We start from the raw sequence: 72089 nt of genomic DNA, 5'->3' as shown, positions 1-72089 counted from the left end.
AGTTTGGTAACGTGAAAAATATAGATAATGCTAGGCCATGGGTGCTGGTCCCTTGTTAGTGTTGTCCCGATTCGAATAAAAGATGGGGACTGTGCTTTCACTCACCTACATTAGTACATAATGTTATAGTCCTTGTAGCAGTGGACCGAAAACAGTTATAAGAGGTCTGTTGTTCTAGCAAGACTTCCCCTTTACTAAATCACTGACGGAAATATGCTCTGTCTGCAACAAGATATCTGGAATTCTCTTTTTCTTTCTTCTCCCTGCCAGGTGTCAAAACTAGGGTTGCCACCCATCCTGGATTGACAGGGACTGCTCCGGAATTAGGAGGTATATCCCGTGTACCGGGAAATCCTCCCAAAATCCCAGATTGCTCTTCACTCTTTGCAACTTCATCTTACCTTTGTGCCAGCCACAGCTCCCTTATAAGGTGAGGGCATGTGTCCGCGCACACTTCTTTCTACTTCTTTCTATGCTAGCGCACATGGCTTTAAAAAGTGGGCACAGCACTGGAGGGAACGGCAGTTTTTTTTTGTTATAGTGATTTTTGTTTTGTGTGTGTTGCGCAAACCTGTGCGGAAAGTTTAATTGTTGGGAAATCTGAAGCTGCCCCTTAATAGTTTTTACAACCGTCACGCCTGCATGTTAGTCTGTAGCTCACAAGTGACTGACATGCAGACTACAGAGGACGGCGGCAAAGCGAGTTCTCATCTGACAAGGTAAAGAAGAGCACCCTCTCGCTGGGTGGACATGTCACTTGTCAGTAAATCTGTCACACAGGGTTCATACTTCAATAACCTTTCTGTTGATAAGTTATTTTCAGTGTGTGTAATAACTGCACTCTATTTTTATTGCCTGGTTATTTTACACTGTGTATGAATATATGTTCATATATTTTTTTCTGTAAATGCTTAAGAGATCTAAAAAAGTGCTGGTAAGGCCTGAAACGTGTCAGCTGTGGTGAGCATTAGCTGTGACTTTCAATGAACTTTTAACTTGAATATCCAATAAAGCAACATTTTTTATTTAACAAGCCTCTCTCCTCATCCAAGCCGAAGTCGTCACTTTATTTTAGATACTTTTTTTTCTCTAGTCTCCTACTTCCCCCCTCCAAAAAAATTTCTGTAGTGTAGGGTCCCATCCCTCTCTCTTCCCTGCCTAACATTTTTTCCATTGTGTAGGGAACCCAGCACCTCCCTCCCCCAACCTCCACTGGGCCAAACACCGACCTCCCTCCTTTCCTCCCACCGCTCGCACTCGGCACCAACGGAAGATCATTACAGCCTATGACAAGATACAAATGTAAGATACAGTGTCACTCTCAGAAACCATTAGCGTTCTGACTTTAAATGGTAAGGGAGCATGATTAGTGTTCCCTTACCCAATGAAGGCAGATGCCTTCTGCCCCCTGGTTGCGGCTCCTGCTGTCTAATCAGACAGCAGAGACCACAACAAGCACCTCTGTGTTGGATGTAGGTAATATGCAAACACAGTACACTGGGTAAAGTACTGTGTGATGTAGTACATAAGTCCATTTGGTGCAAAGAGTTATATTAACTTCATTCTCTTGGTATCCTTTGTTAAAACCACAGCTATGATTAAGGCGAAAACCGAAACATGTCAGCTGAGTGACCCATAACCATTCTGCTTTTAGATTGTACTGTTTTCTTTTAAGCCACTGGAATAAAAGTTAAGTTTTAATAGCCGTAACTCGTGATCATTTTAATTTGGTATCCTTTGTTAAAAAGCATACATACTACTGGGATCTAGCTGGTGGTTGATCTCTAGACACATATACCTCGCCCCATTCGCTTACCAGATGTATCCAGCTAGCTCCCAGTAGTGCATTGCTGCTCTGAATCTGATTTTAACTATTTGTTTAACCACTTTGCAGAGGTTAAACACATAGTTATATACAAGCAAGCAACAGTGCAATTATAAAACATTCTAGCATGTTTTATGTTCTTTTAATAGTCATTTATAATCTGTTCTTACTACATAGAAAAGTACAGATAAAATGTCTATATATCTAGAGATAAAGTAACTGTCCAGTTTCTGCCACTCTCATTGGTATACATTAGATATCCCTTCAAGATATACTTCCAGGGTACACATGAAACAGCATTATTGATTATATAGAATATTTTATGTTTTTTATATTCATATATTTATTTTGTGTGATAATCTATTCCTTCTTTTCTCATAAAAAAAAATTATTCATAGAAGCACTCTGCACCATAAATAAACTTAAAGGTATAAGAAATTCAAAATTAAACTTGCATGACTCAGATAGAGCATGTCATTTTAATACACTTTTAAATTCACTTCTATTTTCAAATGTGCTTTGTTCTCTTGGTATCCCTTGTTGAGAAAAAATACACACATATCCTACACTAAAGAAAGCTAGCTGCTCATTGGTGCCTGTGCATATTTGTCTCTTGTGATTAGCTAACTAGATGTGTTAATCTAGCTGCCAGTAGTGCAATGCTGTTCAAATTTGCTAAAAGAAGTAAATTGGAAAGGTGTTTAATATTGTATGTTCTATACAAAACATGAATACATTTTTGGGATTTCCTGTCCCTTTAAATACAATTCTTAATTATGTTGCACATTTACACATATAGACTTAAAGGGACATAAAAGTCTTAATTAAACTTTCATGATTCGGATAGAGCATGCCATTTTAAGACACTTTTAAATTCACTTATATTATAACATTTACTTTGTTCTCTTGGTATCCTTTGTTGCATGACTGGTTACTGGAAGCTAGCTGGTTATTGATGGCTACACACATTTGTATCTTGTCATAGGCTCACCAGATTTGTTCAGCTAGGTCCCAGTAGTACAGTATATATATCTATGTATATATACAGGCTCAAAATGTCAACTCGCCCAGGAAATTGAACCTGGGCGATTAGCGAAAGATAGTGAATGTTGAATCAACATCTACTTGCTATTGAAGGCTGGACATGTAGACGCAGCAGCAAAATGCCACCATGAAGATGGAGTGCCAGTCTGAAAGTGGAACGCCATTGTGTCGGCATGGAGGCACTGAGAAGAAGCGCCGGCAACAGATTTGTTTCATGTCCCTGTTGCATTAGATTGAACCTGTCCTGGTTTACATAATTTTGCATCTTGTGAGATTGAGATAATTGCTGTCGGCACGCTGTGCCAAATAACCAGCAAATGTATATATTTTTAAGAATTGTATTAAAAGAGACTTCATTTGCTATGGTTTTAAAAAAAAAATTAAAAGTAACTGCACAATAAGGTGTTTCGCAAAGGCTAAACAAAAGCAAAGAAGGGGTGATGAACGTGGTGTGGACGGCTAGTGGGTGTGGTGTGGGCAAGAGATGGGTGAGATCAGAAGTGATGAGTATTTTGGCCTAGCTAGTAGCTTAGGGCTTGAGATTTTTAGCCCTGTGTGGTGTGTGTGTGTGTGTGTGTGTGTGTGTGTATATATATATATATATATATATATAGAGAGAGAGAGAGATAGATAGATAGATAGATAGATAGATAGATCTCCAGCAGGCCAGCACTCAACAAACAAAATAGCAGCAACCCAGTGTGCTTCCAAAAAATCAGATAAGCGGATGCACTCACCAGGATTTAAAAATCAGTCACTCTTTTATGGTAATGTTTCAGGGTTTTACCAAGGTTGTTATTTTTTTGAGGTGTCTGACGAAGGGGGTAATACCCCAAAACGTTACAATAAAAGAATGACTAATTTCTAAATCCTGGAGAGTGCATCTGCTTATCATTGCACAGCTTTCCCCCCAGGGTAGTCATTGCCTGGGGCCATGCTGTGATTGGAGGAAGCAGGATTAGTCATTGCTGATGTGTGAATAGAGGATCTCTAGGTGGGGGAAGCTGCTCTAGTTGTGAAAAGACAAAAAGGTATTTTTTTTTACCAAAACGGCTGCTTTGTAAACTTTGATGAATGAAAGTACCCCTGTTTTTAATAGTATTTAAAAAAAAACGGCTTTCATTCATCAACGTTTACCTTCACTTTAATGTGTTTCCAGTTACTTATTATACTAGAGTTTAAAATGTATAGGAAATTGTTCCTTTAAGTATATTTTTGTATATGAAATAGTTGTTTCTGTAATACATCATTATGTTATGTCTATTTAAATAAAGTTCCCCTTATCTTCTTTATTGCTGTTTACTCAAAGGTCAATGAAAAATTAACATTTTATTACCTCTCTGTCACAGCCCCCCCCCCCCCCCCCACTGGAAGCATTGTTTTTTTCTAAACCTTCTTGTTGACGTTTGTTTTTTTGTAACCAGAACTTTGTACGATTGTTGCAGGTAAATCAGTTGATAACTTTTTCTAATGGATTGTGATCAAACCCATAATTATATGCAAACAATAGTTCAACAATAAAAGGCACATTAGATCATTTTCTTTTTGCACTTTTATGTCCCTTTAATGACCCAATTGTGACCATTCTATATATATTTTTCATCCTATTGCACTGACATCCAGTATAAGGGGTTTATGTCCTTTTTCTTGCAGGTCTCTAATACACAGACAGACGGGTCTCTTTTGGGTAAAATGTTAAAACAAACATTTGTTACACCTCTGGGAAGAAAGATCACTGTTTTATGCTTACAGGGACATAATACTTATATGCTAAAAAATCACTTGAAAGTGATGCAGCTGAACTGTAAAAAACTGACAGGAAATTATCACCTGAACATCTCTATGTAAAAAATGAAGATATTTTACTACACAATTTCCTCAGCTCACTAGAGTAAGTGTTCAGTAAAAAGTTATCTTCAGTTACTGCCCAGCTGCAGGTAAAAAAAAAGGAAGAACTGAACAGCAGCCAGTCAGCATCAGCAGTACTGAGGTCATGAACTCTTTTACTGTGATCTCATGAAATTTCATAGTAAACTTCCTTAAACTGAATAGGGAAATAACATGAGTGTACATGAGGCACGCTCCCTTGCAGGTCCCGGGACAGGCATACTGATTTGCTGCTTAAAGTGGGGTGTGAATACTTAAGAAATTTTGAGTTAAAATATCTTCCTTTTTTACATAGAGATGCTCAGGTGATATTTTCCTGTCAGCTTTTTACAGTTCTGCTGCATCACTTTCAAGTGATTTAGCATATAAGTATTATGTCCCTATAAGCATAAAACAGTGATCTTTCTTCCCAAAGGTGTAATAAATGTTTGTTTTAACATTTTACTCAAAAGAGACCTGTCTGTCTGTGTATTAGAGACCTGCAAGTTATGCTGCATCACTTTCAGGTGATTTAGCTTGAGTATTATGTCTCTTTAAGCACCCAGATCAGTTTGCCCTCAGATTTATAGGAGTTCTATAGAAATGTTTGCTAAAGAGCCAACTACTAGTCTGATTTTGTTTAGTTTTTTTGTTCTTTATTGACCAAATATAATAAAGACATTGCATACAATAGAATTTTACATTGTGCAATAGTACATAGCAAAGTTAGTATGTATATAAATCTCGGTCAAAAATATTTTCTTTTTGTGTGTGAACTGTATAAATAAAGAAAAACAAAAACAAAAAGAAAAAAGAAACTAGAAATAGGTATCAACAATATTAGCATATCTATAGCGTATAAACAATACTTCGCAAAAAGACTCTATCCAACAAAATAACAATATAAGATCTGTTGTAATTATAAGTGTAGTACTTGCCATAGGCGGAATCCTATGAAAGATATCAACTAATGTCAGATTAATCATCTTAATGTTTTTGGAATTTCGAGGCGATGTATAAATCCCAGTAAAACAAAATATTATAATATATTGCACTACGTCTAATCTTAAAATAATGATATTCTTCTGATCTCAACATTCCATTATAGGTATCTATCCAACTGGCAACTGTAGTGATTTCTGTGGATTTCTATTTTCTAGCTATGACATATGACATAACATTGTGCTCACTCCTGTGGAGTTATTAAAGACTCATCACTGATTGGCTAAAATGCATGTCTGTCAAAAGTACTGAGATAAGGGGGCAGTCTGCAGCGGCTTAAAAACAAGGTAATCACAGTTGTAAAAATGTATTAATATAACAGTGTTGGTTATGCAAAACTGGGTAATGGTAAATAAAGGTATTATCTATATTTTTTTAAACAATACAAATTCTGGAGTAGACTGTCACTTTAATGATTCATGTAAATGTTTTTATTACTGTACTCTGCAATTTTATACCTAATGCCATGTTGGTGCTTTATAAATATTAATAATACTGTGTATTTAGATACAAAAGAGAGTGAAATCCTGGTAACTATTTTAATTTATCTAAAACTCTGTTTAAATGGACAGACACTCACTAGAACAAGGGGAAATAAATGCAAATCATCACTTTTGTGGCTGCTCAACAAATCTGGTTCCAACTTCTCAATTGATTCAGTTCCCGGTGTTCAGAATTCCTCCTCTTCTGGGGTAGAGGTGAACAAATGTTCAGTCTTTCTTCTGTAAGAAAACAAAAAACAGGCTTTTCTCACCAAATACAGTGTTCTCACTGGCCGAGTGCCCTCAAATCCTCTTGGTGTGTTTCCTTGCCTCGTGGGAAAACTTTCTTAAAAGTGTATTAAGAGAGGCTTTATACACACTGAAGATGTGGACTCTTTTTTTCACTTTTGTCTTTACAGTTTGTCCTTGGAGTGCAGAAATTACTTGCTGAGAGAATCACCCCCCTCTTTTTTATTGACTCAGTCTGATCAGAATTTAGCCTTCAGCAAAAACAAAAAAAAAGTATACTAACCTATATAAACAAATATATAAAATATGGCTGACTTTATACCAGAAGGAATATTGGGGTTTTCTTGTGTGAACTGCGTTACTATCAGGTTTTCATGAACTAATCTCTCATTATACTAACTGATTTAGTACTTTAAACACATATTTTATAGGTAATGTTTGAATGTTACAGGTTACAATTTTAACTTTTCATAGATTGAATTTATGACTCTTGTTCTTTATGGATTGTTTTAAAGGGACAGTCTAGTCAAAATTACATTTTCATGGTTCAGATAGGGAATATTATTTTAAACAACTTTCCTATTTACTTTTATCATCAAATTTGCTTTGTTCTATTGGTATTCTTAGTTGAAAGTTAAACCTAGGTGGGCTCATATGCTAATTTGAAGCCCTTGAAGGCTGCCTCTTATCTGAATGCATCTGACAGTTTTTTACAGCTAGAGTGCATTAGTTTGTGTGTGCCATATAGATAACATTGTGCTCACACCCATGGAGTTATTTATGAGTCAGCGTTGATTGGCTAAAATTCAAGTCTGTCAAAAGAACTGAAATAAGGGGGCAGTCTACAGAGGCTTAGATACAAGGTAACCACAGAGGTAAAAAGTATATTTATATAACTGTGTTGGTTATGCAAAACTGAGAATGCGTCATAAAGGGATTATCTATCTTTTTAAACAATAAAAATTCTTGAGTAGACTGTCCCTTTAAGTTAAAATGTATATATATATATATATATATATATATATATATATATATATATATATATATATATATATATACATACAGTAACATTTACAACCAGGTAGAAACAAGAAGAGTCTACCCAAATATTAACAAAATTTGTTTTCTTTCAAGAATGAAAAAAAGGATTGATGAAGAAGGAAACACAATTATATACAATTTATTATTTTACCTACAAACGTGATCAGCTATCAGCATGTTCCAAATCTAGCGCTGCAGAATCTGTTGGCACTCTACAAATAACCGATGATAATAATAATAATAATAATAATAAATAATAATAATAATAATAATAATAATAATAAATAATAATAATAAATAATAATAATAATAATAATAATAAATAATAATAATAATAATAATAATAATAATAAATAATAATAATAAATAATAATAATAATAATAATAATAATAAATAATAATAATAATAATAATAATAATAATAATAAATAATAATAATAATAATAATAATAAATAATAATAATAATAATAATAATAAATAATAATAATAAATAATAATAATAATAATAATAAATAATAGTCACAATACAGTAGAGGTTACACTATTTATTTATTTATTTTCTGAGAGAGAGTGAGAAAACCTCCTCTTCTATTATCAGGGATATGAAACCCAAAAAAAATGATTACTTCTATTATCAAATTTGCTTTGTTGCTATTATATTCTGTGTTAAAGAGATACCTAGGTAGGCATCGGGACACTACATGGCAGTAAATAGTGCAGCCATCTAGTGCTCTAGAACTGTCCCTGCTTTTCAACAAAAGATACAAAGAAAACTAAAAATTGATAATAAAAGTAAATTAGAAAGTTGTTTAAAATTACATTCTCTTTCCCTATCTAAATCATGAAATAAAAAAAAAAATGGCCACATTTTGAGGATATCTTTACTAGAGCACAGGTGAAATTATCAGCTGATTAGTAACCATGGTTATTTTACCTGCTCTCATCCAAGGTAATCCTGAAAACCTGGCCTGTTGGGGAGGCCTGAGTACAGGTTTAAAAACCAGCGGCATATGGTGCTTGTGCCATCTGGTAATGATTCATTTGCATAATCGCTGACATGATACAAGCACCACCGTCGCTCTGAGCAGCTGCAGTATTCAAAATGCTGATGCACTGAATATCTAGTTATGCTTCACATGCACATGCAGCAAAAAATGCTAACACTAAAATAGTGATAACTTTTACTAGAAGCATTTTTGCCAATATATTTATATTTCAAATGTTTCTGTTCAAAGACGTAATTCATCTATGTGCATTTACATTTTGACTGAACTGTCCCTTTAATGTTGTGATGACTATAACTACTCTGGTAATTACAAGTCGTGTATCATTATTATGAACGTTAGCAACTTTGGTTACTTAACTTTAATCCTGAGATAAGCAAGTTGGCAGCCATAGTAAAATGCGTGCGGGTTACATTCTGCAGGAAACCATGGACTATCATTTTGTAATGTTTTTTTATTAGTGTTATTAGCACTGCTGCACGTCTGGTGTTGTAATATTTTCCTTCTGGCTTTAAATTGCTAATATTAACTTCCTAATATATTATAATATTAATATTTTAAATATAGAAATTGTGCTGGGTTTTATACAAATGCGTTTCTATGCCTTTTTATTTATTTATTTTGGATTATCTACCTGCGTGTGATTTTTGTAAAAACGTGTGTACTTCAACTGGTGTATAAAAGGATTATATCAGTTCAAATTGAGAGTAGGCACAGCAGAGGAACTAGAGCACTTACTGTAGGTGTCAGGCGTGTAAAGCAACAAAGAAGTAATACTAATATGCTCAAAGCTACACAAGTTAAAGGGACATTCCAGCAAAAATTGTAATCCTCGTGGATGCATTTCAGTTTGATTAGAAGCATTTTTGTAATATCCATTTATTAGCAAAAATGCTTTTAATAAAAGCTATAGCTGTTTCAAAAGTGTACAGGTGGCTCTCGTTTTACAACGGTTCAATTTACATCGTTTCAGAATAGCAACCTTTTTTTCCAGTCATGTGACTGCTATTGAAAAGCATTGAGAAGCAGAGCATTTATTAAAATAGCCAGTAGGTGGCTATTTTAATAAATGCTCTGCTTCTCAATGCTTTTCAATAGCAGTCACATGACTGGAAAAAAGGTTGTTATTCTGAAACGAAACGGTTTCGATTTACAACCATTCCTTCTGGAACCTAACCCCGGCGTAAACTGAGGGCTACCTGTATTTAAGTATGCACTGTGCACCAGCATTTTAAACACAGCACTTGCTCAGAAAGCCTAAGGTGCTTGTACCATCTGCTAATGACTCAGTTTGTTCTGTACTGACATGATTACAAGCCCCACTGGTTCTTTGAGCAGCTGCAGTATTTGAAATGCTGGTGCACTGAGAATATCTAGCTATGCTTCACATGCACCTGCAGAGAAAACTTCTAACACTAAAACAGAGATAATTTTACTAGAAGCATTTTTTCTAATACATTTATATTACAAATATGTTTATATTCAAAGAAGTAATTTGTCTATGTACATTTACATTTTGACTGGGCTGTCCCTTTAATTAAAAATGTCTCTGTAAACATAGACAAAGCTGTTAATACCCCCCCCCCAAAAAAAAAAGCTTTATTGGAAACTGTATACCAATGTCATGTCTTGTTTCCCATGTCATAAAAACTGATTAGAGAAACAAAAACTAGAAAAAGAGTTATGTTACAATTTCACATTATCTGATCATATTCTGTATGTTTTGTATGTTACTTGCTGATTATTTAAAGATACTTGAAAGTCAAAATTAAACCTTCATGGTTCAGATCGAACATGCAATTTTAAGACATGTTAGTATATTTCTGTTATCAAATTTATTTAGTTCTCTTGGTATCCTTTACTGAAAACCTATGTAGGCTCGGAAGCAGAAATACACTACTGGGAACTAGCTGGTGACTGGTTACTACACACATATGTCTCTTGTCATTGGCTCACCGAATATGTTCAGCTAGCTCCCAGTAGTGCATTACTGCACATAATTATAGGAAGTAATATGCAATAAAATAATTTTAAAAATAAGAAATAAAACATTCATAACCTAAGTAGCACTGAATAATTGAGACAAAAGGACTAATGCAGTTTGATTGGCTACATTACCAGTGGAACTGTATCCATGTATTGACGTTTGCAGGACAACACCTGACAATAAAGCTAGATTTATAGATGTTTTCCTGGAAAAACTTGAACATAAGTTTATGAATAACTTCTGTGGCAGAGATATGGGAGATTTTGAAATCCCTTTAACTGTAACAGTATCATACTTACAAGACTGTTTGTTGACCTTAGGCTGCAGAAAGAGATCTATTTATTTTTTGGTTACACTTTATTTCTAAAACAACTATGTCCCTCTAACAGTTACAATTGCTAGACTAGAAACAAAAGGAGAGGTGCAGAAGACAGGACATCATTTACAAAGTTGTCTCTCTTAAGGAATATTGCCCAGAATATTGGAAGACCACCTGCTTGTATTTCTGTCCAATGCTTTTCTTCCAAAAAAAAGGAGAAAATCAATTCAAATCTGCAGTCAGAATGTTCTCTATATGCAAGTAAAAAAACAGCATATATACAGAAAGCATTTTTATTTTTAAGTTACATTTACATAAACTATAAAGCTAAAAGTGTGTGGTCACTTGACCATCACACATATATGAACTTGTTGGACATCCCATTCCAAAACTATAGACTTTAACATGGAGGTGCCCCCCTGCAGCTATGGCAGCCGCTACTCTTTTGGGAAGGCTTTCCACAAGATTTTTGTGTCTGTAGAAATTTGTGTCCATTTAATCAAAATAGCATTTGAGAAGTCAAGCACTGATGTTGGACGAGAAGGTTTGGAAAGCAATCAGTGTTGCAAGTCACCCCGTAAGGCGTTCAATGGGGTTGATGTCAGGGCTCTGTGCAAGCCACTCAGGTTCCACCACACCAAACTTGTCAAACCATGTCTTTATGGACCTTGTTTTGTGCAGAGGGCCACAGTCATGCAGGAAAGAGGCTTACCAAAACTGGTCCCACAACGTTAGAAGCACCCAATTGTCTAAAATATCTTTGCATCCTGTATCATTAAGATGACCATTAGCTGGAACTAAAGGGCCAAGCCCAAATCCTCGAAAACAGTCCCAGACCATTATTTATCTAAATTTTACGGTAGGCACCATGCATTCCGGTAGGCAGTGTTCTCCTGGCATCCAGCACACCCAGAATCTTTCATCAGACTGCCAGATAGTGAAGCATGGTTCATCACTCCAATGAACACGTTTCTATTGCTCCACAGCCCAGTGGCAATTAGCTTTACAGCACTCTGTATACGCTTGGAACTGTGTATGTTAATGTGAGGCTTGTGGACAGCTGCTTTGGCCATTGAAGTTCTGCTTCCACAGCCGGTGTCTCCACTCTGAGTTTGTGTGATCTAGCAATATGTTGCTGGCCTGTTGTGTGCTCCTAGACACTTCCACTTCACAATAAGAGAAATCTTACAGTTGACTGAGGCAGATCTAGTAGGGCAGAGTTTTCACAAACTGATTTGTGGCAAAGGTGGCCTCCTATAAAAGTACCAAACTTAATGTCACTGAGCTCTTCAGTACAACACATTGTACTTCCAATTTCTTTATATGGAGATTTCAGGGCTATGGCAAATTGTATGCACCTGTTAGCAATTGGTGTGGCTAAAACATCTGAACTCAATAATTAGTAGGGGCGTCCACATACTTTTGGCCATATAGTGCATATGATAGCTTGTGAAGGAGATTGTTTCTTAAATTATTTTCTAGACCTTTGAGTTAAAAAAATCTGGACCCCAAATCCTGATATAAATTATTCATATTTAGCTATCTATACTGTATATTCACTAACAAATCTGATAACTGTTTTAATCCTGTACTTAGAAAATATTGATGGCCTATAAATACATTTTCTCCTAAATAAAAAAATATAAATAAATAATTTATTGTTTAAAGAGCAGCCAATATAGTTATGAAAAAGTTTACAAATACACAACATTCTAAAAAAATAAATAATTGCACACTCATTGCTATTGAAGACTACAGTTAGAAACAAAACCTCCTTGCCCTTTTGTACTATTCCTTCTGAATTGTGAAGGCGTTGGCTACATTTGTTATCATCAGACTTGCTATCAAGATTTCTTGACATCACTAATTTCTCTTTTATCGTTTACTGTGAAACAACATTTATTAATAGCAACACTGATAACCGTATTCTGACCATAAATGCACAATAATCTTCAGATTTTAGGGACATGCTCCATTCCATTACTGGGAAGTGAAAGATCACTCCTAGGGTCCGATGTTCTAAAGATCATAAGATCCACAAGAAATGGTCATTTTAGTTTCGCTAGCTGAAATGTTATAAAAAAAAAAGTGGGCTAACACATAAATAAGTGGTAATGTGCATTCTATAGGAAAAAAATAGGGATCACTGCCTGTTCAATAATCCGTCCCCATCACTAGTGAATGTGAATCTCAGTAGAGTGGAGGGGGCGTGTTTTCAAAGCATCTTTACACAACATACTGTGCTTTCATCAAATGTAAAAAACATTTTTTGTTTAGTAACAGTTCAAATATTATTATTATTTATAATATTCTAGTTTCACTATTGTATCAAAAATGGTTCTGTTTGAGTTCACACGTCAATTTTATTGCCATCCTATATCTTCTAAAGGGACCATTAAAATTCTGCCAGTAGAGAACCAACGCCTACCACACACCTAGATTATGAGTTTTGCGCTAAACAGGGTGCGAAACTAACGCCAAAAAAGTTGCGTTATTTCACTCTCCATAGCGCTGCCATTACGAGTTACTGAAAAGCCTCCTTGTGCGTGCGATATGGTGGCGTTAAGCTTTTGTAGGGCATTGCCCTAAGTTAAACAGCTCTTTTACCGCTCTTTTTCATTGCCCTTAAAAGGGCATTTAGCTCTTTTTCAAATTGCCCAAACCCTAATCTGAAAAAAAAACACCCCAAAAAACTTTAAAACAAAATATCTGTCAGGTCAGGTCGTCTTCAAACCATTATCTTTATCTATCTATTTCATTGTCCAAGAGTATTCCTTTGTGCTAATTAAAATGTAATTTAAAACTGAAGATTGTTAAAGGGACATTATACACTTATTTTTTCTTTGCATAAATGTGCTGTAGATGATCCATCTATAAAGCCTATACAGGGTTTTTTTTAACAAGTTTTGCTTATTTTTAAATAACATTGCTCTGATTTTCAGACTCCTAACCAAGCCCCAAAGTTTTAGGATAATACCGATGTATACCTATTCCAGCTTGCTTCTGTTTGTGTAAAGGGTCTTTTCATATGCAAGGGGAGGGGGAGTGTCTGATATTTCTCACTTGCAGTGGGTGTTCCAGTAACCTTTTAAACAGAGCTAAATTGGAAGCTTCTAAGTAAGTTTTTAAAAGGTTTTATACTGGATTTTTATATCAGTATCTGTGCATATTATTCCTTATAGTAGTGTCTATTACATGCAGTTATATGAAAATTGGTGTAAACTGTCCCTTTAATATGCTTGTAATTGTATAAGCTTTATTTGTATCTTTACATCTTTTTGATAAAAGAATTATCATGGCCTCTCTAACATATTATGTATGACTGACTTTCTATTAGGGTTGCAACGTGAGGTTTGCGTCACTGTAATGTCCTTGTTTTCATCATAAAAAACACATAAAAATAAGACCCAGTTTAACTCAATTGTCCCTAATGGTTAGCATAATTCTACATTATATACAGAAATGGTATATTGCAATATATACGTTATAGTGCTCCACATTTGTGGATTTGTATTTTTTTTAGATAAAATGTTGTGCATTACATTAAAGTGAATGTAAATTTTGAGAAATCAAAATAGAGGGCGCCACATGGTGCAGATCAGATGGTAAATGATATGACAGACTAGGAGCACAAAAGAATCCTACTCACGAGATGTAGAGCACAGATGTGCAAAAACAGCAGTCCGGAACCACTTGTCGTCCGGTGGACCAAATGGATATGATCACAGGGGCGAATCCTCGTCCACCGGACGACAAGTGGTTCCGGACTGCTGTTTTTGCACATCTGTGCTCTACATCTCGTGAGTAGGATTCTTTTGTGCTCCTAGTTGTCATATCATTTACCATCTCATCTGCACCATGTGGCGCCCTCTATTTTGATTTCTCTAGATTCCCTATCCTTGTGTCGTGGCGTGACACTCTAGAGGAGCGGCCCTCCCGTTTGGAACAACATCTTTTCTGGGACTTTACATTACGGATATTAAGGACTTTGCTGTCACATGCCATCCCATTTCGGATGACAGTTTGTATATTATAGATATTATTGTCTTATCTTTCTTATAATCATTTTTTAGACACTTGCTTTTATTTTTACCTGTTACCGTTTGTTACTCCTAGGCGCCTCTTTCAAGTACCTTAGTGATATTAGTTTTCACTAGAGTACTAGTTTGCTTATGAATGTAAATTTTGATGCTAAAGTACCTGGTTTTTAAAAGTTCGATTTAAAACAGGGACACTTTAATTCATCAAAATTTACATTTCACTCGTGTTGTAAAAAAAACTTACCTTTTAATCTTGACAGCAGCTCCAGCTTCCTCCACCCGTTGCAAAGCCTCTTCCTGGGTCTAAAATGAGGAATCCGGCTTCCTCAGTAGTGTCTATTACATGCTGAAAAGTGGTGTATACTGTCACTTTAAATTGTTTTTCTCTCCTTTGTTCATTTTAAACACTGTGGGGGCGGGGTTTGGAGTGGGGATGGGCGGGGTTGGGGCAACTGGAAACTGGGGGCCATATTTTGTCATCCTGCTTCGGACACGCAATGGCTAGGGCTGGCCCTGTATATGGTTCTCCCTAAATTTTGAGAGTATTCATCTGTTGTTTCAATATATATATATATATATATATATATATATATATATCATGCAGGAATCTATTTAGCTGCACCTCACTGACGAGGCCCACACTAGGGGGAAATGTACGTCTGGGGTTTTGCCATTTTTCTCGGTCAGAGAGGGATTGACTGATATTTCAGGACAGGACTGTACTGTTTAGTCAGGATCAGACTGATGTGGTACAGGAAAGTTATTTTCTGTGAAAAGGACATGTTGAGCATAAAGAGTCTGCTCCAGGGTGGTAACTAGCCATAGAACAAGCTATTATGCTATCATTCGTTCCCAGATTGAGCGCTAGCCTCTTTATTTTTATGCAAATTATGACCCTGAGGGAAGTCTCCCTAAGGGTGATGAGGGGAGCCAGGCGTGGACCCATTTGCTCAGTGTGCTTAGAGCAGTGCTTTCCAAACTGTGTGTCAGGACACACTAGTGTGTCGGCAGCAGTGTGTAGGTGTGTCCCTGCTTCAGCACAAATTTTTTTAAATTTAATTATTTTTTTTTTAAATTGTTTTTTGGTTTCTGACTTTCCACCTGCCTGCTACGCATATCACATGGTTGACACGTGATTGATACCTAGTGGGTCACAGATCATCTTAACCAATTGGCACAGCTCAGTGGGAACTGAAACTATTACCATTGGCGGTACATTGGCTCGTGACTGCACGTGTAGCTAGTTAGTGGGACAGCAGTGTGTTTGCAGCCCGGGCAGTAGTCAGTCGGACTCGCAGAGCTCTGAGGGTGGCAGCTTAAACGCTGAGCAGAAGTCAGTGGGATTTTTTTGCAACTAGCTCCCAGTAGTGCATTGCTGCTCCTGCTCTTGATATATGGATAGGAAGTGGAAGCTTAAAAATGCTTGATGATGAAATGTGAGTGTCTTTATCTAATATTACACCAAATATTCCGAAACTGTTTATCCCATCAACCTCATACATCCCATTAAAATAGTAAGTAGCTATTGGTGTTATTAAACTTTTTTTTAATTCTTGCACATACTTACTGTTACTTGTAAATACATTTTGTTATTATATAATATATGTATGTGTCCTTATCTCTTAAAACAAGTTAGTTTAACCTCCTTTTTGCTAGTATAACTGAATTACTGTGTCGCGAAATGATGTAGGTCTACAAAGTGTGTCACCAACATGAAAAGTTTGGAAAGCTCTGGCTTAGAGGGATGTGGTTGCACCTTGCTTATGTGGTTGACATTTTATTATGGGTTTTGCTGTGTCTTGTTCAGTGAGTGATTGTTTGGTATTTCTGCACAGCACTGTAATGTCAGGATCAGACTAATATACAGTATTACAGGAAAGTTCTTCTCTGTGAAGGGCACATGTTAAGCAAAAAGAGGCGGCTCATTGGGAGGTAACTAGCCATAGAACAAGCTACAATGCTATTGTTTGTTCCTAGGTTGAGCACTTCTCTCTTTTTATTTATATGAATTAATTATATTGTGTGGCAATATGGTGTAATAAAGCTGACACATAGGTCCATGTGATTTTCTTTGCAGCACTCTTCAATCCCTTCTAGAGTAGCACAGCACTAGTATAAAACAGATACTTGAGGCAAATACAAATGAGGTGTTGTGTGTCTGTTTTGCATATGTTTACCCAGAGTCCTTTGCTCAAGTGCAAAACACCAGTAGTTCAGTTTTTTTGATGTACAATGATCTATTGACAGTTATTTAAGTTGTGGTTACATTTTTTTTCCTTCAATTCTATTTACCATAATCAAAATGGAGATTTGTTTGAATGTCCCAGACCAAGTTACACTAAGTAATTTAAGGAATATTTGTGTGTTGATGATGTGGTTTAATAAATAGAATGTTGGTGATTCTGTGGTTCTATTTGCAATATAAACTGCATAGAGTAGTATAGTACTGGCACATAGAAGTCTATGTTTAGAGAAATCTGAAGCTAATAAAGATAGGTTATGTTGTTCATTTGCATTTATTTCCCAGAGTCCTTTGATCCAGATCAGGATTTCTCTGTCATGATGTACAAATGGACTGTACAATGATCTAATGAGAGTATATATTTAAAAATGACACACAATTTTAAAAATAATAAATAAATAACAAGCAAATAACAACATGCATTGTGTATTAAACTGACACACTAAGCAGAAAAACGCTCTTAAGTTTCTCTATAGTATGTGCGTCATTTGCAAGGGTGTATACAATTTATCACATCAACATTGAGGTTCATATAATTATTGTTTCTAAAAATGCTGGGCAGCATTGTGTTTAAAGCTGATGCAGTAACAGCTGGTCTCTCTCACCTATCCCCACTGGGGGGTCGATTTCTGTATGTACCTGCCTGTTGTTTACATAGCTTTTCTGTAGCCATTATTACAGTAATTATTTTTTAGTTTTTACATTTTAGTACAGTACAGCAAAGGTTTCAAAGCATTGACTTCGGTGGCAAAATAAAGGAAAAATAGCGTGTTAACAACCAAATATACTCCAGCAGGTAAAAAAGGACCATAGGGGAACACTCTGTCACTTTAAATATTACGTCTATTTATTCTAGCATCTCATTTATAATTAGGGAGGGAAGGATACTTATGGTGCAATGCAGCACCCTTATACAGACTGCAATGTTACGCTTATTTATGCAGTATGGATAAAAAAAATACATCTACATTTTAATGTCAAACTAATATTTGCTTCGGATAGATCAAACATGTAATGTATTTCGTTTCTAATGTCCCTTTATCAACACATATCCGCTGTTCTTTATCTGTTGCTTTATCTGTGTACATAAGTCCCCTTCACAACCACTCCTCCGCTCTTACAATAGTTCTGTCTCGCTTTGTAACAAACGGAACATCATAGTATTACCCAGCACACTAGCAGCCCCGTCACTGAAGCACTGCGCATGCGTAAATGTTTAACCTTGCGCATGCCTTTTCCTCTATCGCGTCAAAACTTAGTGCGCATGCTCAGAGTCAGAGGCGGGGGAATATTTTGAAAGCAAGAGTGATAAAGGGATACTTGAGATATCCGGAGTCTGACTGAGCTATAAGGAAAGGATTCAGCTACAAGTAAGAAAGTGTAGCTTAGCTGATGGGATCACTTCCTATGTAATGAATTGGGCACTAGAAATGGTTGCACTGTATAGCAGAGCAGCGCTGTATAGTTCTTTCTTGCAGCTAAAGGGTTACGAGTTGCTACAATGTATCTGCTTGTTGTTGCAATACGTAAAGCGCTGCACTGTGCTGCCTGATGGATCATTATCTTATCCAGTATCTCCTTAGAAAATAGTTCGGGTAATTATTTCTTATTAGGCGATGATTTCACGCTGCTTATTCTACAAATCTGTCTCTGTCTTCTCTATTCTAGGACCGTACTGAGCCATGGAAGTTTGTGAAGAAATATCTATGGTTAATAATATGCGAAAACGGCAGTGTATGGACGATGTAATGGAACAGTCACATAACGTAAGTTGTTGTCTTTCTGTTTCTTGTTGTCTTTGTGTAGCTATAGATCCCTGAAGCATCACCTATATACACTGAAAGAAATGGCACAAAATGTTTTCCTTTACATCCTTGTTGGAGAATGTGTCAGTGCTGCTTAGGTCCAGAAGATTAGGTCAGGATGTAGTGTCAGTGCTGCTTAGGTCCAGAAGATTAGGTCAGGATGTAGTGTCAGTGCTGTTTAGGTCCAGAAGATTGGGGATGTAGTGTCAGTGCTGTTTAGGTCCAGAAGATTGGGGATGTAGTGTCAGTGCTGATTAGAGCAGGGTGTAGTGTCAGTGCTGCTTAGGTCCAGAAGATTAGGGCAGGGTGTAGTGTCAGTGCTGCTTAGGTCCAGAAGATTAGGGCAGGATGTAGTGTCAGTGCTGTTTAGGTCCAGAAGTTTAGGGCAGGATGTAGTGTCAGTGCTGTTTAGGTCCAGAATTTTAGGGCAGGATGTAATGTCAGTGCTGTTTAGTTCCAGAAGATTAGGGCAGGATGTAGTCTCTGTGCTTCTTAGGTCCAGAAGATTAGGGCAGGATGTAGTGTCAGTGCTGTTTAGGTCCAGAAGATTAGGGCAGGATGTAGTGTCAGTGCTGCTTAGGTCCAGAAGATTAGGGCAGGATGTAGTGTCAGTGCTGCTTAGGTCCAGAAGATTAGGGCAGGGTGTAGTGTCAGTGCTGATTAGGTCCAGAAGATTAGGGCAGGGTGTAATGTCAGTGCTGATTAGAGCAGGATGTAGTGTCAGTGCTGCTTAGGTCCAGAAGATTAGGGCAGAATGTAGTGTCAGTGCTGCTTAGGTCCAGAAGATTAGGGCAGGGTGTAGTATCAGTGCTGATTAGGGCAGGATGTAGTGTCAGTGCTGTTTAGGTCCAGAAGATTAGTGCAGGGTGTAGTGTTAGTGCTGTTTAGGTCCAGAAGATTAGGGCAGGGTGTAGTGTCAGTGCTGTTTAGGTCCAGAAGATTAGGGCAGGATGTAGTGTCAGTGCTGTTTAGGTCCAGAAGATTAGGGCAGGGTGTAGTGTCAGTGCTGTTTAGGTCCAGAAGATTAGGGCAGGGTGTAGTGTCAGTGCTGCTGCTTAGGTCCAGAAGATTGGGGATGTAGTGTCAGTGCTGTTTAGGTCCAGAAGATTGGGGATGTAGTGTCAGTGCTGCTTAGGTCCAGAAGATTAGGGCAGGGTGTAGTGTCAGTGCTGCTTAGGTCCAGAAGATTAGGGCAGGGTGTAGTGTCAGTGCTGCTTAGGTCCAGAAGATTAGGGCAGGGTGTAGTGTCAGTGCTGCTTAGGTCCAGAAGATTAGGGCAGGGTGTAGTGTCAGTGCTGCTTAGGTCCAGAAGATTAGGGCAGGGTGTAGTGTCAGTGCTGCTTAGGTCCAGAAGATTAGGGCAGGGTGTAGTGTCAGTGCTGCTTAGGTCCAGAAGATTAGGGCAGGGTGTAGTGTCAGTGCTGCTTAGGTCCAGAAGATTAGGGCAGGGTGTAGTGTCAGTGCTGCTTAGGTCCAGAAGATTAGGGCAGGGTGTAGTGTCAGTGCTGCTTAGGTCCAGAAGATTAGGGCAGGGTGTAGTGTCTGTGCTGCTTAGGTCCAGAAGATTAGGGCAGGGTGTAGTGTCAGTGCTGCTTAGGTCCAGAAGATTAGGGCAGGGTGTAGTGTCAGTGCTGCTTAGGTCCAGAAGATTAGGGCAGGGTGTAGTGTCAGTGCTGCTTAGGTCCAGAAGATTAGGGCAGGGTGTAGTGTCAGTGCTGCTTAGGTCCAGAAGATTAGGGCAGGGTGTAGTGTCAGTGCTTCTTAGGTCCAGAAGATTAGGGCAGGGTGTAGTGTCAGTGCTGATTAGGTCCAGAAGATTAGGGCAGGATGTAGTGTCAGTGCTGATTAGGTCCAGAAGATTAGAGCAGGATGTAGTGTCAGTGCTGCTTAGGTCCAGAAGATTAGGGCAGGGTGTAGTGTCAGTGCTGCTTAGGTCCAGAAGATTAGGGCAGGATGTAGTGTCAGTGCTGATTAGGGCAGGATGTAGTGTCAGTGCTGTTTAGGTCCAGAAGATTAGGGCAGGATGTAGTGTCAGTGCTGTTTAGGTCCAGAAGATTAGGGCAGGATGTAGTGTCAGTGCTGTTTAGGTCCAGAAGATTAGGGCAGGATGTAGTGTCAGTGCTTTTTAGGTCCAGAAGATTAGGGCAGGATGTAGTGTCAGTGCTGTTTAGGTCCAGAAGATTAGGGCAGGATGTAGTGTCAGTGCTGTTTAGGTCCAGAAGATTAGGGCAGGATGTAGTGTCAGTGCTGTTTAGGTCCAGAAGATTAGTGCAGGGTGTAGTGTCAGTGCTGTTTAGGTCCAGAAGATTAGGGCAGGGTGTAGTGTCAGTGCTGCTTAGGTCCAGAAGATTAGGGCAGGATGTAGTGTCAGTGCTGTTTAAGTCCAGAAGATTAGGGCAGGATGTAGTGTCAGTGCTGTTTAGGTCCAGAAGTTTAGAGCAGGATGTAGTGTCAGTGCTGTTTAGGTCCAGAATTTTAGGGCAGGATGTAATGTCAGTGCTGTTTAGTTCCAGAAGATTAGGGCAGGATGTAGTGTCAGTGCTGTTTAGTTCCAGAAGATTAGGGCAGGATGTAGTCTCTGTGCTTCTTAGGTCCAGAAGATTAGGGCAGGATGTAGTGTCAGTGCTGTTTAGGTCCAGAAGATTAGGGCAGGATGTAGTGTCAGTGCTGCTTAGGTCCAGAAGATTAGGGCAGGATGTAGTGTCAGTGCTGTTTAGGTCCAGAAGATTAGGGCAGGATGTAGTGTCAGTGCTGCTTAGGTCCAGAAGATTAGGGCAGGATGTAGTGTCAGTGCTGTTTAGGTCCAGAAGATTAGGACAGGGTGTAGTGTCAGTGCTGTTTAGGTCCAGAATATTAGGGCAGGATGTAGTGTCAGTGCTGCTTAGGTCCAGAAGATTAGGGCAGGGTGTAGTGTCAGTGCTGTTTAGGTCCAGAATATTAGGGCAGGATGTAGTGTCAGTGCTGCTTAGGTCCAGAAGATTAGGGCAGGGTGTAATGTCAGTGCTGATTAGAGCAGGATGTAGTGTCAGTGCTGCTTAGGTCCAGAAGATTAGGGCAGGATGTAGTGTCAGTGCTGCTTAGGTCCAGAAGATTAGGGCAGGGTGTAGTGTCAGTGCTGCTTAGGTCCAGAAGATTAGGGCAGGATGTAGTGTCAGTGCTGATTAGGGCAGGATGTAGTGTCAGTGCTGTTTAGGTCCAGAAGATTAGGGCAGGATGTAGTGTCAGTGCTGTTTAGGTCCAGAAGATTAGGGCAGGATGTAGTGTCAGTGCTGTTTAGGTCCAGAAGATTAGGGCAGGATGTAGTGTCAGTGCTGTTTAGGTCCAGAAGATTAGGGCAGGGTGTAGTGTCAGTGCTGTTTAGGTCCAGAAGATTAGGGCAGGGTGTAGTGTCAGTGCTGATTAGGGCAGGATGTAGTGTCAGTGCTGATTAGGGCAGGATGTAGTGTCAGTGCTGTTTAGGTCCAGAAGATTAGGGCAGGATGTAGTGTCAGTGCTGTTTAGGTCCAGAAGATTAGGGCAGGATGTAGTGTCAGTGCTGTTTAGGTCCAGAAGATTAGGGCAGGATGTAGTGTCAGTGCTGTTTAGGTCCAGAAGATTAGTGCAGGGTGTAGTGTTAGTGCTGTTTAGGTCCAGAAGATTAGGGCAGGGTGTAGTGTCAGTGCTGATTAGGGCAGGATGTAGTGTCAGTGCTGTTTAGGTCCAGAAGATTAGGGCAGGGTGTAGTGTCAGTGCTGTTTAGGTCCAGAAGATTAGGGCAGGGTGTAGTGTCAGTGCTGCTGCTTAGGTCCAGAAGATTGGGGATGTAGTGTCAGTGCTGTTTAGGTCCAGAAGATTGGGGATGTAGTGTCAGTGCTGCTTAGGTCCAGAAGATTAGGGCAGGGTGTAGTGTCAGTGCTGCTTAGGTCCAGAAGATTAGGGCAGGGTGTAGTGTCAGTGCTGCTTAGGTCCAGAAGATTAGGGCAGGGTGTAGTGTCAGTGCTGCTTAGGTCCAGAAGATTAGGGCAGGGTGTAGTGTCAGTGCTGCTTAGGTCCAGAAGATTAGGGCAGGGTGTAGTGTCAGTGCTGCTTAGGTCCAGAAGATTAGGGCAGGGTGTAGTGTCAGTGCTGCTTAGGTCCAGAAGATTAGGGCAGGGTGTAGTGTCAGTGCTGCTTAGGTCCAGAAGATTAGGGCAGGGTGTAGTGTCAGTGCTGCTTAGGTCCAGAAGATTAGGGCAGGGTGTAGTGTCAGTGCTGCTTAGGTCCAGAAGATTAGGGCAGGGTGTAGTGTCAGTGCTGCTTAGGTCCAGAAGATTAGGGCAGGGTGTAGTGTCAGTGCTGATTAGGTCCAGAAGATTAGGGCAGGATGTAGTGTCAGTGCTGATTAGAGCAGGATGTAGTGTCAGTGCTGCTTAGGTCCAGAAGATTAGGGCAGGATGTAGTGTCAGTGCTGCTTAGGTCCAGAAGATTAGGGCAGGGTGTAGTGTCAGTGCTGTTTAGGTCCAGAAGATTAGGGCAGGATGTAGTGTCAGTGCTGATTAGGGCAGGATGTAGTGTCAGTGCTGTTTAGGTCCAGAAGATTAGGGCAGGATGTAGTGTCAGTGCTGTTTAGGTCCAGAAGATTAGGGCAGGATGTAGTGTCAGTGCTGTTTAGGTCCAGAAGATTAGGGCAGGATGTAGTGTCAGTGCTGTTTAGGTCCAGAAGATTAGTGCAGGGTGTAGTGTCAGTGCTGTTTAGGTCCAGAAGATTAGGGCAGGGTGTAGTGTCAGTGCTGCTTAGGTCCAGAAGATTAGGGCAGGATGTAGTGTCAGTGCTGTTTAGGTCCAGAAGTTTAGGGCAGGATGTAGTGTCAGTGCTGTTTAGGTCCAGAAGTTTAGGGCAGGATGTAATGTCAGTGCTGTTTAGTTCCAGAAGATTAGGGCAGGATGTAGTGTCAGTGCTGTTTAGTTCCAGAAGATTAGGGCAGGATGTAGTGTCAGTGCTGCTTAGGTCCAGAAGATTAGGGCAGGATGTAGTGTCAGTGCTGTTTAGGTCCAGAAGATTAGGGCAGGATGTAGTGTCAGTGCTGCTTAGGTCCAGAAGATTAGGGCAGGATGTAGTGTCAGTGCTGTTTAGGTCCAGAAGATTAGGGCAGGATGTAGTGTCAGTGCTGCTTAGGTCCAGAAGATTAGGGCAGGATGTAGTGTCAGTGCTGTTTAGGTCCAGAAGATTAGGACAGGGTGCAGTGTCAGTGCTGTTTAGGTCCAGAATATTAGGGCAGGGTGTAGTGTCAGTGCTGCTTAGGTCCAGAATATTAGGGCAGGGTGTAGTGTCAGTGCTGTTTAGGTCCAGAAGATTAGGGCAGGGTGTATTACAGCAGAGAGATCCATTCTCACTGCTGAAAAATCAACATTTGTTTCATATATCTATGGTAGTAAAGTGCAATTATTTATCAGCATATACATACACCTAAAATTCAGTAGAAAATGTAGGAATGATATAAAGGGAAAGTCAACTCAATTTTTTTTATTGTTTTAAAAAGATATTTAATCCCTTTATTACCCATTCCCCGGTTTTGCATAACCAGCACTGTTATATTAATATAATTTTTACCAGTTGTATCTAAGCGTCTTTTGACCCCCCCCCCCCCGATAACATGACTATTATCTATTGACTTGCATTTTAGCCAATTAGTGCAGTCAGCCACATCTCCATGGGAGAGAGCACAATGTTATCTATGTATGGCCCACATGGATTAGGAGTCTCCTGTTGTGAAAAACTAATACAAAAGCATGTAGTGGCTTAGAAACAGGCAGACATGTAGAGGTTCTAATGTTATAAAGTATATTGATATAATAATATTGGTTGTGCAAAGCTGAGGAGTGGGTAGTAAAGGAGTTATCTATCATTCTAAATAATAACAATTTTGGTGTTGACTGTCCCTTTAAGGGACATAGCAGTGCAATAAAATAATTGCGTTATTGCATGTTTGTTTTACATGTGCAAATGTTTTCACTCAAATTGTGTTTAAAGGGACATGAAACGCAATGTGTTTCTGTCATGACTCCGAGCATACCATTTTTTTTTTTTTTACATATTTATTTAATTCCAACAGAGTTATACATTTTAGCTTCAACATATGATTTCACGTAAAGAACAGGCGAAGTAAGGTACAAATGAGCACCTCGCAGGGCGCTTTAATAAAAATAAATAAAAATAAATACACATTTACCAAATGCCATTCGAAGTGCACTGATGAACAAAAGAGAAAAAAAAAATCCCTCTGGTGAGCATACCATTTTAAACAACTTTCCAATTTACTTATATTATCAAATTTGCTTTATTCTTTTGGTATCCTTTGTTGAAAAGGCAACAATTTAATATTTGAAGCTAGATGAACACATCTGTTGAGCCAATGATAAGAGGCATATATGTGCAGCCACCAATCAGCTAGCTCCCAGTAGCACATTGCTGCTGCTACTACGCCTACCTAGGTATGATTTTCAACAAATGATACCAAGAGAACTAAGTAAATTATATAATAGAAGTAAATTTGAAAGTTGTTTAAAATTGCACGTTCTATCCAAATCATGAAGGTTTAATTTTTGCCTTTACTGTCCCTTTAGCTCCCTTAAAGCAGTAAACACGCAGGTTAAATATAATATTTTAGAAAAGGGAATCTAAAACATTAAAGTCTCTGGGGATTTTTGTAGATAAATAATTTGATAATCTTTTCTAATGCGTTGTGACCAACCCTATAAGGTTTTGTACACCAGACAAGTTGTGAGCAGCCCCTGAGCTGACTGTGATTGGGGGCTCTTTATATATGTTGTTGCTGATTGGCCCACTGGATGTGCTGTGCACAAAAGCAGCCAAAGAGTGCACTCCATTCATTTAACGCATTTACAGTGTTAAATGTGTAGTTAAGAACAAGTTTTGTGCAATAATTAAAGCTAAATGAAGCTCAAAAATGTGCTTTCCTGATTCAGATTGAAGTTACATCTATTATCAAATGTTCTTTATTCTCTTGGTATTCTTTGTTAAAAAACAGGGATGTAAGCTCAGGAGCGTGCACGTGTCTAGAGCACTATATGATTGCAGTTTTGCAAGAATGTTATTCATTTTCAAGAGCCCTAGATGGCAACACTATTTCCTGGCATTACTGCTCTAGACGTCTACCTAGGTATCTCTTCAACAAAGAATATCATGGGAAATAAGCAAACATGATAATATAAGTAAATTGGAAACATTTTCAAAATTGTATATTCTGTCTGAATCACAAAAGAAGATTTTTTTTAATGTTTCATATCCCTTCTTTAATGCTGTATATATTATGTTTCTAGTTTTAGAAAACAGCAGCAATATGTGGAAGAGGGGGGGCAGATAACATGGATAGATCACAATATTCTGGCCGTATTGCAGCCTGTAATTTTGTTAAAGGGACAGTCTACACCAGAATTGTTATTGTTTTAAAGATAGATAATCCCTTTATTACCCATTCCCCAGTTTTGCATAACCAACACAGTTATATTAATATACTTTTAACCTCTGTGATTATCTTGTATCTAAGCCTCTGCAAACTGCCCCTTTTTTCAGTTCTTTTGACAGACTTGCAGTCTAGCCAATCAGTGCCTGCTCCCAGATAACTTCACGTGCACAGTGTTATCTATATGAAATATGTGAACTAACACCCTCTAGTGGTGAAAAACTGTTAAAATGCAATCTGAAAGAGGTGGGCTTCAAGGTCTAAGAAATTAGCATATGAACCTCCTAGGTTTAGCTTTCAACTAAGAATACCAAGAGAACAAAAAATTGGTGATAAAAGTAAATTGGAAAATTGTTTAAAATTACATGCTCTATCTGAATTATGAAAGTTTATTTTGGCCTAGACTGTCTCTTTAACTCTGTCCATAATATATAGTTTGTTAGGTTTAATCTCTTAGGTGACAAAACACAACTATATGTCATGTTACAAAAAAGCAGAAATTGTCACTACTCATTAGAAATTTATATTCGGTCTACAATATAATGACAGAAATACAGAAAAATGCTCAGAACAGTAGCTAGAATTGACTCCCTGGGTAAGTCTCTTTTTGCACATTATGCCTTTAACAGAGGAAAGATGTCCTGTAGTATATCAGTCTAACCCTGCCAAATGACATCCCAGCCTTGTACACCAGGCAAATCTCCTCTAAAAATATCAAACCCCAGGCATACATTTTGGCCTCTACAGGACTTGTCAGTAAAGTGCAATAGCATCTCTCTAGGGCATATGTGCAAGGAGTCTACGTCTGGTTTCCCCCTTTACTCTTAGGGAGACCTAATAGTATTTGCACAGATTACAAAAAGAAGCACTCAACTGGGCTCGGAACAGAAGCTGGAATTATCTTCCTTGCTTGGTTCCTCCATACTCCCAGGGTACAATCTCTTAGCTCACTATGCCTTTCACAGCGGAAACGTTTCCTGTAGCATATCAGTCTGACCCTGTCCAATGACAGTCCAGCACCGAAATACCAGGCAACTGCACCTCACTGGCGAGGCACATAGAGGCAGAAACGTACATCTGTTGTTGTTTTCTCTTGTTCAGAGAAGATTTGCCTGGTATTTTGGTGCTGGACTGTCATTTGCCAGGGTCAGACTGATATGCTATAGGATATTTTTCCTTTGTGAAAGCCATATTGTGCAGAAAGAGATTGTACCCTGGGAGTAGGGAGGGACTAAGCATGGACGTTTTTTCAAGCTTCTGTTCTAAGCCCAACTGAGTGTATCTCTCTGTTTTTTTTTGTTTGTGGGCAAATGCCCTTAGGTCTGTCTGGTGATTTAGCGCTGGGCAGTCATTGTGCAGGGTCAGACTGATACACTACAAGAAATATTTATTTTGTAAAAGACATTGTGCTATAACAGATTGTATCCTGAGAGTAGGGAAGGACAAAGCAAGGACGTTTTTCAAGCTTTAGTGCATCTCTCTGTTTTTGTGTGTGTGTACAATATAAAGACAACATTCCAACAGCACATCTACCTAATCTGCATATTCTTCAAATGGCAAATCCTCTGGCTCCTCCCTCACTCACATTCATTCACATTCTCATGTAAGTCTTTCCTTTTAATCAACCTAAAGGCAGATACTTATCTGTTTTATGCTCCTGCAGCATGCTCAGAATTCCCTGCAATAGAGATTAAATGACCATTAAACTTGACATTTCAACAATGCATAAAATGTTTATTTATAGCAAGTGAAATATTATTGCAATATACATTCATTATTTAACCCCTTAATGACCGGACCATTTTTCAATTTTCTTACCCTTAATGACAATGGCTATTTTTACATTTCTGCAGTGTTTGTGTTTAGCTGTAATTTCCCTCTTACTCATTTACTGTACCCACACATATTATATACCGTTTTTCTCGCCATTAAATGGACTTTCTAAGGATACCATTATTTTCATCATATCTTATAATTTCCTATAAAAAAAATATAAAATATGAGGAAAAAATTGAAAAAAACACACTTTTTCTAACTTTGACCCCCAAAATCTGTTACACATCTACAATCACCAAAAAACACCTATGCTAAATAGTTTCTAAATTTTGTCCTGAGTTTAGAAATACCCAATGTTTACATGTTCTTTACTTTTTTTGCAAGTTATAGGGCCATAAATACAAGTAGCACTTTGCTATTTCCAAACAACTTTTTTTCAAAATTAGCGCTAGTTACATTGGAACCCTGATATCTGTCAGGAATACCTGAATATCCCTTGACATGTATATATTTTTTTTTAGAAGACAACCCAAAGTATTGATCTAGGCCCATTTTGGTATATTTCATGCCACCATTTCACCGCCAAATGTCATCAAATAAAAAAAAAAAGTTCACTTTTTCACAAATTTTGTCACAAACTTTAGGTTTCCCACTGAAATTATTTACAAACAGCTTCTGCAATTAAGGCACAAATGGTTGTAAATGCTTCTTTGGGATCCCCTTTGTTCAGAAATAGCAGACTTATATGGCTTTGGGGTTGCTTTTTGGTAAGTAGAAGGCCGCTAAATGCTGCTGCGCACCACACGTAAATTATGCCCAGCAGTTAAGGGGTTAATTAGGTAGGTTGTAGGGAGCTTGCAGGGTTAATTTTAGCTTTAGGGTAGAGATCAGCCTCCCACCTGACACATCCCACCCCCTGATCCCTCCCAAACAGTTCTCTTCCCTCCCCCACCCCACAATTGTCCCCGCCATCTTAAGTACTGGCAGAAAGTCTGCCAGTACTAAATAAAAGGAGTTTTTCTTTTTTTTAATAAAAAAAAATAAAATGTTTTAGCTGTGATGGACTCCTGCCTTAGCCCCAACCTCCATGATCCCCCCCCCCAGCTCTCTAACCCTCTCCCCTACCTAATTGCCGCCATCTTGGGTACTGGCAGCTGTCTACCAGTACCCAATTTGCCCCAAAAACAAGTGTTTTTTTTATCTTTTTTTGCCATTTTAAATGTTTTCTGTAGTGTAGCAGCCCCCCACAATACCCCAACCCCCTCCCCCTCCCAGATCCTTATATATTTATTTTTCCCCCCTCTTCCCTCCTCATTGGTGTCAGTGGGTAGCTAATCGCGCGCGCGCACGCGCATGCGCGCACGCGCACGCTCCCGGCACCCGGCGTGCACATTGCACTTACAGGAGCCGGATGCCGGGTAGCGATGGGCCGCCCACCCGCCTCCCTGTTGCGCTCCCACCCACCAACGAACCGGCACCATCGCTACCGGTGCAGAGAGGGCCACAGAGTGGCTCTCTCTGCATCGGAGTCTTCTGAAAGGGTATTGCAGGATGCCTCCATATGGAGGCATCACTGCAATACCCTGAGAGCTGCTGGAAGCGATTGCGATCGCTTCCAGCACTCTCTTAGACAACTGACGTACCAGGTACGTCTATTGTCATTAACTGTAAGTTAATGCATGACGTACCTGGTACGTCAGTTGTCATTAAGGGGTTAAAGGGACACTAAACCCACATTTTTTTTCTTTCATGATTCAGATAGAGCATGGAATTTTAAGCAACTTTCTAATTTACTCCTATTATCAATTTTCTTTTTTTCTCTTGCCATCTTTATTTGAAAAGGCAGGAATGAAAGCTTAAGAGCCGGCCCATTTTGGTTTAGCACCTTGGTAGCGCTTCCTGATTGGTGTCTAAATGTAGCAAACCAATCAGCAAGCTCTATCCAGGTTTTGAACCAAAAATGGGCCGGCTCCTTACCTTACATTTCTGCTTTTTAAATAAAGATACCAAGAGAAGGAAGAAAAAATGATAATAGGAGCAAATTAGAAAGTTGCTTAAAATTGCATGCTCTATCTGAATCATGAAATAATTTTTTTTGGGTTTAATATCCCTTTAACTTGCAGCCTTTTGTTGTAAAATACATCTACAAATTGTGTTCTTCACTTTCTCCCAGGGAGGCTTGGGTTAATACTTTAAGACACTTTATACAAGCTTTTGTTTACTTTTCCCTACCTACCTAAACTTCTGTGGTGTCACATGCTTTTAACCTTTTAAAGACGTTATGCCGTTCTATTCCGTCATAATTAGACTGGGCTTTAAAGCCTTTATGACGGAATAGAACGTCATAGCTAAGGGCTGTCCTGAAGCCTTCTGTGCTGTCAGGATTTGATCGCGGTCTGGAGGGCGTTCCTAGGGTTGTAGGGAAGCCCCCCAGACGCGATCCAATAATTGAAATCTCGCGATCGTGGTTTCAATTTGTCTACATCGGAACAGTTGTTCAGATGTAGGCACTTTAGCCCTGACACGAAAGAGTTAAAAGGGGGATTATCAGTTTTGCATCAACAATCATGATATGCAAATAATTCTTTGCAATAGTAATCAAGTTGAATCAGTGCTAAACAAGAGTGCAGGTTACCCCAGTTTGCTTATGTGCAAACAGAGTTTGTGCTATATTTGAATATTAGTTTGTGATTGGTCAGCAGAGGTTTTTTTGTATTGGGGAGACAGGGAAATCAGTGAAACGAATACACCTAAAACAATATACTCATTTGACAAAATAAAGCTGCAGTTTGCATTGCAAACTTATTCTTATGTATAAAGATTTATAATCATGTATTTTACAATTTGTGTTTAGTGTCCATATAACAAAAAAGACAAAGTAGTTATTGTAAACCTATTACCTTGCTAAAGAAAATTATAAAGGGACATTGTACACTAGATTTTTGTTTGCATAAACGTTTCGTTGATGATCCATTTATATAGCCCATCTGGGAGTGTTTTTGTAATAATGTTTAGTTTTGCTTATTTGTTAATAACATTGGGATGATTTTCAGACTCCTAAACAAGCCCCAAAGTATAAGATGTATATTGATGTCTACAGATGCACACTTTCTCTTGTTTGTGTAATGTGTCTTTTCATATGCAGGGGGAGGGTCTGCTCTTCCTGCTTTCTCAACCCCTTTCAATGGGTGTCCTCATAAACAGTGCTAAACTGGGAGCTTCTAAGTAAGTGTTTAAAATGTTTTATACTGGATTTTTATATCAGTATCTGTGCATATTCTTCTTTATAGTCGTGTAAATTCACTTGGAAGCATTTTTTGCAGTTTGCTAGTCTTTACACAAATGTTTCTGAGAAAAGTTGAAATACACAGGCTGTATTTGCCTGCATTTAATACATGTGCTTGCTCCAGATGCCAATAGTGACGTGCTGGGAACACATGCAAGTGCCTTATGGGCATGCATGCAGCCTTTGTGCTTGATGGTAGGGAGACCATATTGCCACTTTAAAAAGGGGCACATATGAAAAATACATATGCCGGGGTTCTTATACAAAACATTTCTTTAAACAGCCCTGACATATGCATTTTTCATGTGTCCCTTTTTAAAGCGGCAATGTGGTCACCCTACTTGATGGTCACTTGCACATGAAGACTTATTGACTTTTTGCCAGAGTCATTTTTGCAAATGCATGCTTGCTGCAGACATGGTTTTATCTTGGTTATAAACTGCACTGGTGCCATGATGCATTTCATACTTTTATGACCCTTCAAATGGACATGAAATCCAAATTTTTCATTCATGATTCAGATAGAGAATACCATTTAAAAAATAAATCTGATTTACTTCCCTTTGTTCTCATGTTATTCTTTGTTGAAGAGATATCTAGATAGGTTGCGTGCACGTCTGGAGCACTACATAACGGTAAATAGTTGCAAAACTGCTGCCATATAGACATGAGCACACTCCTGAGCTCACATTCCTGCTTTTCAGCAAAGGTTAACAAGAAAACAAAATTTGATATAGAAGTAAATTATAAAGGTTTTTTTGTTGTTGTTTTTTTTTTTAAATTCATACAGAAAGAGAAGCACTCTACTAGGAATAAACAGCTCACAAGCTTGTTCTATGGCAAATTACCACCTAGGAGCAGCCTCTTTTAGTCCAGTTGTGCTTTTCACAGAGGACAACTTTCCTGAAGTCTGATCCCGCCGAGCAAGGTCAGTCCAGGCAATTCTCCTCTAAACAAGGAACATGACAACCCCAGACGATCGTTTCGGCCTCCTATGGGCCTCGTTAGTGAGGTGCAGCCATATTCCTGGTAGAGCGTTTCTCTCTTTTGTATGCATTTGTTTTTAAAATTGTATGCTCTATCTATCTAAATTATGAACAAAAATTTTTGGATTTCACATCCCTTTAAGTGTAAAGGGGCAGTAAACACCTTGCGAATACAAAAAAAGTCTACAGTTTTAAAATGATCATAGTGGGTGATTTTAAAAATGTTTTGAATGCATTATCACCTTGTTTAAAGCAATTGTTTTTCAATAGCCAAGCTCCACCCACAACTTGCTTTATTTGGGGGAGCCAATCAGGACTCTTTAATACAGTAAACAAGACTAACTTCTACCAATATGTTAGTAAGATCTTCATTGTTTTGCAGTTCCTTACCAGATAATACCTTTTATGCGAAAATTGTTTTCCAGTGCTGTTTATGCCCCTTTAAAGCTATCTTGTAATATAACAACATTTTATTAGATTTGGACTTCTTTTTCCCATCCCACTGCCAGGAGATTTATTGTTAACAAGTAGCTTGGTGTCTGTGCTCTAGAGATTAGCCGCTGCGACATGATGTTCTTGCACATTGGCACTCATTGGAATTATGGCTTTGCATCGTGTGACAGCACAAGTGGTTGCGTTGCAGGTGATAATGTGTAAAGTAGTGATGAAAAGTGATAGAATATTATCACATCTTCATCCTTCCTTCTAAAAAACTGATTCTTCAGGTCAAACTATTTATTTTTAAAGTGACATTAAACACCTCTTGCGTTTGTTAAAAAATTGTGCTCTTCCCGTTTCTTCCTAAAGAGACCATAAAGCAAATTATGTAACCCGCAACTCAAATAGCTGGTATAGTCTGGTAGATGGGTCAGGGAAACTGCAGCATACTTAAAGGGACGTAGTAGTCTAAAATGTTCTCCGCTTTTAATGTGTGTCCAATGGTCTGTTTTACCTGCTAATGTGTATTTAGTTGTACGCACACAACTCCTTTACCTTTTATTTGTTATTTGAAATAGCTACTTTTGTCTTTTGTATCCTCACCTACACTGTAAATATGAATAACAAACATTTTCACTGTACAAAAATGTATGTAAATAGGAGACAACCGCTATAATTAATCTGACAGTGTGTTTATGTGAAATAGCTGCTTGTGTTTATTCAACCCCCCAGCCATAATTAGCATATCAATGCCTAGCATAAATACTTGGAGGCTCAGCCCATTGTTATGGGAATGACCTAGGTGAAGGTTTTAATAATGATAAAAAAGAAAGAACTATGTCCCAGACATTTAATACTCTGTAGTGGGTATAACAAGTAACTTGGATCATATAATGGGAAAACTAATTTTATAGTACCCTTTTTATAGGGTCATAAAAGTCAAATTGAAATGTGTATGAGTGTAATCAAGTTTTGAATAGAAGCATTTTTTGTGCACAACAAATATGCTTTTACCGGTATATGCACATATGCCGGACATCCCCCTACACCTGATTTCAAACACTTAATCTGCACAAAGGGGCCAGCAGTACCATATATCATGTCAGTAATGATTGTGTTGTACAAGCCAAAACTGACTCTCTCTGAGCAGGTGTGGTGTTTGAATGCAGTGCACTGCACTGCACTGCACATGTGCACATTCTTTTGAAAGAGTGATAGCTTTCACTAGAAAAAAAAAGTTGCTTTATTTAGCACAGGAACATCCATATCTCAAAAACAAAGCACATTCATACATGTTAAGACATTCTCTCTTCAAAAGAAAAGTGAAAAACATTAAGTACCATATCCCTTTAATTAACTGTATTTGTTTGTGGGCATACTGTTTACCAAAATAGTGATTCACAGGTGCTTACATTAATTAAGGTATATTAGTAACAACTTGAAAATGAAATGTCTTTAATATGATAATTTTTCAGCAACCACCGATTTGTTAAAGGACATTAACTCATTGTAATTACAAAACTTTAGTGTAGTGTTGCTAAGTGTGAAAGCTTTCCAAATGGATTTACACCTTGTTTTCTGCAGTTCTTTTTCTATGGCTAGACTGAAGGCCGCCTCTTATCTAAGTGCATTTTGACAGTTTTCACAGCTAGGCAGTGCTAGTTCACGTGCGCCATATAGATAACATTGTGCTTACCCCCGTGGAGTTATTTACAAGTCAGCACTGATTGGCTAAAATGCTGTCAAAAGATCTTGGATAAGGGGCAGTTTGCAGAGGCTTAGATACAAGGTAATAACAGTGTTGGTTATGCAAAACTGGGGAATGGGTAATAAAGGGATTATCTATCATTTTAAACAATACAAATTCTGGAGTAGACTGTCCCTTTAAGAATTGTAAAACCCACGATTTCCATGGTTAAAATGATGGGAAGGGGAAGAAGGGATAGTTAAGCATTTTATATTAGAATCTCAAGGTGTTTTATGCCATTTTTATGATGAAGCGCATGTGCGCATGCGCAAAACGCGTCAGGTCTTGTCTGACTGTCTACCTATCATTGTTTAGTACAACAAATATAAATTGAGCTATCCAGCTTTTGACTGAAATTGTGTTTGCTGTTCCTTTTGGATACCATTTTCGTACAAATGCAAATTTGCAACAAATATATTTTCGTTTAATTTAATGAAATGAATATCCAAATGAATGCACAAAGAAAAAATACTGAAGAATCCCGATCCTCTTCTTGGCAGAGCCACAGCCGCACTAACAGGAGGATTAGCGCACTTGGCTCCCCAGACCTGCACTAAAGTTACTGCAGGCCCTGGGAACCAAGAGTGTTAAGCCAGGTGTGAGTGCGGCCGGGGCTCTGGCAAGAAAAGGATCGGGTTAGCGCAAGGGAAGTATTGTAGCTACGGGTCAACTTTTAACCTGCAGCGTTGAAGCATTTACATTCATTTTAGTTAAAACAAATGTAAATGTTTCAACTGAAATTCTGTATTTTTTCATTTAAAAGAAAGGAATACCGAATAGCGAAGCCACTGAATATTCGGGGAAACAAATTTCCATAAATATTCTGAACGAAAATTTCGTCCGAAACAAACATTGCTTGGCTGCACATCTCTAGTGCTAATTCACCGCTGACTGAAATCTTATCCAATTAGCATCTATTCATCTGATCAGCCAATTAAAAGAGATGATTGCTAAAATATAGATGCATTGTTGTGTTGCCAATATTTTCCTCAAGCCATTTTGCTTTACTTTCTGCTTTATCAGATTTCATCATGATTTTTTTTATACCCTAGTTATTTCCACATGTTTATGGGATTAAAAATAGCCAATGGATAATTACAGCATTTTTCAGTGTTTGATAAAAAAAATATGAAGGTCACAAACCCTAGTGTATGATCCACCGGGAACAGCTACCCCTCCACCCACCCACACACAGGCAATTGCACTTACAATAAATAAGTAAAAAGCAAGCAAGGGGGTTACTAAGCCTCCTACTAGTGAAGACTTCAGCAACTTTCTAGGAAAAATTCAATAAATATGTAATAAACTCTTTATTTATTAAAACTGTGGTGTACAACGCGTTTCACTGCCGCAGTATGTTTGAGACATGTAATTAGTTAGAAGTACACATACTTAAAGGAGAGAAAATCATTTTTCAGGCAAGTTTGAAATCATTAAAAAAATAATTTTTTTGATTATAATCTTTTTTTTTTTTTTTTTTTTAACCTATTCATTTCAACACATTTTATGAGTTTTTAATATTAAACGGTAAATAATTTCTGTCCTGTGTTTTTTCTTTTTGTTTTGTTAAAGAACCATTCATTGACTTTACTCAAAAAGAACAATGAGTCAGTTGTGCTCACGTTGAAGACCTACATTGTTGCCTTAAAGGGACATTAAACACTAAATACATGCTATATAGAATGATGCATTCAAAGAAAAGATTAGTCCATGACTAACATGTAGATGTATTTTTTAACGTTTCATTAGTTGTTTAAAAAGTGACAAAATAAGTGTAAAGTTTTAGTGTCTATAAAACACTGGGAGCTGCCATGTTGTAACTTGTGTTACCTTCTCTGCTGTGGCCAATTAGGGACAGTTATACATAGGTCACTAGAGTGTGCAGCCAATGGTTGTGCTGCATTTAACAGTGTTCTGCAGTTCCATTTCTAACAGGAGCTGAAAAGCTAACAATTTCAGAATGGAATTACAGGCAAAAAGGACAAAATAAATAATGATAGTATATTGCAGAGTTGTTTTATATATACAATTTATCATTTTATATTACCATCTCAAAGTGTTTAATGTCCCTTCAAAGGGACATAAAGTCAAAATTATACAAAGAACATGCAGTTTTAAGATAATTTTTAATTTACTTAGATTATTAAAGTTACTTTATTCTCTTTTTTTTATTCTTTGTTGAAAATCATAGCTAGGTAGGCTCAGGAACAGCAATGCACTAATAGTAGCTATCTGGCATTAGGTGGCTGCACATATGTCTCTTCTCATTGGCTCCCCCAATGTGTTTAGCTAGCTCCCAGTAAAGCATTTCTACTCTGGTACAGACTTTAGCAGGGGTTAAACGCATAGTTGCAAGCAATAATGAAGTATTAAAATGCTATAGCACATTCAAATTTTGCACTTTTAAAGGTTTAAACACAGATTATTTATTTTGCATATAATACGTTTGAGCCTTTTGTATATTTTTGAGTTTTTATTTCCATTTAATGCCATATGACGTAAATCCCTGTTCTTCGTAGGTTTAAAGTCATAAAAAAAAAATCTTTAGTTAAATGGGGTATGGCTGTGTGTAAGTCATGCAGGTTACATTCTCATAGTGCAGGCTAAGTTCTTGCTGTCACGCCATATGGGAAAGGAATTGTCAATTTATCAATATGATATTTCTTTATTGGTGTCATAGACAGTGATCTTTGTTCCCACAACTGATATTTCTTTTCTTTAGTAAGATGTTCATAGTTAACCTTCCTTATCATCTAAACCTCAGTAGCACTGAGGATATAAAAGCTTTTTCACTGGGCAACACTTTCACAACTTTGTAAAGCTTGGGGCCTCCTACTGGAATACAGAACACTCACAAAATTCTCTGTGACTTATTGTGCATTTAACTCAGGTGAAGAGCGAAACCCTTTTCAGAACTCACTAAAGGGCATTCAGCTTAGACTTTCATTCTCCTAGATCTTTTATTAAATCACTGCCACGGCTATTGTAATTGTTACTTAAAGGGACAGTATGCACCAATTTTCATATAACTGCATGTAATAGACACTCCTATAAAGAAAAATATGCACAGATACTGATATAAAAATCCAGTATAAAACCTTTTAAAAATTTACTTAGAAGCTCCCAGTTTAGCACTGTTGATGGTGTTAGGCTGGGACACCCACTGAAAGGGGCCAGGAAAGCAGGAAGAACAGACACTCCCCCCATCCATGTATATGTAAAGACAGAAAACATAAACAGGAGCCAGCAGGAGTCTGTAAACGAGTGTATACATCTGATACTTTGGGGCTTGGTTAGGAGTCTGAAAATCAGCACAATGTTATTAAAAAATAAGCAAAACTATACATTGTTATATAAATGGATCATCTACAAATCATTCATGCAAAGAGAAATCTAGTGTACAATGTCTCTTTAAAAGAGAGATTCATGTCAAATTTTAACAAATACAGAGAAATTGTAGCAGCATCATAATTTGACAGTCAAGTTTTTGCTCCAACCGTAGACTTAATAGGACCGTAAATTTGTAATTAAAACGCATTCTGTTGTATTGCTATAGTATAACATATCAGCCAAGTCTTATAGTATTTTTTATTTTTTAATAAATGAACATTCGTTTTAATTAGGGTTGCACCGATACCAAGTATTGGCATGAGTACTTGTACTCGTGCGAATGCACCGATACTTAAACCGATACCTCCACTTCCTACCCATATGCTACTTTGTGGCGTTTTTTCAAACTGCATGTTCCCATTTCATTTTAAACTGGAGTGGAGACTTAACTAAAAATTGTTTACTACTGTTCTGCCAATACAAATTGCTGTTATTTGTATTATTGTAGGAGAGATCACTGTACCTCGTTCAGACAAACCCCTGAAGAACTGGGCTGTTAATAAACAGATTTCCAGCTCTGGCTAAAATGGCCCAAAAATATCTTTCTGCCCCATGCAGTAGTGTGGAAAGTGATAGACTGTTCAAGTCGAACCTCCATACAAATGTCAGATTGATGTTATACAACAGCCCTACAACCCAATTGCCTTACCCCTTTAAATTTAATATTTTATTGTAATATTTTTTATTTATAAACATGTTCAGTGAACTTTGTGACAAATAAATCTGTTTTATTATTTCATAATGTCTTTTGAATTACAGTCCTTTATTATTATAAAGAAGGAATCTTAAATAGTTAGTCTGTATTGTGCTTGGTAAACTGTTACATGACATTAAAAAAAAAGTATCGGTAATTGGTATCGGCGAGTATTTGAAAACAAGTATCGGTACTTGTACTCGGTCATAAATAAATGGTATCGGTGCAACCCTAGTTTTAATGCAATTCTTTTTCTAAATCCCAACTCCATACACCATTTGCCTTATTTGGAGGAGCCGATCGGGGCTCTAGTCTGCAGACAACAAGGTTAGTCATGGTTGTTAGTATAAAGTTAATTGTTTTGCAGTTGTCAATTATGGACAGATATGTAGCAGGGTTAGTATTAAGAAATTCAGCAGGGGACATTTACAGCTCTGAAAATGAGAAAATGTGCAATGTTTAGAACCAAATTACATTTAAAAGGGGGGGATAGATAACATAAGTGTATTGCAAAGTTATTCTATTACACTAATAATGTTACAGTCTGAGCTTTAGTACACAGACAACAAGACTAGCCAATGTCATCAAGTTAGTATAAAATGCATTCTTTTTCACTTGTTATCTAATGAATCCAATTGGGTACATATATGTAGCAGGGTTAGGCTTGAGAAGTAAGCAGGGCGCATTTCAAGTTCTAAGAAATCTAAATTGCTCACTTTTCAGAGCTAAATTACAGGGAAACTGGGCAAAATAAATAATGAAAATATATTGCAAAGTTGTCTTAATGCAAAAGTAACCATTTTAAATAAAAATCTCAAGGTTCATTGTTTGTAGCAAAAAAAGCACTAAGCAGTGGGTTATATTTAAAAGAAACTATTGCAATATGTATTATTAATAATTTCATAAGGATTTTACTTTTTTTTAACTTAATTTTGCATTGTCCATTACTTCCTGTTACAACCCTATAAGGGGTATGTGGTCTCTATAGGTAGGCAAATCTTCTAGAGTAACATGAGCTGGCTTAGTGTTTTTAGTGAATGTAAGAGAAACAGGCAGTCTATTGTGGTCATGCTACGTTATCTCTCTGTGTTATACATATACACAAATTGTGTTTATTTTTATGTTTACTATGATTTTTTTTTTAGCATATTTGTTTTTACTAAAGGAGTGTACTGTTTTGTATCCCTTTTATTAGCCAAAGAGGTTAATCTAAATCTTTAAAGCGACAGTCTACTCCAAAAAGATTGATAACACCTTTTTACTACCCATTCTCCAGCTTTGTACAACCAACGTTGTTATATCAATATACTTTATAACCTCAAAATTTCTACCTATCTCTAAGCCACTACAGACTGCCTTTTTATAGCTTTTCACAGCTAGACCGTGCAAATTAATATGCGCCACATAGATAACAACATTGTGCTCACTCCTGTGGAGTTATTCACGAGGCATCTCTAATTGGCTAAATTGCAAGTTTGTAAATAGAACTGAAATAAGGGGGAATTCTGCAAGGATTAGATACAAGTTAATCACAGAGGTAAAAAGAATATTAATATAACTGTTGGTTATGCAAAACTGGGGAATGGGTAATTAAGGGATTATCTATCTTTTTAAACACTACCAATTTTGGTGTAGTGTGTCTCTTTAACAAAAAAAGGGCTTGAAGAATTCAGGTGAGCTTATTACTTTCCAAGGAAGTGTCTTTCATGTCTTAATGAGACATTAAAATGCACACAAAAAAAGTTCTGATTTACTGACACAATGAAAATTGAGATGTAAAATTTGTGCAAATTTATTCTCTGTACACTTGCTCGATAATTCAATAAAAACAGTTGATTTAAAAAAAAAAAAAGTTCTGATGTGTAAAAGCATTTTTTTTATTGCTTTTTTGCTTGTAGATAGCTGTTTGTTTAAATTCTGCGTAGTCTGCTCCTGAGCAGCAATGCACTATTGGGACCTAGCTGAACACACCTGGTGAGGGGTGAGGTGAGGCTGGGAAAACCCCAGGGCGTAACTGAACAATTCTGGGTGTTATTTAAAGGGACTGTCAACACCACAATTTTTGTTGTTTAAAAAGAAAGATAATCCCTTTATTACCCATTCCCCAGTTTTGCATAACCAACACAGTTATAATCATACACGTTTTACCTCTGTAATTATCTTGTATCTAAGCTTCTGCTGACTGCCCCCTTATTTCAGTTCTTTTGACAGACATGCAGTTTAGCCAATCAGTGCTCACTCCTAGGTCACTTTACGTGCATGAGCTCAATGTTATCTATATGAAACATGTGAACTAATGCCCTCTAGTGGTCAAAATGTATTCAGATTAGAGGCAGTCTTCAAGGTCTAAGAAATTTAGCATATGAACCTCCTAGTTTTATCTTTCAACTAAGAATACCAAGAGAACAAAGCAAAATTGGTGATAAAAGTAAATTAGGAAGTTGTTTAACCCCTTAACGACGCGTGTCGTACAGAGTACGTCGCACACAACCTGGTCTTAAAAGACCAGCGACGTACCCTGTACGACATTAGGGGTTTAAAGCGCCTGGAAGCGATCCTGCTCGCTTCCAGCCGCTTTCCGGTTATTGCAGTGATGCCTCGATATCGAGGCATCCTGCAATAACACCCCTTGGCCATCCGATGCAGAGAGAGCCACTCTGTGGCCCTCTCTGTACCGGACATCGATGGCCGGTATCGTTGGTGGGTGGGAGCCTGTGTGGGAGGCGGGTGGCGGCCATCGGTGATGTGGAGGGGGCAGGATCGTGGGCGGGGATGTCCGGGGGCGTGCACGGACGCGTGCACGGGAGGGCGGGGGGGGGCGCGTGCACGGGGAGGGAGCGGGTGGCGGGAACCGCTACACTACAGAAAAAGTTTGTGTAAATTTTTTTAAAAAAAGGAATAAAAATTAAAAAAAAAAAAAAAAGATCAGGCAGGTGGTGGGGGGGGGGGGGGGGAAAGCTACACTACAGAAACCCCCCCCCCCCAGAAAAAAATACTTTTTTTGCAAACTGGATACTGGCAGACAGCTGCCAGTACCCAAGATGGCCCCCAATAAGGCAGATGGGGAGGGTTAGAGAGCTGTTTTGGGGGGGATCAGGGAGGTTGGGGGCTAAGGGGGGATGCTACACCACAGCATATGTAAATATGCTAAAAAAAATTAAAAAAATTTAAAAACCTTTTATTTTAGTACTGGCAGACTTTCTGCCAGTAGTTAAGATGGCGGGGACAATTGTGGGGTGGGGGAGGGAAGGGAGCTGTTTGGGAGGGATCAGTGGGTCTGATGTGTCAGGTGGGAGGCTGATCTCTACACTAAAGCTAAAATTAACCCTGAAAGCTCCCTACAAACTACCTAATTAACCCCTTCACTGCTAACCATAATACACGTGTGATGTGCAGCAGCATTTAGCGGCCTTCTAATTACCAGAAAGCAACGCCAAAGTCATATATGTCTGCTATTTCTGAACAAAGGGGATCCCAGAGAAGCATTTACAACCATTTGTGCCATAATTGCACAAGCTGTTTGTAAATAATTTCAGTGAGAAACCTAAAATTGCGAAAAAAATTAAGTTTTTTTTTAAAATTTGATTGCATTTGGCGGTGAAATGGTGGCATTAAATATACCAAAATGGGCCTAGATCAATACTTTGGGTTGTCTGCTACACTACACTTAAGCTAAAATTAACTCTACAAGCTCCCTACATGCTCCCTAATTAACCTCTTCACTGCTGGGCATAAAACACGTGTGGTGCGCAGTGGCATTTAGCAGCCTTCTAATTACCAAAAAGCAACGCCAAAGCCATATAAGTCTGCTATTTCTGAACAAAGGGCATCCCAGAGAAGCATATACAACTATTTATGCCATAATTGCATAAGTTGTTTGTAAATAATTTCTGTGAGAAACCTAAAGTTTGTGAAAAAGTGAACAATTTTTTTTTATTTGATCGCATTTGGCGGTGAAATGGTGGCATAAAATATACCAAAATGGGCCTAGATCAATACTTTGGGATGTCTTCTAAAAAAAAATATATACATGTCAAGGGATATTCAGGTATTCCTGACAGATATCAGGGTTCCAATGTAACTAGCGCTCATTTTGAAAAAAAGTGGTTTTGAAATAGCAAAGTGCTACTTGTATTTATTGCCCTATAACTTGCAAAAAAAGCAAAGAACATGTTAACATTGGGTATTTCTAAACTCAGGACAAAATTTAGAAACTATTTAGCATGGTTGTTTTTTGGTGGTTGCAGATGTGTAACAGATTTTGGGGGTCAAAGTTAGAAAATGTGTGTTTTTTTTTCCATTTTTTCCTCATATTTTATAATATTTTTAATAATAAATTATAAGATATGATGAAAATAATGGTATCTTTAGAAAGTCCATTTAGTGGTGAGAAAAACGGTATATAATATGTGTGGGTACAGTAAATGAGTAGGAGGAAAATTACAGCTAAACACAAACACAGCAGAAATGTAAAAATAGCCCTGGTCCTTAAGGGAAAGAAATTGAAAAATGGCCTTGGTCCTTAAGGGGTTAAAATTGCATGCCCTATTTAAAACATGAGTTTTTTTTGGACTTAACTGTCCCTTTAAGTGATCTCAGATTTTTCTTTATGAAACCTAGAGATCATTATGCTTAAAGGGACAGTCTACACCAGAAGTTTTATTGTTTAAAAAGATAGATAATCCCTTTTATTACCCATTCCCCAGTTTTGCATAACCAACACAGTTATATTAATATAATTTTTACCTCTGTGATTACCTTGTATCTAAGCCTCTGCAGACTGCCCCCTGATCACATGACTTAAGTTATCTATTGACTTTCATTTTAGCCAATTTGTGCAGTGACTGACACAAGCCACAATGTTATCTATATGGCTCACATGAACTAGCACTCCCCTGTTGTGAAAAGCAAATAAAAAAACATGATAAGAGGCTGTCTGTAGTGGCTTAGAAACAGGCAGAAACGTATAGGTTTAAATGTTATAATGTATATTAATATAACAATGTTAGTTGTGGAAAGCTGGGGGATGGGTAGAAAAGGCATTATCTATCTTTTAGAATAACCATTTTAGTGATGACTGTCCCTTTAATTAAAAGTTTTAAATTAGAACCTCAAGGTGTTTAGTGTCCCTTTTAAAATGTATTAAAGGGAATGGAAATGCACATTATTGGAATTTCACTTTTGTTAAAGGGCCACTGTAAGTAAATATTTTCTATGCCTGTTACTAACTAACTACCCCAAATACACTTTTTATCAATAGCATTTCATTAACATATCTCTACCGTATATCAGAAATCTTGTCTGCAAATTTAATTGTTTTCCAAACCCACTCCGTGGGTATTCTTTGCTCTGTACCAATCCGTTTACAATACCTAGGTTTCAAAATGGCGCTTTAAACACAAAGTTATTGGTTTAAGTATTTTTAACATGCAGTGATTAAAATAGTGGGCAGGATAACGTGACATCATCAGCAAATATAAGATATAACTTTTAGAACGTTATGAAACTTCGTTTTGGAGAAAATATAGGTCAGTAGGTTTTAATTAATGTTTATTAACTTTAATATGTTAGTTGTTTAGCTTAAAAATTATAACAGAAAGTAATCCTTTAAGCCTATTTTTGTAATATACACTATTAAAGGGACACTAAACCCAATTTTTTTTCCTTTGTGATTCAGATAGAGCATGCAATTTTAAGCAACTTTATAATTTACTCCTTTTATCAATTTTTTTCTTAATTCTCTTGCTATCTTTATTTGAAAAAGAAGGCATCTAAGCTATTTTTTTGGTTCAGACCCTGGACAGCCCTTGTTCATTGGTGGGTGAATTTATCCACCAATCAACAAGAACAACCCAGGTTGTTCACCAAAAATGGAACGGTATCTAAGCTTAAATTCTTGCTTTTCAAATAAAGATACCAAGAGAATGAAGACAATTTGATAATAGGAGTAAATTAGAAAGTTATTTAAAATTGCATGCTCTATCTGAATCACAAAAGAAAAAATGTGGGTTCAGTGTCCCTTTAAGCAAAATGTTTGTAGTACAGATGATCACTATTTTAGTGGTAGGTTTAAAGTGACACAAAACCCCAAAACATATTCATGATTTCAGACAGAGCATGCAGTTTTAAACAACTTTCCAATTTACTTCTGTTCTCCAATTTGCTTTGCTCTCTTGGTATCCTTTGTTGAAAAGCATACCTAGGTAGGCTCAAGAGCAGCAATGCACTGCCGGGAGCTAGCTGCTGATTGGTTGTTGCACATACTGTATATGCTTCCTGTTATTGGCTCTTGCAGTAGTGCAGTTCTGCTTTTAACCCTAGCTAGGTTTAATCTTCAACAAATGATACTAAGAGTACAAAGTAAATTTGATAATAAAAGGAAACTGGAAATTTTGTTTAAAATTGCACGGTCTGTCCAAAAAATTTACATTTAGTCAGCAGGGCGCATTTCCAGCTCTGAGATATAGAAAAGCCAGTTTTATAGCTAAATTTACATGAAAAGGGGGTAAAATAAATAATGAAAATATATTGCAAAATTGTATTACCCATAACTTAAAATTTTACATAAAAATCGCAAGGTGTTTATTGTCCCTTTTTAAAGGGACACTTAACCCATTTTGTCTTTCATAATTAAGATAGAGCATGCAATTCTAATCAACTTTCTAATTTACTCCTATTAATTTTTCTTCATTCTCTTGTTATCTTTATTTGAAAAAGAAGGCATCTAAGCTAAAGAGCCAGCCAATTTTTGGTTGACTATGGACAGCACTTGTTTATTTGAGCTGTCCAATTAGCAAGTACAACCCAGGTTGTTCACTAAAAATGGGCCGGCATCTAAACTTACATTCTTGCTTTTCAAATAAAGATACCAAGAGAATGAAGAAAAGTTGATAATAGGCGTAAACTAGAAAGTTTTTTAAAATTGCCTGCTCTATCTGAATCACAAAAGAAAACATTTGGGTTCAGCGTCCCTTTAAGTCAGTGCCTGACAGCTTGTTAGAGTCATGGGCTGAATATCTATAGACATGCATGCTGGAGGCCTATAAACTGATATAGTACAGTACGCAATAAGCATCTGCACTCAGATTGTACAACACAATACATTTTTTATATCCGTTGCATTTGTCTGAGAACAATAAAAAAACAGTCCTGTAATGGGTAGATTAGAGCGTGTAATGTAACGACTATCGACCCTTTGCAGTGATTAAACACAAAGTAGAAGCAACACTCTGGACCCTTTGTGGGGGGTTAAACACACTGTAGCGCATGGTCCCTATTTGGAAAATCACATGCTCTAACGGATGAGGGCATATCATTTTCAACTAATATGACCCTTTAAAAAAAAAAAGACACGTGATGGAAAAAATGTAGTTAATTAGTTATACAGATATAAAAAAAAATGTTTTACACTATTTAATAGTGATCCAGCAATGTCCTTTTATGTTGATTCTGTGTCAGCCAATAAGTAAGAAAGCTTCACTTATGTTGACAATCCTGATCGCTTTAAAAAAACAAACACAAAAAAACAGCTGTAGAACTAGCTATTGCTTTAAAGAGACATGAAACCCCAAATTTTTATTTTGTTATTCAGACAGCATAGATTTTTTTTAAAAAGCTTTCAATTAACTTCTGTTATAAAATTTACTTTGTTCTCATGGTATTCTTTGTTGAAGATATATCTAGATAGGTAGCGTGCACATTTTTTTTAGCAGTACAGGAAATACTGCTGCCACCTACTGTTCCTGCAAATGTATAACATTTTATTGCTCCAGTCACCGGCACGCTTCTACACCTTCCTAACTGCTTTTCAGCAAAGGTTACCAAGAGACCTAAGTACAAGTAAATTAGAAAGTTTTTGAACATTTTAGAAACTATCTGAATCATAAGATAATTTTGTGGAGGTTTTTATGTCCCTTTAAAGGTATAGGAAAGGGAACATCAAACTTGCATGATTCCATTGGAGATTGTCATTTCTCTTTGTATCCTTTGTTGAAAAATAATACACTATTGGAGTTAGCTGTTGATGGGTGACAAAACAAGTTCCTCTTGTCATTGACTCACCAGATATTTTGCGGCAGCTCCTATTTAGTGCATTGCTACTCTGGAGTTGATTTTAATGATGTATTTGATATCTTTTCTGGGGTTAAACACAAACATAAAACATTCAAACATATTAGAGCATTTCCTGTTTGTATCTGTCTGTCTATATCTGTCTATCTATATTATATATATATATATATATATATATATATATATATATATATTACTTTTTATGCAAGTTTTAGTTGCTGTCCAGCTACTCTTCTACTGATCCGAGGGGGGACACAAAATCCTGTTTTTTTAAGTAACATAAAGGGTTAATCTGTATAGCTTCTGTGGGGAAATAGTACAATATAATACAATTCAATACACAGCATCTAGGATATATCTGCTACTTAAAACCTACAGCGGTCAATAAACAATGTGTAGCATAGCAACAAAACTGCATTTTAAGATGCTATGCTACTTTTTATAATAAAATGGTGTTTATGATTATTTGGGGTATAGTGCTCTGATACTGTTTCCCCTGCTGTTTTATGTTCTGATACGTTTCTTACATGGTCACAACAGTTAGTAGACCAGAATTAATTTTGATTTCATCTTGAAGTATTTTCCCCATGCTAAGTGCAAATGTAAAGTCCATTAGTTCTTGCTTTTGGGAACTGTAGGCCACTGGTGAATTAAATGATTCACATATAATCCAAAGCAGAAGGGTCACCTGTCCAAAAAGGAAAGCTCTTCTCTTGATAATCCACTGAACACTTGAGTATTATTCATATATTTTTCATTAGTTATGGTCTCTTGAATATATGTGATAAATATATGTTGGAGTCGTGTTCTAGTCACCTTGCAGATCTTTGTTAAAGGGCTATATACACAGAGAAAGTAGGCAACTCAGTCCTCAAAGATAACTGACTTAGAATTGTGCCTTATAGAACTCAGTGGGCTTCTTGAATATCTGGGAGAATATACTATAACATGTTGTGTATGTGTATGTGTGTGTGTATGTATATATATATATATATATATATATATATATATATATATATATATATATATATATATATATATATAATATCCAAATCCAAGAAAAAGGCACTCATTGGTCTTGTTAAATTAGAACATAGCATTTATTTAAGTAAACTTTTAAAATAGACATCGCTTCGGCGCTCATTAGCGCCTTTGTCAAATGTCTCTTAAAAAGGTTTAACAAAGTAAACCTAAAAACAATACGTTGTTAGACCTTTTTATGAGAAATTTGACAAAGGCGCTAATATGCGCCGAAACGTTATGTCTATTTTAAAGTTTACTTAAATAAATGCTATGTTCTAATTTAACAAGACCAATGAGTGCCTTTTTCTTGGATTTGGATTTGTACTTTGGATTGAAGTGCACCTTGGCATTAAAAAAAATTAGTTTGATTGTGCTTTCCCTTCTTGGATGGGGATATATATATGTGTGTGTGTGTGAATGTGTCAGGGTGGATTACATTTAAATCACTAGTCAGTAAGACTCCATTTAAAGCCATGGTTTTCTGCATAAACTTTAATTTTTTAGAATAAAAACGTTTCAGATTATTTTCCAGTTATATCAGAAAATGACTGATTTTAGTTATACTGTATACCATTAGAAATACATTTAAATAATTTAAGAAATTATTAAGAGGTTTATCTCCAATTTAATAGGTTAATCATTCATATTTGATCAACTTTTCAGCTGCACTTTATTGGAAGAAGAAAAAAGGTTTCACTTTCATCATTACTGCTTGCCCCTTCCTTCTGACACTTAGCTCCTTGTGCAGATCGAGTCCACACCAAACAATCTTCAATTCATTGAGCTTCTTGAAACTTAGTTAGGGGTTTATTCTGTGTACATAGAATTGCAGGGGGAATTAAAAGAAAAGTCTACCTGAAAATTGTTATTGTTTAAAAAGATAGATAATCCCTTTATTACCAACACAGTTATATTAATATACTTTAAACCTCTGTGATTACCTTGTATCTAAGCCTCTGCAGACTGCCCCTTGTCTCAGTGCTATTTTCAGACTTGTATTTTAGGCAATTAGGGCTGCTTCATAAATAACTCCACAGGATTTAGCACAATGTTATCTATATGGTACATATGAACTAGCACTGTGTGTTGGTTGTGCAAAGCTGGGGAATGGATAGTAAAGGCGTTGACTATCTTTTTAAACAATAAAACTGTACGTTTAACTCCTTTGCTGTTTTTAACAATTAGAGCATTTTATTGTTGCACTATGAATATAGCACATTAGAGCTTTGTCTACTTGTATGTCTCTTTAATAAAAAGTTACAAATATTGCTCAAATCACAATTTGAAACATATATAGGGGCCGATTTATCAATGTCTGTCCGACAGACATCTCTGAATGCCGACAGCATACGCTGTCAGCATTTAACATTGCACAATCAATTCTGGTGAACTGTTTGTGCAATGCTGCCCCCTGCAGATTCGCGGCCAATCAGCCGCTAGCTGCGGGTGTCAATTAGCCCAATCGTATAGGATCGGCTGGATTGCAGACCGCTGCCTCAGAGGCAGCCGACCAGTTAGACCGCTGCTTCATAACTGCGGCTTCCGGCGAGCCTCAAGGCTCGCACGGAAACAGGGGCATCAGGGGCCGTTCGGCCCTTGATAAATCAGCCCTATACTATCATCACAATGTTCAGGTATCACTGCAATTCGGTGCTTTTTTCATTTTATTATTTTGCTTTTTTTTTTAAGAAGACATTTGAGATATAGTTTTGTTTCTATAATAGCTACCTCATGATACTTCTAATGCTGTACACTAACGGTTAGTGATAATGCTTATGTTGTATAGATCCACCATTTTAATAGAACTGTCATTTACAAAGGTTTTCCAAAATATTTGTGTTTATTTCAGAAGCGCGCATGCAAAGGGTTAAATGGCATCAGGAATGGAAATGGCATTTTAGTTCACCCGCTGAATGAATGTGATTTGATATACTGGCAGGTGCAGCTGTCACAAGATAAAAATACATCAACACACGAGTTCATCTCCAAGATGGAGGTGCAGCAGAATTCAATGGTATATTTCTTAATTCAGTGGGAAAAAATCTTTTTGTTTGTTTTTAGTTTGGGGTCACAGTTTGTTTGTTTTTTGTTTTCCTCCTAATATGTTGTTTAGGGTGATTTCAAATTATAATTTCTTATTGACACAAACATCTTGTATGTTATTGGTATTGCACCTGGAATAACGTGTTTGCATAGCACCAATAACAGTTAGTTTGGTACATACACATTAACAAATATGCATTGCAATAGATCTGCATACAAAATACATTTAAAAAACATTAAGCAGTTTAGAAAAACCTCTTAAAAGGTCATTAAACACCTTGAGAGTTTAATGTAAAATGTTTAGTTATGCGTAATAAAATAATACACTTTCAGCATTTATTTTGCCCCCTTTTCATGTAGTTTAGCTTTGAAATTGTGTATTTAAAATATCTTGTAATTACAAGGGGCTAGATTAAAAGTCTGGGCAAAATTGCGACTTTACGGACACACTTGTAATTTTACTCATATTAAAAAGATGTGAGTAAATACGATTGCACCACTGCGAGTGCGGTTTGCGCTTTGGTTAACACCGATTCTGCAAATCAGGTGTTAACCATAACGCGAACCTAAAAAGTGTCACTAAACACATTAAAAATACATTGGACGGTAAGTAACACTCCTATTAACACTGATAAAAAGGTATAAATACATTTTATTACATTAAAAAGTTATAATAGGGTCAAAGTTATGACATATCAGGTGTTAAGAGTGCTTTGTGTTCATTGGGGACACATTTATTAATATTTCTGTCTCTTAAAATGTAGAAGTATACCAATTTAAACATATATATTTATGCATTTATATGTTGACTGTGTGTATATATGCTTGAATATACACATATAAAAACCACTCACATACAAAAACAGCGCACATTACGGGTTCGCAGAAGTGCAAAGTTGCGCTTCGTATGTAATCTATAGTGTTTACTGTCACGTTTTAATTTTTTTTATCTTTCTGTGCTGTGGCCAAAAAGGGACAGATGTAAACCAGTAAATATTCAGCATCTAGGCGTGTCAGGATTCTGAGTTCCATAGAATGCACCCCAGCCTTTTTTGGGGGAGGGGTAACACTATAGTTTTCAGACTTCATTTAAAGCAAAAGCACAAAAAATAATATGATTTGCAATGTTCTTTTATTATGCATAATTAAACATTTTGGCCTAGATTATGAGTTGAGCACAAAATTGTGCTTTCGCAAGCGCACTCAGGAATACCAGTACACACCAGCGCATTGCCTGGAAGCCTTGGGCTCACGAGAGCGCTCTTCCATAGGCTCCAATGGGAGCCTCGTTCTCATGCCGTGAGACACGGCAAAACACCTAGTGCTGCACAGGAGGTAAGTTACGCAGCGTTGGGCAGCAAATTAAATATCTATATTAATATATACATATATATTTATGTGTTTATATGTGTATATTTAAAGTATAATCACAGTCCCCGTAGACTGCAATGTAAAGGCACTTTCAGTGCTATTTTTTTGTCTAACACCTCACATCCCTTCCCTTTAACCCCTTATAACTGATTTGTGCAGTTTTAAAAAAAAAAAATTAAATTAAAATGCTTATATTTTTATTTTATTTAAAGGAACTGTGCAATTTGTTTCGGGGGCATTTGCAGCAATTTTTTTTTTTTTTTTATCAACCAGAGGTCTGACCTCCAGTTAATTGCGCTTAGCGCAAAGTACTTCTGCGAGCTTGCTGGAGCATTAACCAGCCATATGTAATGGCTGGTTATTTAATGTGTGTCCGTAAATGGGCAAATTTGCTCCTTTAAAACAGCGCTCCACTTTTAATCTAGCCCTTTTTGGGGAATGAAGATTTCAGTTTAATGTCCTTAATTTACTGGTGCAGATATTTTATTTTCTAATGTATTATTATATTGATGATATTATTAGTATTATAATTATTAGTATTTTATTTTCTCTTGTAAGATGTATCGTGTCCACGGATTCATCCTTACTTGTGGGATATTCTCCTTCCCTACAGGAAGTGGCAGAGAAAGCACCCACAGCAGAGCTGTCCATATAGCTCCTCCCTTAGCTCCACCCCCCAGTCATTCTCTCTGCCTGCTTAACTGCTAGGAAGGGCAAAGAGCTATGTGGTGACTAAAATGTTAGTTTTTTTATTTCTCAAGCAAAAGTTTATTATTTTGAATGGTGTGTACTATTTACTCTCTGGCAGAAAAGGGATGAAGATTTCTGCAAGGAGGATGATTATCTTAGCACTTTGTAATTAAGATCCACTGCTGTTCTCACAAGGCCTGAAGAGTACTGGATAACTTCAGTTGGGAGAACAGTTTGCAGGCTAAGCTGCATATGAGGTATGTTCAGTCTATATTTTTATAGACAGACTGTGTTAATTCTAGAAAAGGCTGGCAATATCCCCATGAGGGAAGGGTAAGCTGTATTCAGACACTTTGATAGAAATTTCAGCTTGCTTGAAGGGCTCATTAGTTACTAGTGACACTGTTTGGAAAAAACATTTTGTTTATTGAGGGCAATTATAACATTTTTTTGAAGGGACTAAAAGGGTCATTGTGGCTTGGTTTTGAGTTTTGTAACTCACATGGTTAATTAAGAGACACTCTGGTGTTTCTCTGATAGGCCTCAAAACATCGAGTGAGGTGGGAGGGGCCTATTTTCACGCCTCAGTTGCGCAGTTTCCCTTCCTCTGAGACATCCAACTGCTTCTCCTGAGGTTCCTGCTGTGTTTGAGGGCTGTAAAAGAATTTCTGCTCATTCTACTATAGCTGTGGCTTCCACATGGGCTTTTAAAAATGAGGCTTCTGTTGAACAGATTTGTAAGGCGGCGACTTGGTCTTCGCTTCATACTTTTTCCAAATTTTCCAAATTCGATACTTTTGCTTCTTCGGAGGCTATTTTTGAGAGAGAGGTTCTACAAGCAGTGGTGCCTCCGTTTAAGGTCCCTGTCTTGTCCCTCCCTTCATCCGTGTCCTAAAGCTTTGGTATTGGTATCCCACAAGTAAGGATGAATCCGTGGACTCGATATATCTTACAAGAGAAAACATAATTTATGCTTACCTGATAAATTTATTTCTCTTGTGATGTATCGGGTCCACGGCCCGCCCTGTTTATTACGAGAGGTATGTGTATATATATATATATATATATATATATATATATATATATATATATATATATATATATTTTTTATTTTTTTATTTTTAAAACTTTCAGTCACCACTGCACCCTATAGTTTCTCCTTTTCCTTCCTAGCCTTCGGTCGAATGACTGGGGGGTGGAGCTAAGGGAGGAGCTATATGGACAGCTCTGCTGTGGGTGCTCTCTCTGCCACTTCCTGTAGGGAAGGAGAATATCCCACAAGTAAGGATGAATCCGTGGACTCGATACATCACAAGAGAAATAAATTTATCAGGTAAGCATAAATTATGTTTTTATTATATAGATTTATACAATGTTTCTCTATTCCATAGGACTTGTTTTAGTGACATTGTTGCATTTTTTTTGTGTACCTCTAGAATTTTCAAAATTATGGAAATGCTGGTTCTAGTCAGCCGTGCCAAAGATGCATTGCAGGGGAATCTGTGAGTATTTTCTTTGATTCTTAGTAAATGAATTCAATACATACTGTATATTTCTATTATATATAATATCATTTTGGATCTACCGTAATAAAAAAAACCTTCATTATTGTTTTAGAAACATGGCATGTAAATAATAAAAGAAGATGCATAGGGGCCAATTTATCATAGTGTGAGTGGACATGATACGGAGTAGTGTATCATGTATGCCGCACATCAATAAATGCCCACAGCATACACTGTCGGCATTTATCATTGCACAAGCAGTTCTTGTGAACTGCTTGTGCAATGCTGCCGCCTGCAGATTCGCGGCCAATAAACCGCTAGCAGGGGGTGTCAATCAACCCGATAGTATTCGATCGGGTTGATTTCTATATCTTTAGACCGCTGCATCATAACTTCTGTTTCTAGAGAGCCTGAAGGCTCGCGCAGAAACAGGGGCATCAAGCTCCGAATGCTTGATAATTCAGAATCATTGAGCGTGTTTTGGACAAGCAGCAGGCTTAAAATATAATTGAAATATTTTTTTATACATTTTAGATAGCAGAGTCCAGTGAAGAAACAATGGCATTTTATGTTGATTTGACTAAATAAATATTGAGAATACAAATAATGAGTATTGAGCAAGACAAGTGGATTTTTATCTGTCTATCTGTATTTATTATATATCTTTTATATATAACAGTTGAAATCACATTATTCAACCAAACTATTTCATCCCTAAGATGATGAGAATGAAGGAAAAACTGGAAAACTGATCTTGTCTGACAGTGTTTTATCAGAGCATGGAAAATAGCAGCACTTGTTATACGTGCTGTTTTTTTAATTTAATTTGACACACAATGCAGGTTCCATGCCAATGATTTTATCCCTGTGTGCATAGTTTTTTTCCCCCCTAGTATTTGCATCTTTACTTATGGATTTGTGTTTTTATGTGAAATTTGTATCTAGATATTCATTGAGTCTTTAGTATTAAAGCAATACAGACAAATGGATTATAAATGGAATTTAGTAGAGCAGGTATAGCTGATGTCCTACAACAATTCGTATTGCAGGGACAGTAAGACAAAATTAAAGGCCTATTATAGTTGAAAAATAACATCATCTGATTTATTTGAGCATGTCATTTTAAGACCAGAACCCCTTCTCACACCTCTGGTTCAGAGAGAAAACTGCCACTGATCCAATCAGCAGTAGCACTAGTCACATGACCTAGCTATGTATCTAGTGTGGCTGATTGGCTAAGCAGCAGTTTCCGCTCGGGAGGAGTGCTCTACGGATCCCAAGTGGTGCTTCTTCTATGTCTTTAACCCTTTGCAGGAGTTAAACACATAGAGATGCAAGGTCTCTAGTCTTAATATTACATGCTCCAACGAATTAGACTTTCATGGTTTAGAGAAATCGTCTAACTTAGTTACACATATATGTTAAGATGCAGTTATTTTCTAATTTGTCTGGTTTCTGAACTCTCCACATATCATCCAAAACAATGTGCATACCAAGAAGTAAATTGGGATATTTTTTTTCTTTTTAATTGGGTGCTCTGACCTTACTGTTCCTTTAATTATTTCAGTAGTAGGTCTTTAGTATAGCTAATTATTTGTTGCCCTTTAACCTTTGACCCTGGGTGTTCCTTCTCCTTTATATATTTCCTGGAGACACCACTATGTATATCCCTTTAATACTGACTTCAGGTCTTCTTTGTTAACAAAGACATTAATGAGAGTTGAATATTTTATATTTGTTCAGTCTTGGCCAACATTAGGCTGCATTTCTGAAAACCACTTGATTATTTGATCACGTTACATGCACTGTAGTGTAAAAAAAGATCTGGGGAAGTGGCAGGAGGCAAATGATAAAAGGTTTGATATTTCACGGTATGTGGCTAATGAACTATAAGTTCTTGCAACTCAATACAAAACAGACCTTCCTTGTAAACATTTTCTCTCCTTTTGCCAGAGATAATTGCGTGCGATTTCTAATGTTAATGGAATGCTAGTATACCGTGAGCATTTGTGCCTTCCTATTACAAGTTGAAAGTAAAGTTTTTCACTCACGCGCAAATATTGTTTGTGTACAGATTATATGCGTAGCAAGTAAAAGTTTAAAAACAAAATCGTTGTTCAAAGTACCCATGTAATCATCATACCATATCAAATGTCATTTGGAATAGTTAACACTTATCAGAGACATTTTCTGACAAATTTTAAAGTTATGTCTATTTCCACTACACCGACCTGTATCATGTGATAGCCATCAGCCAATTACAAGTGCATATACGTATATTCTGTGATTTCTTAAAGGGCCACTAAACCCAAAATCTTTCTTTCATGATTCAGATAGAGAATAGAAATTTTAAACAACATTACAATTTACTTCTATTATTTATTTTGCTAATTTTTTTAGATATCCTTAGTTGAAGAAAAAGCAATGTACATGGTGAGCCAATCACACAAGGCTTCTATGTGCATTAACCAATCAGCAGCTCCTGAACATATCTAGATATGCTTTTCAGCAAAGAATATCAAGAGAATAAAACAAATTAGATAATATAAGTAAATTAGAAAGATGTTTAAAATTGCATTCTCTTTCTAAATCATGAAAGAAAAAGTGTGGGTGTCATGTCCCTTTTAAACATGCTCAATAGGAGCCAGTGACTCAAAAAGTGCAAATATAAATAGACTGTGCACATTTTGTTAATGTAAGTAAATTGGTAAGTTGTTGGTCTATCTGAATCATGAAAGTTTAATTTTGACTTGAGGGTCTCTTTTAAAAGGATATGAAAACCCAATTTTTTTTCTTCTTCATGATTCAGATATAACATGCAGTTTTATAATTCCAACTTTCCAATTTTACTTCTATTCATTTTTCTTTGTTCTCTTGGTATCTTTATTTTAAAAAGCAGGAATGTAAGCTTAGGTGCCGGACCATTTTTGTTTTTTATTAATGAATAAAAAATATTCATAAACATTTATAAGGGTTCAAAGGTATAGGGCCATGTATTTGACTGCAAATGGCTATATAAATAAACTAAAATAAATATATAATTTCTAAATAATAATTTTAATTCTGTAATATTTAATAATGTGTTTTACTGTGTGCAAGTGAGTGTGTGCTAGTTTTTTCTTCTTCTGCACCCTCCATTGAAGTCAGGATTTACTTTCAACTTGTAATACGAGTGCTAACCCACATGCACAAAAGCTTTTCTGATGGTGGCTAAAGAGCATGTTAATTGTAATCTGGCCCAATATAAATTAGACCTTAATAGAGAGACAAAAGGAAACTGCCATTTAAAAACATAAAGGGTTGCCATTTTTTAATAGAAAGTCAATTACCCAGTGTATCTTAATCAAGCCACAGAACTGAATCTACATTTCTCCAACATAGGTGTGTCCGGTCCACGGCGTCATCCTTACTTGTGGGATATTCTCTTCCCCAACAGGAAATGGCAAAGAGCCCAGCAAAGCTGGTCACATGATCCCTCCTAGGCTCCGCCTACCCCAGTCATTCTCTTTGCCGTTGTACAGGCAACATCTCCACGGAGATGGCTTAGAGTTTTTTAGTGTTTAACTGTAGTTTTTATTATTCAATCAAGAGTTTGTTATTTTAAAATAGTGCTGGTATGTACTATTTACTCTGAAACAGAAAAGAGATGAAGATTTCTGTTTGTAAGAGGAAAATGATTTTAGCAACCGTTACTAAAATCCATGGCTGTTCCACACAGGACTGTTGAGAGGAATTAACTTCAGTTGGGGGAACAGTGAGCAGACTTTTGCTGCTTGAGGTATGACACATTCTAACAAGACGATGTAATGCTGGAAGCTGTCATTTTCCCTATGGGATCCGGTAAGCCATTTTTATTCAGACAGTAAATAAGGGCTTCACAAGGGCTTATTAAGACTGTAGACATTTTCTGGGCTAAATCGATTCATATATACACATATTTAGCCTTGAGGAATCATTTAATCTGGGTATTTTGTAAAATAATATCGGCAGGCACTGTTTTAGACACCTTATTCTCTAGGGGCTTTCCCTAATCATAGGCAGAGCCTCATTTTCCGCGCCGGTATTGCGCACTTGTTTTTGAGAAGCATGACATGCAGTCGCATGTGTGAGGAGCTCTGATACATAGAAAAGACTTTCTGAAGGCGTCATTTGGTATCGTATTCCCCTTTGGGCTTGGTTGGGTCTCAGCAAAGCAGATACCAGGGACTGTAAAGGGGTTAAAGATAAAAACGGCTCCGGTTCCGTTATTTTAAGGGTTAAAGCTTCCAAATTTGGTGTGCAATACTTTTAAGGCTTTAAGACACTGTGGTGAAATTTTGGTGAATTTTGAACAATTCCTTCATACTTTTTCGCAATTGCAGTAATAAAGTGTGTTCAGTTTAAAATTTAAAGTGACAGTAACGGTTTTATTTTAAAACGTTTTTTGTACTTGTTATCAAGTTTATGCCTGTTTAACATGTCTGAACTACCAGATAGACTGTGTTCTGAATGTGGGGAAGCCAAGGTTCCTTCTCATTTAAATAGATGTGATTTATGTGACACTGAAAATGATGCCCAAGATGATTCCTCAAGTGAGGGGAGTAAGCATGGTACTGCATCATTCCCTCCTTCGTCTACACCAGTCTTGCCCACTCAGGAGGCCCCTAGTACATCTAGCGCGCCAATACTCCTTACTATGCAACAATTAACGGCTGTAATGGATAATTCTATCAAAAACATTTTAGCCAAAATGCCCACTTATCAGCGTAAGCGCGACTGCTCTGTTTTAGATACTGAAGAGCATGAGGACGCTGATGATAATGGTTCTGAAATGCCCCTACACCAGGCTGAGGGGGCCAGGGAGGTTTTGTCTGAGGGAGAAATTTCAGATTCAGGGAAAATTTCTCAACAAGCTGAACCCGATGTGATTACATTTAAATTTAAGTTGGAACATCTCCGCGCTCTGCTTAAGGAGGTATTATCCACTCTGGATGATTGTGAGAATTTGATCATCCCAGAGAAACTATGTAAAATGGACAAGTTCCTAGAGGTCCCGGGGCTCCCAGAAGCTTTTCCTATACCCAAGCGGATGGCGGACATTGTAAATAAAGAATGGGAAAGGCCCGGTATACCTTTCGTCCCTCCCCCCATATTTAAAAAATTGTTTCCTATGGTCGACCCCAGAAAGGACTTATGGCAGACAGTCCCCAAGGTCGAGGGAGCGGTTTCTACTTTAAACAAACGCACCACTATACCCATAGAAGATAGTTGTGCTTTCAAAGATCCTATGGATAAAAAATTAGAAGGTTTGCTTAAAAAGATGTTTGTTCAGCAAGGTTACCTTCTACAACCAATTTCATGCATTGTCCCTGTCACTACAGCCGCGTGTTTCTGGTTCGATGAGCTAGTAAAGGCGATCGATAGTGATTCTCCTCCTTATGAGGAGATTATGGACAGAATCCGTGCTCTCAAATTGGCTAATTCTTTCACCCTAGACGCCACTTTGCAATTGGCTAGGTTAGCGGCGAAAAATTCTGGGTTTGCTATTGTGGCGCGCAGAGCGCTTTGGTTGAAATCTTGGTCAGCGGATGCGTCTTCCAAGAACAAACTACTTAACATTCCTTTCAAGGGGGAAAACGCTGTTTGGCCCTGACTTGAAAGAGATTATCTCTGATATCACTGGGGGTAAGGGCCACGCCCTTCCTCAGGATAGGTCTTTCAAGGCCAAAAATAAACCTAATTTTCGTCCCTTTCGTAGAAACGGACCAGCCCCAAGTGCTACGTCCGCTAAGCAAGAGGGTAATACTTCTCAAGCCAAGCCAGCCTGGAGACCAATGCAAGGCTGGAACAAGGGAAAGCAGGCCAAGAAACCTGCCACTGCTACCAAGACAGCATGAAATGTTGGCCCCCGATCCGGGACCGGATCTGGTGGGGGGCAGACTCTCTCTCTTCGCTCAGGCTTGGGCAAGAGATGTTCTGGATCCTTGGGCACTAGAAATAGTCTCCCAAGGTTATCTTCTGGAATTCAAGGGGCTTCCCCCAAGGGGGAGGTTCCACAGGTCTCAATTGTCTTCAGACCACATAAAGAGACAGGCATTCTTACATTGTGTAGAAGACCTGTTAAAAATGGGAGTGATTCATCCTGTTCCATTAGGAGAACAAGGGATGGGGTTCTACTCCAATCTGTTCGTAGTTCCCAAAAAAGAGGGAACGTTCAGACCAATCTTAGATCTCAAGATCCTAAACAAGTTTCTCAAGGTTCCATCGTTCAAAATGGAAACCATTCGAACAATTCTTCCTTCCATCCAGGAAGGTCAATTCATGACCACGGTGGATTTTAAGGATGCGTATCTACATATTCCTATCCACAAGGAACATCATCGGTTCCTAAGGTTCGCATTCCTGGACAAGCATTACCAGTTTGTGGCGCTTCCTTTCGGATTAGCCACTGCTCCAAGGATTTTCACAAAGGTACTAGGGTCCCTTCTAGCGGGTACTAAGACCAAGGGGCATTGCAGTAGTTCCTTACTTGGACGACATTCTGATTCAAGCGTCGTCCCTTCCTCAAGCAAAGGCTCACACGGACATAGTCCTGGCCTTTCTCAGATCTCACGGATGGAAAGTGAACGTGGAAAAGAGTTCTCTATCTCCGTCGACAAGGGTTCCCTTCTTGGGAACAATAATAGACTCCTTAGAAATGAGGATTTTTCTGACAGAGGCCAGAAAAACAAAACTTCTAAACTCTTGTCAAACACTTCATTCCGTTCCTCTTCCTTCCATAGCGCAGTGCATGGAAGTAATAGGTTTGATGGTAGCGGCAATGGACATAGTTCCTTTTGCGCACATTCATCTAAGACCATTACAACTGTGCATGCTCAGTCAGTGGAATGGGGACTATACAGACTTGTCTCCGAAGATACAAGTAAATCAGAGGACCAGAGACTCACTCCGTTGGTGGCTGTCCCTGGACAACCTGTCACAAGGGATGACCTTCCGCAGACCAGAGTGGGTCATTGTCACGACCGACGCCAGTCTGATGGGCTGGGGCGCGGTCTGGGGACCCCTGAAAGCTCAGGGTCTTTGGTCTCGGGAAGAATCTCTTCTACCGATAAATATTCTGGAACTGAGAGCGATATTCAATGCTCTCAAGGCTTGGCCTCAGCTAGCAAAGGCCAAGTTCATACGGTTTCAATCAGACAACATGACGACTGTTGCGTACATCAACCATCAGGGGGGAACAAGGAGTTCCCTGGCGATGGAAGAAGTGACCAAAATCATTCAATGGGCGGAGACTCACTCCTGCCACCTGTCTGCAATCCACATCCCAGGAGTGGAAAATTGGGAAGCGGATTTTCTGAGTCGTCAGACATTACATCCGGGGGAGTGGGAACTCCATCCGGAAATCTTTGCCCAAATTACTCAACTGTGGGGCATTCCAGACATGGATCTGATGGCCTCTCGTCAGAACTTCAAGGTTCCTTGCTACGGGTCCAGATCCAGGGATCCCAAGGCGACTCTAGTAGATGCACTAGTAGCACCTTGGACCTTCAAACTAGCTTATGTATTCCCGCCGTTTCCTCTCATCCCCAGGCTGGTAGCCAGGATCAATCAGGAGAGGGCGTCGGTGATCTTGATAGCTCCTGCGTGGCCACGCAGGACTTGGTATGCAGATCTGGTGAATATGTCATCGGCTCCACCATGGAAGCTACCTTTGAGACGAGACCTTCTTGTTCAAGGTCCGTTCGAACATCCGAATCTGGTCTCACTCCAGCTGACTGCTTGGACATTGAACGCTTGATCTTATCAAAACGAGGGTTCTCAGATTCTGTTATTGATACTCTTGTTCAGGCCAGAAAGCCTGTAACTAGAAAAATTTACCACAAAATATGGAAAAAATATATCTGTTGGTGTGAATCTAATGGATTCCCTTGGGACAAGGTAAAGATTCCTAAGATTCTATCCTTTCTTCAAGAAGGATTGGAGAAAGGATTATCTGCAAGTTCCTTGAAGGGACAGATTTCTGCCTTGTCTGTGTTACTTCACAAAAAGCTGGCAGCTGTGCCAGATGTTCAAGCCTTTGTTCAGGCTCTGGTTAGAATCAAGCCTGTTTACAAACCTTTGACTCCTCCTTGGAGTCTCAACTTAGTTCTTTCAGTTCTTCAGGGGGTTCCGTTTGAACCCTTACATTCCGTTGATATTAAGTTATTATCTTGGAAAGTTTTGTTTTTGGTTGCAATTTCTTCTGCTAGAAGAGTTTCAGAATTATCTGCTCTGCAGTGTTCTCCTCCTCCTCCTTATCTGGTGTTCCATGCAGATAAGGTGGTTTTACGTACTAAACCTGGTTTTCTTCCAAAAGTTGTTTCTAACAAAAACATTAACCAGGAGATAGTCGTGCCTTCTTTGTGTCCGAAACCAGTTTCAAAGAAGGAACGTTTGTTGCACAATTTGGATGTTATTCGCGCTCTAAAATTCTATTTAGATGCTACAAAGGATTTTAGACAAACATCTTCCTTGTTTGTTGTTTATTCTGGTAAAAGGAGAGGTCAAAAAGCAACTTCTACCTCTCTCTCTTTTTGGATTAAAAGCATCATCAGATTGGCTTATGTGACTGCCGGACGGCAGCCTCCTGAAAGAATCACAGCTCATTCCACTAGGGCTGTGGCTTCCACATGGGCCTTCAAGAACGAGGCTTCTGTTGATCAGATATGTAGGGCAGCGACTTGGTCTTCACTGCACACTTTTACCAAATTTTACAAGTTTGATACTTTTGCTTCTTCTGAGGCTATTTTTGGGAGAAAGGTTTTGCAAGCCGTGGTGCCTTCCATTTAGGTGACCTGATTTGCTCCCTCCCTTCATCCGTGTCCTAAAGCTTTGGTATTGGTTCCCACAAGTAAGGATGACGCCGTGGACCGGACACACCTATGTTGGAGAAAACAGAATTTATGTTTACCTTATAAATTACTTTCCCCAACGGTGTGTCCGGCCCACGGCCCGCCCTGTTTTTTTAATCAGGTCTGATAATTTATTTTCTTTAACTACAGTCACCACGGTATCATATGGTTTCTCCTATGCAAATATTCCTCCTTAACGTCGGTCGAATGACTGGGGTAGGCGGAGCCTAGGAGGGATCATGTGACCAGCTTTGCTGGGCTCTTTGCCATTTCCTGTTGGGGAAGAGAATATCCCTCAAGTAAGGATGACGCCGTGGACCGGACACACCGTTGGAGAAAGTAATTTATCAGGTAAACATAAATTCTGTTTTCCTTGAGTTGAGCTAGTGCTAACAAAAGCATCTGCCTTTGACAGTATGCATAAGGGAACTAGAAGGAGCCACTATTATTAACAGCAGGTATAACTAGTGGTGGTGTTACCATTACAACATTAACAAAGTAAATAAATGTCCCAAGACAAGTATCCTGATTGGATGTTTAAATTCATCTACAATAGGATGTGGCGAGGAAATTTCTAGATAAAATATCTTCCTTCTCTACCATGAGATATTCATGTGATATTATCTAGTCTGCTTTTTACAGATATGATGCATCAGTTGAAAGTGATTCTGTGATCGAGTAACTTGTGGAAAACCAGTTTTACTGTTACCGACTAATGAAAAAAAATAAGATTTTGTACTCCTTTTTTTTTTTTTTTTGTATATTTTGTAGCACTGTTTGTATATTGTCATGAGTAAACAATTTGTTAAATCTAATTAAGCTTCTCTATCTTTTAATTTCAGGGTCACATTAACCACATCCTTGGTCTCTAGAGAATGAAATCATCTTCCTTTTTTATATACTTCTCAGACAGTACTGAGATTCCACTATGGGAAAGAGAAATCTAACACATTTAATAAGTTTTGTAAACATGTGTATATATGCCCGGACTTTTGCCTTATTCTTAAACATAACCAACAAAGCAGATGACCTCACACAAGTGAAATGTCTACTCCAAGCAACAGTCTCAACTGCTGGCAGTAATTGGTTGCTCAGATATGGACACTACTTTTTATAACATTATATAAAAACATATCCATTTTCCCTGGAAAAGTATTACATAGTTCATAATCCTTTTAAATAACAATATAATCCTTAGTATTTTGATACTATGTTTTTGTTCTACAATTAGAATGAAGTATATTTTTATACATTTTATATGACATTATCATAGCTATGCAAATGGTAAAACCACTGTCTGTTATTTCTAGTATTATTTAGAATCCTACTGCTTCTTAACCCCTTTGTGGCTGTACTATAGTGTTCACTCCGATGTAAACACTTCGTAAAAATGAAATCACGCAATTGTCAATGCGACTGCGTGATTTCAAGGCCAGGATTGGATCATGGCGGACTACCTACGCTAATAGGCACGACTTCCAGGCCGATCCTCGCAGGACGCTGTATATGGAAGAACGTTCCATGCTATCCGAACGGCGTTAAAGCCCAGCTTTGTTAGGACGACATGGAACGTCCTAACAGCATAAAGGGGTTAATTATCATGTGTTAAAAAATAGATTTATTTACTGAACTGTTAAAATATTTTTTTAAATTGACATTCTTATTAGTGTATAGTATAAAGTAGTATCAAGTATAAAGATATTTGATTTTTAATATCCGAGATAAATGTTTAAAAATTATTTTTTATATATCCACAATTTTATGGATAGCAAAGTATAGTTAAAAATAAATTTCCAACCTTACTTTGAACTACAGATGTGAAGTTATATTAAAATGACCATTTGACTTGAGTGTTTTTAGTACATTGTCTCCTGTTAATGTGGGGATAGGATTGACTTTGAATGTGAGATGAATGCTTGTTTGCTTTTATTATGTCTGATTAAAGGACCATTAAATAGTAGACTTGCATAATACAAAGACAATAGCACTTAGTCTGAATTTCAAATGAGTCGTAGATTTTATTTATTTTTTCAGACAAATTTCAATTAGTTCAATTTCTTTCCCTTTGCATCATGTGACAGCCATCAGCCAATCACAAGATGCATAAATGTATATACTGTGAATTCTTGTGCATATAAAAAGGTTGTGCACATTTTGATAATTAAAGTGAATTGGAAAGTTGTTTTTTGTACAATTGCGTGCTCTATCTCAACCATGAAAGCTCATTCCTGAGCTAAGTTTCAGCAATGGATACCAAGAGAAAGAAATCAGTTTAACAAAAGTAAAGCCAATTTTTTTTTTTTTTTTTTTTAATTGCACATTTTATCCGAATCACAAAAGTTTAAATAACTATGCAAACAGTGACATTGGCCTAGATTTAATAAAACATATGTGAAACTAATATCTCCCCGAAGTAGCTCAGCACAATATTGTAACTCCCAAAAATTATGGAATTCATAAATATTTGTACCTGTGCCTCATCCTTGAGTTATGAATCACTCTTCATGATAGTCAATGGACCAGCATCTTTTGTGAAGGATATCTGCATCTAAATTGTACAGAATAAACACAACTGAAACAAATGTGGTCCTCTATAAACAGTTCTAACAATGCAAGAAATAAATGTTTCAGAGAAATAAAAGAAATATGGAAATGAGATGTCCTCAACTGCTTTGAAATAGCGAGTTGCAAGATATGATGGGATATAATCTTTATGAATTCTGCATGGTGGTCTGAGGTGTAGGTGAAAAACCCAGCGGTCATGGGCAGACCCTTGGGACATCTTGCATTGTAGTCACGAGACTCCTTTTTCCATAACAAAAGATGCATGTGTATCACTTATCTTTACAAACATATAAATAACACATTTTCCCAACGTGTTTCCTTAGTGCTGTGATTGTTTTTTAGTGTTTCCGGCGGTTCACATTTGATGTGAGAGATGATATGTACTGGGCACCTGATACAACTAAAGATGTTAATGGCAAGAATGCCCACTAGCGATGCTGTTGATAATATAAGTACATCAATGCTCAATTTATTTCAAACATAATTCAAAAGAGGCCCCTCTGCAATCTCATGAGCACATATGAATCTAGGTCTTTGAGTCTGGTGAGCAATATAATTTCCAGTCCTTAATGTCTCACACAGGCCCTGATATTCAAATGTTCTCCAGCTTGGAGAGAAATTGCAGTTCAGACTTCACAGGGGCTGAACTCCCTGAATATTCTAAAGAAAAAATGCGGAATTCTCCAGCACTGTAAGATCTTTCATTTCTATGTATGAAGGAGAGAAAAGCCAAGTGTTACTTTAAGAAATGAGGATCATACTTTGTATATCTCTGTTTACAGGGCCGTCTTTAATATTGACTGGACCCTGGGCGAAAATTTTCTGCCCCCCCCATGCAATTTCGCTCGCAACCTCAACATCCCAAAAAACAACTAAATCAATTTTTTTTAAATTATTAGCCCAGCAGTGGATTATCCACTGCTGAGCTAATCATTTAAAAATATGAAATAAATTGCAATATGTGAAACTGGACCTAAGCAGTACTAATAAGTAAATAAATATATAAATTCCTCCACTGTGGATTAATTTAATATTCTTTTGAATGTGATTCTGGTGTGAGGTTAGCTGGTTAAATAGATTTAGGGCAGCCAACAGGAGCAAAGCAAGGTAAAGACTCAGGAGGAAGCATGGAGGTGCAGTATACGTTTACTGACTGGAACTGCAGAACTACTATGGGAAGCTGTAAAATCTGAGACAGAGAGAAAACAAAAACTATAAAAATAAACCTTACATTAATGTGTGAAGTATCAGCATGACACTATACATCAGCCACAGCAGCACATGTCACTTCTTTGCTAGGAACAAGTTCCCTCTCACCTTGCACTAGACAATGCTGCATGGGGAGGGGTGTGTGTGTACTCACTTATTCTTCCCACTGACACCTTTCTACAAAGCACTGCTCCCCTAACAAACTTCAGTTAGTTGATCTTAGGGCCACAGCAGAAAGAGCAGGGCTAAGGGGACTTGCAGACTGGATGCTGTCTGTCCAAGGCTGCATGGATACAGTGTGAGATGAGTCACACAGCCTCAAGACTGAAGAGAGCAGTGTATGCAGCTGCACAGATGCTCAAATCCTCACATGCTTGCCGCTCCAGCTTTCTGCTGCATGCGCTTACAGTCAGCCCTACCCAGAAACAATCCCTACCACCAGAGCAGTTACCTGGTAACAGTGGTAACCCCAGTAGGACCTTTTATGATGCAGTGGGAATGGCTGGATGCTGAGTTAGGGCTTTGCATTCAGTGCTGCACAGTGCACATCTAAAACAGCACATGGCAATAGCTTGGCATATCACATGACACCGGCATGGTCTGGCACAGTTTAAAAAAAGATATATATATAAGCAGAGTACTTTTGACTGTGACACTATTAGGACTGAATGTGTGTGTTCTCCATGTCAAATCAGCAGTCTGGTATGAACCATAAAAAAAAAATTATTTTTTTTTTTAGGACTCTTGGGCCCCTCAACAGAAACTGGGCCCTGGGCAGCTGCCCCTTTTGCCCTGTGTTAAAGACGGTCCTGTCTGTTTATATATACAAATTACATAGCACCTTGAATTTGCTGCATTGCAAACTAAAACTGACACTTTCAGAAAGTGGGAGGGAAAGGGCAGTTCCCTGGGCTGAACAGTGGAGTTCCCAGGTTATGTCTGAAGCTCTCTCTTGTGAAATTTTCTAAGCATTTTAAACAAGCTGGTCTCACTGATTTATCTCGCCAGCTGTATGCAGGTGAAGTTTGCTCAAAATTCACTACAGACTTATTTTAACTAACAGAGAAGTAATATATACTTAAATATAGACAAAATTAAGTTAAATTTTAAGCATTTCAGTTTAATTTGGAATTGATGCAATGGGAGCCTTTATATCAGCCCCAGGGTTTCTCCAGCTATCTTCTCTCCCCCATGTGAAATGTTGTACCCGAGAGAGCTTCATTACTTTCTATGGAAGGCATCTCTCTGATTTTCAGGTTCCTCTACTTTTCTTAGAAAATCTAGTGAGTTCTGCCGCCTGTGAAGTCTGCTCTATAATGAGAATTTGTAAAATTACTAAATACACTGCTGTGAATTAATAAAATAGAAAGTCTAAAGTTTAAATGTAATAAAATTTAATTGGAAATGTAAAGTGATATAAAATAGAAAGTGTAAATGAAGCAGTACTCTCATGTAATGCAATGCTATATTGCTCTGGGTTTGTCTCTCCTTGACATACAGAAAAGCAGGGAACGCCCCTTGCAGAATTAAAGCAAAATCTGCCTTTTGAAACATTCACTAGGGATCTTGCAGTGCTGGAGGATCATTTTAGAATATCTCACCTGAGCAGAGAGGTTTTTAATATCAGGGCCAGACTCATGTTGAGCAATATCTATACTGGTGGATAAATATCCTGTGCACACTGACATAGATAGAAACAGCTTCAAAAAGTCTTAAGGTTGGAACCTCCTCTTCCTACTAGACCACTGGTTTTCAAACCTGTCCTCAGTCTCCCTAACAGGCCAGATTTTGAGGATATCTGAACTAGAGCACAGGTGAAATAAGATTAATAAACATGGTTATTAACCTGCTCTCACCCAAGGTAATCCTGAAAATCTGACCTGTTAGGGAGGCCTGAGGACATGTTTGAAAACCAGTGACATAGACCAAGTTCAGCTTCTACCTATTTGGTGAAAGGCAGGTTGAGTTGAAAATGGAAGCCGGTTTGACCCTTCTCAGTATAGCATGCTCAGTATTGCAAGTGACCTGCCAATATTTTAGTATTGTTTTGGCCCTCATATGTAACTTTGCAAGTGGTCCCAACATACAGACACCCCAATACATGTGAAAGAATTACTATGGTTTATCCAGTAATGTCAGGGTGCTGACCCTGAGGGTATTCCTGCTGGTTACCCTCACTCATAATGTAATTCAGCAGGATGAAGTTGTATAGAGGCTTCTCCAGGTTGCTGATTATCTGCATAATGTTTACTATACTATGCTCATATCCAAAAAGGTCCATCCTGCTCCAAAACAAGTTATGGGAATTCGTTTGTGTGGTCCTTTTCTATTGTAATTGTCAGCATTATTAGTTTGTATGTTTTTATACCTCCATACTTCCCTGATACATATTTTCTAGCCTTTGATTAGTTATTAAGACAAATTAAATTTGGTGGCTTTTAAATGTTTGGTCCAATTTAGATGTGGGGTTTAGACTGTTGGAGCAGTTTTATAGCCACTTTAAGAAGCACTATAAACCAGCTATTGCTTGTCTTATGGCTCCAAGGACTGTAGTTTGTAACAAAGTGATGTTATTTGATGGGTGTAGTCGTCTTTAGATGCCAAAGGGCAACTCTCTCCTAGTGCCACCAATATTACGTTAAGTGCATTTTATTATTTTGCTCCTACCTGGAAAAGCTCATGTTTATTTTAGGACCATTTTGGTGTTTCCCAGCATCCTTGACTTTATATTAGTCGCATTGATGTGATTACAGAAAACTTCTGCAAAGCTTTTGAGCTCTGTCATTTCTGTTTTTCACCCTTTAGTTATATCTGATACTCAAACCTAATGTTTATCCCTTTAGTTTAAGTAGACACACTAACAAAGTCATTTTAACCTGCCTATCCGTGACTTCTAGCGGTATAATACAGTAATATACCAGATGTTTGGTGGCTGCTCACTGTCCTGTCAGTCTACAGCTAATAACATATTATGAGATAGTAGTAATGTGGGGTATTTTTAGGTATTGAATAAGGCAAATCCAAACTGCACTGATAATAAATATCACAATTCTTATAAATATCCCCACTCCGAGGGAGCAGCAGCTTAAATATAATGTCCACTTTGCGTTCTAACAAAGGGTTGAGCTTTTCTTTTTTTTTCTCAGTAGGTCACATAGAAAATGAAGCAAGGACTCATATTGCCTAGCCTCAGGATCAGACTCTAGACCTAGCCTCAGGATCAGAATCTAGACCTAGCCTCAGGATCAGACTCTAGACCTAGCCTCAGGATCAGACTCTAGACCTAGCCTCAGGATCAGACTCTAGACCTAGCCTCAGGATCAGATTCTAGACCTAGCCTCAGGATCAGATTCTAGACCTAGCCTCAGGATCAGACTCTAGACCTAGCCTCAGGATCAGACTCTAGACCTAGCCTCAGGATCAGACTCTAGACCTAGCCTCAGGATCAGACTCTAGACCTAGCCTCAGGATCAGACTCTAGACCTAGCCTCAGGATCAGACTCTAGACCTAGCCTCAGGATCAGACTCTAGACAAGAGCCCTAGCTGGTTGGGTGTGTTTTTTGCTTCTTGCCCCCGTCATGGACTCCTATGGATATGTATTTCCAGCCTCATTTATTATTCCTTAGCTGTGCCCCAAACGTCAACTCCATGTATAAAAGATACATCAGTGATAATAATCAGAAGTTTGTTTCCCAAAACAAAATGATAGCTTTAAATATTTTGTTTAAAATGTAAAAAAAAAATCAAATTAAATCAAATGGTTGAAAACTCCTTAGGGAAAAATATTCATCAGTTGTAGAGACCCAGAAAAACTTGGGAATCTTGCAGATGTATTTTCTCATCTGTAGGTGGTCTTTTTAAGTCAAACATAATTAAATTGAGTTGTTTTTATAAAATACATACAGCTGAAAACAGATTTATTAACGTTCTGGCACACACAATATACAGCGCTGTCTGTTTGGGTACTGAAGTAAGCTATAGCTGGCTCTTTATTTTATTGACAATTAAGAAGATCATTTTATAAATCCATAGACTCATTATAACATGAATAGACAATTTATCATCAGAATGTTTATTTTAAAGTAATGATAAATTCTAGCGTTTGTGAATCGCTACGATTTACCAATGCAACAAATAAAGGGGACTTTCAGTCATGAAGTAAAAAATACTTCATGCTGAAAGTTCCTTTATTTGTCTGCAGTGTTCACCATGCTGAGCGCATCAGACCACCCACGGCAGAATGCTATTTTATCACTGAGGTGATGTTAGCCAATAGCGTGCTAGCTATCTGGCCTAATGCCAACTGGCCCGCATGGCTATTGGCTAAGAGGAGTAAACGTCACCTCATTGAAAAATAGCATTCTGCTGCAGGTGGCCAGAGGCACTCAGTGCGGCCAACACTGCAGACAAATAAAGGACCTTTCAGCATGAAGTATATTTTATACTTCATGACTAAAAGTGCCCTTTATTTGTTGCACTGGTAAATCCTAGTGTTTCACAAATGCTAGGATTTACTATCACTTTAAATTATTCCCACGGGCTAACACATAAGTGCAAGTAAAAAATTTTTTTTAGAAATGATCACTAAAGCAGAATTTTGCAATATGATTTACATAACATATTTTATAATTATATGGTACTGGCTATGAATACAGAAACAAGATGATATTGACTCCTGTTACTAATAATTCAAGGGCAAGTGAGCGCTGGTACAAATTCGTCCAATAAAATCATGATCCATTACTGAGTATATCTTAAAGTTGCTCATAAACCATGTTTTAGTGCTGTGATCCCTCATGTGTAGCTGTGTAATACACTTCTCAAACAGTTGTTGCTTGATGTTACCTTATGAACACTGCACAACTAGAGGACATATCTAGGCAGATAAAGCTACCCATGGAAATTGCTGAAAGTTGGTGAGAGGGGCACAGATTCACTTTTATTAATACATAAGTTAAAATATTTATTTCACTGCAATGAAACTTAAAGGGGAATTGCAGTTAAAAAAAAGACTATTAAATGCAGTTGAATTACCTATCCAACAAATGCATAATAAAAATACAATGCAATTACACTTTTCTTTCTGACAAATCTCAAAATTTCTTCAGTTTTCTGTACCCTTTGTATACTGGGAACTCTGCAAATGTTTAATAAGAGATGGTGCCTCAGAAAGCATGCATATAAAAAAAAACTACACATTTTGATAATAGAAGTAAATTGGAAAGTTTTGTTTTTTTAAATCACTTGCTCTGTCTGAATGATGAAAGTTTAATTCTGACTTCTGTGCCCCTTTGCCCAAAATCATTAGAACATGCAAAGCATAGATAAAGTCCCACTTTGGGACCACAGGGAAAGAACAGCCAGTGATCCAATTGGCTGTGGCAGTTGCATGACCCAGCCAATCACTGGCTGTGTTCTGCTAGGTGTCTCCACAGTGTGTAGTGAAATAATTACAAAATCTAATTTTCCCACTACAATATGCCTTTAATATAAAATATATAACATTTGATAATGTTAGTTGTCATTTTGGCATTGTATAAGAGTTGGGTAAAGAAACAGGAGTCAGAAGCATTTGCCTCATTAAATCCAAGAATAGATGGTTAATTAAAAGGGACAATTGCAAGATATAGTAATCAATTTTCAGCTATTTAATGTTTCTTCTTGGCAGCAAGTTATTTTGCACTGGGGTCCCATTTCCTTGAAGTGCTTCTTGCCATCTGGAATTCAGAAGACAGCAAGTTTTACAAACAGTGTACATGTGATAGAAACAGTATGGTTGGGCTGGTTTATGTTTTTCATGACATTGGTGCTTGCGGTGAGTGTTGTACATTTCTTATGTTTTACTTTAAACATAGAAAGTAGATTTTGACAGCAAATAAGAATTTTCATGAATCAACCAGCCGTTAGGACCAGTAAAAAACACAAAGCAATAGCACTTAGGGGCTGATTTATGAAAGTGCGAGTGGACATGATACTGTCTGCATTTATCTCCGCACAAGCAGTTCTTGTGAACTGCTTGTGCAATGCATGCCCTGCAGATTTGCAGCCAATCGGCCACTAGCAGGGGGTTTCAATC

At 37.8% G+C, this 72089-nt stretch overlaps 1 protein-coding gene across 1 annotated transcript; it reads left to right on the top strand.

Annotated features, from left to right (window-relative positions):
- Positions 1–18369: 18369 nt before the first annotated feature.
- On the top strand, positions 18370–64419 carry C9H10orf143 (chromosome 9 C10orf143 homolog). Its single transcript, XM_053691740.1, has 5 exons — positions 18370–18472; positions 18771–18868; positions 49609–49773; positions 53300–53365; positions 63081–64419. The coding sequence occupies exons 2-5, from the start codon at positions 18785–18787 to the stop codon at positions 63108–63110; spliced, it is 345 nt and encodes a 114-aa protein (XP_053547715.1). The 5' UTR covers positions 18370–18472; positions 18771–18784; the 3' UTR covers positions 63111–64419.
- Positions 64420–72089: the final 7670 nt, after the last annotated feature.

This window comes from Bombina bombina, chromosome 9 (genome assembly GCF_027579735.1).
Source record: "Bombina bombina isolate aBomBom1 chromosome 9, aBomBom1.pri, whole genome shotgun sequence".
Classification (NCBI taxonomy): Eukaryota; Metazoa; Chordata; class Amphibia; order Anura; family Bombinatoridae; genus Bombina; species Bombina bombina.
This window is presented reverse-complemented; position numbering and strand designations above follow the sequence as displayed.

What these genes read in the sequence shown, in the direction of transcription:
- C9H10orf143 (XM_053691740.1), top strand. Translation starts at nt 18,785, where the DNA reads ATGGAAGTTTGTGAAGAAATATCTATGGTTAATAATATGCGAAAACGG. An exon ending in AGGTGCAGCAGAATTCAATG is followed by an intron (nt 49,774 to 53,299) that starts GTATATTTCTTA and finishes GTGTACCTCTAG; the next exon opens with AATTTTCAAAATTATGGAAA. An exon ending in GATGCATTGCAGGGGAATCT is followed by an intron (nt 53,366 to 63,080) that starts GTGAGTATTTTC and finishes TTTTAATTTCAG; the next exon opens with GGTCACATTAACCACATCCT.